We start from the raw sequence: 70,446 nt of genomic DNA, 5'->3' as shown, positions 1-70,446 counted from the left end.
AAACAAGGCCAATGAGCTTGAAGATGAAAAGGTCAACTAGAGAAACTGAATCATGGACAGAATCTAAAAGATTTTTTATGCACATATAATGTGTGCACCAAACTTCATCACAATCCATATCATAGTTGTGGAGGTATTTTACTCAAAAGCTAAAAATGTGAACCTCATGGTATCACTAGAGGAAAAGTCAGGGGGGACCACCAAAGTCATATGGCTTCATCTTCTGGGCACCATTCGCCTGTACAAAATAGCATGGTAATCCATCCAATATTTGTTGAGATTTTTCAGTCTGGACCGAAGTGGTGGACCAAGCAACAGACTTCCGTTTGCGTGGCTAAAAGAAAACCACATTTCACAAAACAGAATGTAGGTTTATGTTTCATGCCACAAATTTACACACAGAACAAATACGGATCACTGTGAGCTGAAAGAGTATTTATAGGTATCACCATCTGTTACGGTCCCTGCCTTTAGGTTAGTTTATGCTTCAAGCCAGAACATGTGAAATGTGTGGAAAGTCAGCTGTGTGGTTGCCCGGAGAGGATTGGCCTGTGTGATGATGGCTCTGCCCACTTCCCCGCTTCCAGTCCATCGGTGTTGATTGGTGCGGTCTGTGTGGATCCTTCCAATCACCTGCCTGCAATCAACCCAGCTGGCGTTTAAAAAGCTCCTGGATTCATCAGTCCAGGCAGCTGAGAGTAGAGCTCAGTCAGCTTTGCTGTCCGTCTATTTAACATTTATTAAGAGTTGTTGTTAAGAGTTTGTTAGAGTCTGTTGTGCTACCAGGCAGTCCTTTTGTTTTCACCGTCTACAAAGTTTGTAATCTGGTAATTTGGTAAAGTAATGGGTGCTGTGCTCCTTTAAAAATTACTTTGTTTATATAGGCAGCACTCATATAGCTCTGTTTGTGTTTTGTAATTTAATATTCCTTTACTTGTTAAATTAAAATCCCTTCTTATACCATGACCTTTTCTCCCTTTTTGCCTTGGTTCCTCCAAATTCTTCCTTTTTATGTTACGTCCAATCTTACAACGAGCCTGGTTGTAACACCATCAGATGTTTTTAGCTGGCTTTATCTTGTTTTGAGACCTAAAAGTGCACTTTTAGCCTACATTCTCCACCAGCAGAGTTATACTAGAAAGGAAGCACTTCTGATGGCAGGAAGATGTAGAATAATTGTGCCTATAGGTCTGTAGCTATACAAAACTAAAAAGAAAAACAGTTTAAGTGATCTGTTATCTTTGAAAAATTGATCTATGAATAAAAAAAACATGACATTGAAAAAGTGAGATTAAAGAGCAGTGAAATGGGGGATTCATTACACCGTGTATGTTCATTTTACACAAATGTTTGACAGTCGATCAAACTCTTTAACACGTGCAGTACTTTAGTAAGTTGTTATTGTTTTTTGCTTTATCCATTTGTTTTGTGAAGTGTTACTGTGCTTTGTACTTCTGGGCCACCACAGTCAATGCCTCCTATCCCTGCTCAAGTACTCCAATTGCCTCTTTTACTTCTGCTACTTTTTAATTTACAAGTTGATCTAAAAATCTCTCACACACCATCTCACTGGTGTAATATACTTAAGGAGAAATATTGCGTTGATATGACTGCAAAGGCAAAATTGTTGTCTCTGAGGTCATACCAAAATTGTATATGCAGTATTTATTAGTATTTGATCCCCTGCTGATTTTGTACGTTTGCCCACTGACAAAGAAATGATCAGTCCCTAATTTTAATGGTAGATTTATTTGAACAATGAAAGACAGAATAACAACGAGAAAATCCAGAAAAACCCATGTCAAAAATGTTATCATTTGATTTGCATTTTAATGAGGGAAATGAGTATTTGACCCTTCTCAATCGGAAAGATTTCTGGCTCCCAGGTGTCTTTTATACAGGTATCTAGCTGAGATTAGGAGCACGCTCTTAAAGGGAGTGCTCCTAATCTCAGTTTGTTACTTGTATTAAAGACATCTGTCCACAGAAGCAATCAATCAATCAATCATATTACAAACTCTCCACCATGGCCAAGACCAAAGAGCTCTCCAACGATTTTAGGGACAAGATTGTAAACCTACACAAGACTGGAATGGGCTACAAGACCATTGCCAAGCAGCTTGGTGAAAATGTGAGAATAGAATAATTACCAGTGTATTTCCTCTTTTAGCCTTTTTGTCTGCAATACAAAGTAGCAATAAAGGTCAAATCATGATACATCGACTTTACCAGAAAGCTACACAAAAAAGATTAAAAAGGACAGCCAACACGGGAGAGCATGTACAAAGGACTCAGAGTCATTCCTTTAAAGTAACATAAATACCAGCTAAACGCATTCTCCACAGAAATGTCATGTTAAAACAATAAATTAGTTGGGGGAAACACATGTTCACATTTTCCTAATCCATCTTGTTGATAATTGACTGAAAACTGCAACATTTGTCAATTACATTATATTATAAGTATAAAAACCTAGCAGCTGTAAATTGACTTCACAAGACACACCTCCCACCAACCTGACCAGAACATGCACCATAGCCTAGGAAAACTAGTTAACGAGCGAGCAGAGAATTAGAAATAGCTCAAAGTAATGGATGAGTGGTAGAAACATACAGCTTTTGACCTGTGTTTTGCAAAGCTACATAGTGTGGAGTAACTTAAGTTCATGCAACATGTGCACCAACGTGATAATAATTCCATAATAGAAAATAAACTTGAACATGTAAAGGTGGAACTGCAGTATGAGAATCTGACATGTTGCCAGCCCGAACCAGCAGAGTCAAGTCTAAACACAATTTCTGACTGTAGGCAGTACTGGCTGAGCATGAAAGTGTGTGGTGTGGTGTCTGAATACTCCTGTATGGTGTGTTGCCATGCTGTATGTGTGCGCTAAGTTGTGTGTGTTTCAAATGTGCATGGGCTCCTTTTGTAACATAGGCCTCTGCGATGACATTCTAATTAACTCATTATTCATGATTAATTTCTACCCTCTGCCTTACATACCAACATGCGCTCACACACACAAACACACAGCTGAATAGGGGTCACAGCGCAGCAGGGTCCCTGACTCTACTCTGCACTAAGCTTGTTTTCATTCCATCATTGCATTTCTGGGTAATCACCCTTAAATCTGCATATGCGAGGTGCTTTCACCTGTGTTTAAATGTGAGGTTAATTAAACTTGGTCTTTTCCTGAGGTGATATGAAGGCCACTTCCTCATATACTTAGACTGTATATATTGGACATTTTACATACACCTTCTAGTACACCATAGACCTTTTTCACATACCACATTTGACATGTACGTAACAGTAGTAAAAGCACAAATGTAAACAATAATAATAAAAATGACGGTTGAATTTCATGTAGCTGCTTTAGTTTTAGGGTCCTGGTACTGTGCATGCTGGCTCACTGTCACACTGTCATGACTTACTGGAACACTTGAATAGAAAAGAGCCATAATTAATGTTATTAAGCTGCAAGCTGAATATGAGGAGAGACGTGCTATTTAGTCGTTGAAAGACTTGATTGAGTGCTTAATAAGCGACACATGACTGTGCAAATTAAATAGCATGATCATTAATATTTAGGACAAGATGGAAAGGTCAATATAGTCAGCCATTCGGGTGCTTTGTTAAATGTATGTTACTAATGACTCTACCAAAGACTAATCTGTCCTCTGTCCCTTTCTCACTTTTCTTTCTTTAATTATCTAAATTTGGCTTTGACCTTTGTAAGAAGGGGTGGTGGGGCAGGGAAACATCCAGAGCTTGTAACAACAATATATATACTGTATATACATATATATATATATACATATACACTACCGGTCAAAAGTTTGGGTTCACATACACATTTTTATTCCTCTCCATTATAGACAGAATACCAGCTGATCTGAGTGGGTGGCTGATCTTTAATGCAATATCTACATTGCCCATTATCAGCAACCATTCACCCAATGTTCCAAAGGCCCACTCTGTTCACTAATCTGATATCATTTGAAAAAACTAACAAGAAAAACATTGGGGAACTCTTTTGCAATTATGTCAGCACATAATGTAATCTGAAAACTGCTGCCCTGGTTAAAAAAACAATGCAACTGATCTCAGCTGGTATTCTGTCTACAATGGAATGCAATGGAAATTTGTGAGTGACCCCAAACTTTTGACCGGTAGTGTGTGTATATATATATATATATATATATATATATATATATACATACATACATACATGGTTCTTATCTTTTCTATCATACATGTTATCTATGTCCTTTTTGTTATAATTGCTCTGTATGTCTGGGACATATTGCAGAATTGACAATAGGGTCACTGAAGGAAATCTGATAAACCAGTCCTTAGTATGTGGCATGTAGTATCCCAGATTATCGCCCATGAGTCCCTAAAGTGCAGAGAGAGGATGACTAGCATGTGTTCTTGTTTGTGTTAACAACAATACAATCAACTGGTTAAGAAGCATGAAAGTAAATAAAATCCTTATGTTACTGCTCTGCATGTTTGACAGCTGGACCTATAGGGTGATAGAGAGGTCATGCAAATACTAAAATTTCTCTGATAACAGTAATTACATGTTACATTACAGTGAATTGGTTGTGGTGGTATTACAGAGAGTTATTGTTTTAGTAGACCTATTTTATTTTGGTTTGAAACAGGGTCTCTGTCCTAAAGCCATACAGACAACACTATTAATTTCATAGTTTGTATTAATTTCTATTTCCCAAAAGTTTACATGCATTAGTTAAAAGATGATGGAACACTTAAGTACTATCTTCTTCATTTTTAGTCTGTCTGAAAACTCTTTTGCATGTGTTTATACCAGTTCACAGTAAAGTGTAAACACAAGGACAGCATATCATATCCACTTTAAAAGCTTTATTTTACTCTTCTATTTTTTCCATTTGAGTAGCAGCTGAGGACACAGACCAGATGCCAAAACTCTATATTGCTGTGGATGGACGCACATAAGTTTACACATCCTGTAAAGTTTACAGGATGTGTGTGTGTGTGTGTGTGTGCGTGTGTGTGCATGTGCGTGTGTTTGTGTGTGTGGGGCCACCCACTGGTATGTTATTGTCTGACCACACACTGAAACAGAGGACTTTAATCCTCAGGTCTAAACTAACACTACCATGAATGGTATCTCTTGTATTTTTAAAATGCCTGGCTGGGAACCAAAGGAAGAAGCTAACAGAAGAAAATAGTAAACAAAACAGTATATAAATAAAATAAAATAAAATAAAATATGATATATGTAACAATGATAAAATAAGAATAAATAAATAAAATATTTCTTCATTAATGATTTGTATGTGACATTGATGACTCAGGCTATTTGGGTCAGGTTTGAGCAAAGAATTTCTTTTAGAAAATAAAAGAAGAGCATCTCAGTATAAAATACCTGTAACAAAGTTTACTGAAAGTGTCAGTTAACCTATCCTTCCTTGGTTTACATCACATAGAGTCATTCATAATAATAACAGCGTTGGTATTTTAAGTGTCAAATGAAAGGGCAGCAGTCATTAAAAGGCAGTCTAGTGTCTCAAATAGTTGACCCTAAACTTTGTAGGCTATGTTTTGTAAGTTTTACTCACAGACTGCAGGTGCATATTATGGAGCTAGATTTGTTTCTTTATTGCATGCGAGAATATAAATGATCTGAGAGAAACAAAAACGTTTAAGAGAAAAAGTTATCCCACTGATAGCAAAAAAGCATTTTATGAGAGAAAAAAAAAAAAATGTGAGAGAAAAAGTTTTCATACCAATAGCAAAAAAGAATTTGAGACTAAACATTAGCCTAACTAGAAATTTGAGATTTTTAAAATTATTTATGAGAAAAAAAATCTCTAAAAATACTTTTTTAAACTCTCAAATATACATTTTTTGATACCAGTGTGGAAAAAAAATCTCTTAAAAAAAATGATCAAAAGGTTCTATCATGTAAATGAGAAACTCTCACAAAAATACAGTTAATCAACATTCTATTGTCTTAGCCTAGTCTTGTATTGTCTTATACTAGGCCCTAGTACAAGACACCAGGGAGTTGGAGACAGAAGGTTACTTCCTGTTGTGAAGCAGAAGGCTTCTTTCTATTATGTTAAATGCCAGACCTGACCTGATCAACATCTTTTAGAAGATTGGGTTTGTGTTAAGTAGAGGTATGCCATTTAAGGCTTTCAGTATTGGATCAATCTGGCTGCAGAAAACAGGCCCACATAAAACAAATACATGGTTTACAGAACATTGTTTTTAACCTTTTAAAATACAACACCTTTGGGTCCGTTCTGTCGCATTCACAACATTAGACTCTTATGCATGGTTGCTTCCCTTTGCACTTTGAAAACTAACTAGACATAACATGGAACAGGTGCATGAGGTGCAATGCAACCAAGACTTTCCTCTGTCTGCCGACTTCTCCCTTCCCCTCATCTAGATACACTCTACCTCATCCTCCTAGCTCACCATGTGCTACAGCCTCCATGCTTTAGCATCCTGCTAACAAAAGACACAAATTGTACAGCATGGATATTTTAGCTTTGTCAGACCCTATTTGTCTTTGTTGTGTTGAATGTTAATGTCTGTTTAGTGGGGAAGCAGTTGCCAGGGACAGGAGAACGGACAGGAGGGCAGAAGTTGGATGACAAAGGACTAAAAAGCAGGGTTGGATGGTGAGGGATGATAGCCAGGGTTGGATGGTGAGGGATGACAGCCAGGGTTGGATGGTGAAGGATGATAGCCAGGGTTGGATGGTGAGGGATGACAGCCAGGGTTGGATGGTGAAGGATGATAGCCAGGGTTGGATGGTGAGGGATGATAGCCAGGGTTGGATGGTGAAGGATGATAGCCAGGGTTGGATGGTGAAGGATGATAGCCAGGGTTGGATGGTGAGGGATGATAGCCAGGGTTGGATGGTGAGCGATGACAGCCAGGGTTGGATGGTGAAGGATGATAGCCAGGGTTGGATGGTGAAGGATGATAGCCAGGGTTGGATGGTGAAGGATGATAGCCAGGGTTGGATGGTGAAGGATGATAGCCAGGGTTGGATGGTGAAGGATGATAGCCAGGGTTGGATGGTGAGGGATGACAGCCAGGGTTGGATGGTGAAGGATGATAGCCAGGGTTGGATGGTGAGGGATGACAGCCAGGGTTGGATGGTGAAGGATGACAGCCAGGTTTGGATGATGAAGAATGATAGCCAGGGTTGGATGGTGAGGGATGACAGCCAGGGTTGGATGGTGAAGGATGATAGCCAGGGTTGGATGGTGAGGGATGACAGCCAGGGTTGGATGGTGAAGGATGACAGCCAGGGTTGGATGATGAAGAATGATAGCCAGGGTTGGATGGTGAGGGATGACAGCCAGGGCTGGATGGTGAGGGAATGGTGAGGGAACACTGGGGAGCGCAGGGAGACAGGGGCAGCGGGAGTTGGGGATAGGGCACTGGAATCCAGGGAGCCAAGGAGCTAGAGTGAGAAAGGCTGGAAGCGCAGTTGAAGGAGGAATGGAGAAGGGAGCCTCGAGGGAGGAACTGGACGGTGGAGACAGCTGGAAGGTGGAAGATGACTGCGGGAAAACCAAACAAGAGAGGGCAAGGCACTGCGAAAATAGTAACAAGCTGAGACAGGTAAATAAATGAACTTTTTCTCTAGGAGCTTGGAACAAGAGTCACCCATGTGGCTGAGACAACGATCAAGTGAAAATGACGACTTTGTCCGGGGGTTATTTAGGGCCTACTTGATTGAAAATGACTGGCAAGTGTGTATGGCAGGGGAGGTGCCGATGGGAAGGAAAACAGGTGCGAGTCGTCAACTGGCAAAAGTAGACTGGGGGCACACACAGAAGAGGCAATCAAGCTTTTTAGCAATGTTCTTTTAGCAACGCTGGCCAATCCCTACTGATGACGGTCCGTCTGCGGCTGCAGGACCTGGAGCTCACCGCAGCGCATGACGGTGACAATGGTGTAATGTTTCAGATGGACTCCCAAGACAAGACAAGACAAGGTGCTCACCCGACTGGCCAATAGAAACGTGGCCCCGCCCATGATATTATTTTCACATCGAGAGAAAAATCTTGAGACGAGAGCAAAACATTGGATCGAGATCAAAGGTTTTTTTTTCACACTGATATATGTATATAATATATGTTTGAGAGAAAAAGTTTCCATTCCAATAGCAAAAAATAAGAGATTAAAAAAAGTTAAAATATAAAATTAATTTTTTTTAAATTATTTCAGAGAAAAAAAAATCTCTCTCAAAATACTTTTTAAACTCTCATATATATATATATATATATATATATATATATATATATAATATATATATATATATATATGAGAGTTTAAAAAAGTGTATATATGTGTGAGAGTTTAAAAAGTATTTTGAGAGATATTTTTTTTCTTAGAAATAATTTAACAAATTTTTTAATTTTATATTTAAACTTTTTTTAATCTCTTATTTTTTGCTATTGGAATGAAAACTTTTTCTCTCAAACTTTTTTTTTTGCTATCAGTGTGATAACTTTTCAAGAAAAGAAACAAATCTAGCTCCATAGATATCTGCTGCCATCTCCTGGTCAGCAACTGTAAATCTGGTTTATTCTAGCCAGGGCAGGCCATCAGGCAGGCAAGTAGGCATTTACTCTAGGTGTAGGTAGGTGGTTTTACATAATAAAACTCCAAACAGTTATTGTGTTCTTTTTTTAGTCTTTTAAACTTTTCACATTAAACTGCAACGTGAATATCAACATGACCTTATATGAACTGATTGATACCACTGTTAAAATAAATGGCTTACAAAGGTTACACCAGGGGCCAGTTGTTCAAAACATTTAAAAATGATCCGGATTTGGAAATCCCATTTTTTGCTATACAGGATCAGGTTATCCGTCGTACTTTTATGCCGGTTTTTCAAAGCAACATTGGATTGGATCACCCTGATCCAGATACACAGTTTTCAAGATTACCAAATGCGGACTACCAGTGCTCTAAATGGGACAACACATCACAATGCGGGGCTACCAGCTACGTAAAGAACAGGTAGTAGAGACAACATGGGGTCACTTCAAATGTTTCTTATATTTAGACAAAACACAAAAATAACATAAACATCCACTTCCATTCATATATTCTTTTATTTGAGCCACAACAAATAAAAAACAAATATACATTAACAAATACATTGTGGATATTTTGAAAATGTCTTGAAAAAAGAAGAAAAGGCTAAAAGTCAAATAGTTAAACAAAATAAAGAATGTTCAGGGTTCTCCTTCATCTGAGGAGAGACCATAAATTATTTTTGACAGGCTCATCTCTGATGATTATTTCTTTAAAATGTATCTGCTGATGAATGAAAAATGGAATAAATTATTTTTGTTTGTTATTGAAATCTGTGGGGGTTTGTTTCATCATTTTTATTTTATTTTACTTTACTATACAGAATAGCTTAATTGGTAGCGTATGTCTCCTCTTTCTACTGTATCACTGTTGCAACGGTCACACAAGTCAAGTGCAAAATTAAACAACTGGCCCCTGGTGTTCCGTGACCAGTTGATGGCAGCAAAGCTCTATCTTGGACTGGGTCCATTGTGTGCCTTTTGTCAGCCACCTGTGTTGCCATGTCCGTTAATTATGTTTTTTTCCCCAAGTGTTTGGATTGTTTGAATTGTTATCTTTACAGGCAGTTTCCTTGGGCATGTTTAGCAAATTTTAGTGTAAAAACAATGTCCACTTCACTGTCTACTACTTTCCTACTGCATAAAGCACATCAATTTGTCCACTCTATTAGTTACAAATGAAGGTGTTATTATGGAAATAGCCTAATTGTCAACCTACGTACAAAAATAGGCCTACATGTGAAGTCCATCTTCATCAGCTTTATTTTCAACCAGTATTATTCCAAAAATAGAAGATGGGGTATGAATCTGGCTAATACAAATTGTCTAAGGAATCGTCTGAGATTGCTTTTTTCTCTCGCGATATGTGGCCACGCAGTGAGCAGCCCGTCTTCTGTCACCCCAGCCCGGGAGGAGGATCCAGGGAACACTCAGACAGACTGGTGGTCTTCTGTCATCAGCGGAAATGTTCAAAACAGAGAAACTAAAAGCTTTGGTCAATGAGCGACTGAAAGCCGCCGCTGAGGACATATTCATCATCTTTGAAACAACTATTAAAGACTATGAGGAGATAGTTTTTCGTTCAAAACAGGAGGTCGACCACCAACAACAAAGAAGGCTGGCCGGGTGGAAAGGTAAGTTACGTTGACGGCAGGTTAACTTTAGCCTCTGAGCAGCGCTGACATTGGGAGGTCTTTACTCCTGTTAAATCCTGTTTGTTAAGATGTACTGGAATCAGCTGGGCCACTCCCTAAATACTTGTTAGGAGACAGCAAGTAGCGCCATGTTGCATCCCTAAAGGGAGGAGGGGGATGCAAAATGGCTGTCACTGGCAAAATGGGCCACACAATGGGTTTTGTTGGTACCTTGGTAGGGACTATAGGCAACAGGACAGGGATCCCAGAGCCTTTTCAGCTCTTACCGTCCTCTCATACCTCACTTCCACCTCTCTCTTGTCAAACAGTTTGAAGAAGAAAGAGGGATGGATGGATTTGAAAAGGCAAACAAAAGTGTATTTGCTATCTATTTTCAAAAAGAGATTTGTTTATTATTAATGTAGGATTACAGTCCCATCCTATGTCCTTACCTATGATTACATGAGATTCTTTCCTAAATCCATATTATGCTTCATAATACGTGCCTAAATGAGGTTAGTACACAATATTTTGCCTGTGATGCTGTCTTGTTTATTTATAGTTAATGGCGTCTAAATGGTATGTCACATTTATAGTCATTTCAGATTGTGTTAATAATATTATGGTCTAGGCCACAGTGGTTAAATTAAACCCCCACCATGTAAAAGAAGAAGTGAGTGATCACTTGATTAAAGATGGAACTATAATCTTTTTAATTGCATATGTGTGTAATGCCCTGTGAGCCTGAAAAGGAGACACATTGACATGAAACTTAAATAGGCCTACTAGCCACAATGAAACACAGAAGCACTTTTATCACTTTTATCTATCATCCCCCCCCCCCCCCACAGCATTAACAACATGATATTAAACTTGTTATTAAATTGTGCCTATTGTAATACAAACTCTTGTAACCAAATGAGTTCTGTAATGAAGCTGACTTATTTGATACGCGTTGCAATTGTAAGGCAATCTACATTGTTTATTTTTATAAACTTTTGTGATGATTTGTGAAATCACAGCATACCCTTTCATTTCACAAACAGGAAGCCATTCAAAGATAAGCACCATTCCATGTGTTGTCTTGTGGAAAGAAAGACTGTTGTTGTACTGGCGCTGTTGCCATCCTTTCATGAGCAGACTACCCATCATAACATAACCATGCAAAATTCTGAAATTTGTATATGACGGGACACATTTTCATTTTCTGCCTGCCATGTCTCGCTCTCTGCTAAATATTTGCAAATCAAAATATTTGATGAAACTAAGGCTCACATTTCTTTTCTCACGTGTGATACTGTGCAGCCCCCCTGCAGCTCTTTGTCCAGGAAGAGGACGCTCCCTCGGAGCAGTATCACTGTGATGACCAGGAGCCCCCGCAGATTAAAGAAGAGCAGGTTGAGGAACTGTGGACCACTCAGGCAGGGGAAAAGCAGCAAGAAGCGGTTGATACAAAAGATGCTATGTTCAATATAATTTATGTGCAAAGGAATGATGGCGATGGAAAACAGTTTCCACATCGAAACCAAGAAGTTGAAAATAAAGACGACAATTTGCCCAGCAGCTCATGTGAACAGTTGAAAGCCGAACCTGATGAAGAAGGCTGTGGTGCATCAGCGCCAACCAGTGACTGTCAGATGAGTGAAGTTAGTGACTATGAATGGAGAGACAGTGGAGGATTTCACTCAGCTGTAAACAGGAAGAAACCACAGCAAGCTGATGAGACAGCAGACAGGCCGTACACCTGCAGCATGTGCAACAAGAATTTTAGAATTAAATCCATTCTGACTCGCCACATGAAAACACACACAGGAGAGAAACCTTACAGTTGCGGTGTTTGCGGTAAAAGCTTCATCCAGCGCTCATATCTGCAGACTCACATGAACTCTCACTCCGGACAGAAACCGCACACGTGTAGTTTCTGTGGCAGAGGGTTCACACAAGTTGGAAACATGAACGCCCACATTCGAATCCACACGGGAGAAAAGCCTCACATCTGTACTGACTGTGGAAAAAGTTTTAGAGAGAAAGCGGATCTCATTAAGCACACAATAATTCACACTGGTGAGAAACCCTACATTTGTATTGTATGTAATATGAAATTCAGTGCTCAGTCTAATTTAACACGCCACAAGAAGACTCATTCAGGGGATAGGCCATATAGTTGCACTGCTTGTGGGAAAAAATTCATTCGGCGCTCCCATTTAATTATTCATATGAAGACTCACGCAGAGAATCTCTAGACTGGATAAATTATTATATTCGCTCTGTTATTTATTTGATAAATTCCTAGGTAGAATGGACTAAGACAATGTATAAACACTTTTTGTAAAACCCATTTTTTCTATGAGTTGTTACTATATAGTTTAGCTGTAACATACTCAGCAAGTTGTAATAGTGTATGTTTCAACAGGTGACATTAAATAAAGCAAGGGGGCGTTAGAATGTCCTCAAAAATAATCATTCTACTTGTATTGTTTCTCCAGTGATGCCCTTTCTAGTATTCACGAATGAAAGATTTTTGTTATTGTCAACAAATCCTATAAAATGAGTAACACAAAACTGTTTTTGTTTCTCAATACTTGCACTTTGAACCTAAGCATGACAATCGAAACTTACCCTTTGTGCCAATAAATACATATTTAATGGGAGCATTTGCAAACTATTTCTCAGCCTGATAAGAGTTCTTCTGTTGTGCACATAGTTTTATCACATGGGTGTGGGTGCTTTTGTAACTTTTCCAGGAAAAGGCCAACCTACCCACATCATACAATTTTTCTTTTCTTTTCTAACATAAAACAACGACCCCAGACGTGGTCACGTAAACGGCAACCTGCCTGACAAAATAGGGTAAGTAAACACTGCATTATAGTTCTTAACAGCACAACACATACTGTTATGAAGAAGCAATAACTACCTATTGCTTATCATGCTGTAGTAGCATTAGGCCTACTCCTCTGCTACAATACTAGTGTTAATTTCTCTGTGTGTGGCTGTTTAAGTACTGTATGTTTGGTTTATTCTCTTTTGGATATATTAACTGATGTGATAGTAAATACTTGCCATTTAGTAAAACCTAAAGGCAAAAAAACAACTTGGTGAGTCTCACTTTAGGTTTTATATACTGTGTAATCAGTGGCCAAACTGATTGTGCAATATTTTACAGGCTGTAAATGAAAGTATGCACTTGAAAAAGGGCAAGTGAGCTCTTAGTTAAAGGAAGACTGTATAAACTAGGTCGAGTGTCAGAAATTAAAAAAACTAGGTAGAATTGGTTGCAAATTATTTTTGATATCATGCCTCAAAGATGCAATGTTGACATGATGACTGTAGGAGAGAGCTGATCGGTGTGGGAAATTTGAGGTCAGAAGCTCTATTATGGTGCAGAATCATAGACCGTTAATATCAATAATATACAGTCTATGTGCAGAATGCATTTACTGACATAGTTAAGGGCCACAGGACCCTTGGGAGTTCAGCTGTGTTGCTAATAAACACAAAGCCGCCGTAGTGGTGGCTCAGCCCTCCAGGATGATACCGCCTGTTTTTGGTTTTGGGTGGTACCTGAGACGGTTTTATCAGTATCAAAACAATAGCTCTTTAAATATGTAGTATATTATCATCATCATCATCATCATAATCATCAGATGAAGCATCTAATTTTAGATATAGAGGCCACATCAAGGTGCACTGATAATTCGGCATTGAAAACCAGAAAAACGCAGACAATCGTGAAGGTATCAAAGGCATAACACTGCATCATTATATTTTTCTGTCTAATACAAAACATGTTTAGTGGCTTTTGTAGAGTAATATTTTATGACTGATTTTCCCAATTGACAAATAGCTTCTAAAGTTATTCTAAAACTATCCCTAAAAAAACATTATTTCTTGTAAAACAGTCTTTCTCAAACAAGAGGTAGAGAGGAATTATTTTTTAAAAGTTGTTCTTATCAATTTACCGGTGGGTTACTTGTTTTTTCTGTAGCTATTAGCAACCCCTCCTGCCATCACATCTTCATCGGCATGCTCAATATCACTGATACAACTTTTTTTGTCCAAAAAAATATATATATTGTTCCACATAGAATATAGAAACTATAAGTGCCACGGCTAACTGTACAACTTTTATTTCACTTAACGTTATAGTTTATTCCTGGTGAGTTTTTTAATTTTATTTTGTTGCTGTTGGGGAGAGAAAAAAAGTCTTAGCGGAAGTGCACTGATGTCACGTCCGTTGCGCGAAGCTGAAACTTTGGCGCCCCAGACTTTTAAACATCTTGAAAGACATCGGGAACACCACCAAGAAGACGAACATTGAGCCAGTCCGGTAGTTACCACGGCAAAGTAACGTTAGTTGTAACCTGGTTGAGAAGATAAAAAGTCGTTCAAAGCAGAATAATTGCTCTCCGGATGGCTGATGTCGGTGAGGTGAGCCTTCTGTTGACAGAGCCGCTGGTCTGTTAGCGAAAAAGATACCTACCTCGTTTACCTCTGCTAGACGAGCTGGCTTTCGGGAAGAAACGCACATTAATACGTACACCTGCCTGTGGTCTAATCCGCCATGATCCGCAGCAAACTGAAGAAAACCAAGGTAAGTTCAGAAGGTTTAGCTGGCGTTTTTTCTACGACTAGAACATAAGGAGGATTAGTACCGAAACCAGCCTCTAGTACGACGGTTATATGTGTAACCTGGCTTCGTTTTTTATGTTTGCTGTCTCTTACTAGCTCAGCTGTGTCGCTGTCTGGTTTGATTGATTTCTGTTGATCCCTCTAGTGCAGCCATCTTTTTCTGGTTAAAAATGTAGGTTATCTGAAACAAAAACATCTCATTCATATACAAACAACTTGAAGTTTTACGTTTTACACATCTGACTTTTTAAATGGAATATCAGATACTTATGTAGCTAACTTTCTTAGGCCTGTCTTGCCAATCTTTAATGTCTAAATTAACATTGAGTTATTGCTGTTACCAGGAGTTCATCACTTGGTTGTTGATGACTTGATGTGAAGTGCTTGTGGGCGATAATACTTTCTACAGTATGAAAGGTTTAAACGTGCTTCCATTTGAAAAAAGATGATTGATTTGCTGGACGACAAACAAAACCGTAAAATGCTGGTAAATGTTTGCTTTGTGCTTTTTGTCAGGCACCAGGGGGCCAGAAGAACATCTTATCCTTCTTTTCCTCTCAAAACCACCACAAGGTATATTGTATTTATTTTCGTTTAGTTAGTTGTTTCTCTCTTTGCTGCCTACTCTTTTTGTCTTTTTTTTTTCTTCAAGTTTTGACAGGACTTTCAAAACCTCATCTTGATATTATTACTTAATAAGGTTGTCATGATACCATAATTTTAAACTTTGATACAATACTAGTATAATAACAAGATACTCTGCTCAAAGGGGAAAAAAGTCTGAGGCACACGAAAGGATAATTCTTTTATTAACGACCTGCACACATTGCTGGTACAGAAAGTTTGGGTAACAATTAGTTGATTTTCTTCCCTGTTTCATCTGTGGAGCCTTGGATTAAAATCACATTTTTGATGTTTGTATAGTTTCTGTGCTGGAAATCACTATAATACAGCCTTGAAGAGCAGGAAAAGACTACATATATAACCACATTCGATTTAAGAAATTGCATCTACTACATCTGTTTTTCCAGCACATTCTTCATTCCTCTTGAACTCATTGCACGCCTCTTGAAGTTGCTTTTTCCAAGGATGTTACTTTCTTGCTAATTTTATCTTTATTTAACACATTAATTTGCATAAATGTATTTCATCTTATGTATACTGTTTTCTATTATTTTCCTGCTCGTCTCTCTTTTGAAATTTGTTAGTTTTTAATTTAGCTTCTTTTTCTAATTTCTTATAACACACTAATGCATTTCTCACTGACTTTCTTAAGAAATGAACCACTGATAATTTTAAAGTCATATGAAACTGCTCATGTGACTGTGTTGCTTTTAGGACTTGTCATCTTCCACCAAATTGCCTGTCATTGGCACTGCACTAGCCAGGACTGAACCTCCAATCATAGATGGCGAAACCTTGACATTCGGACCCTATTCCCCCTTAAAGAGGAGTATTCTTGGGGACCTTGAAAACTTCCTGCCCTCCTCACCAGATCTTTTATTGTCTGTGCCTGAGACTCCAAACAGTCAGATCAGGCCTGCTTCATCTTCTTCCTCCAGAAATCCAGATCGACGAAGCCCCCAGCCCAGCAGAGAGGTGGTGAGCCTGGAGAAGCTTGGCCAGTTGTCTCCCATCTGTCGGAGTCCCCGCTCCAAAAGGCAGAGTGTACGGAGGCTTATGACTGAGGAGGGAAAGAAATCCAAGAGGGAAGAAGGATGTCCTGGCTCTGTAAAAAGATTAATCAGCCCTCCTCAAGAGTCTCTCAAGGCCAAGAGACCAAGAAATGCCAAGCCACCAGCACAAAGAACTGCGCTCAGCCCTACAGGTAGCAACCTGAAAGTAACAAGGCTTTTGATTGGCCCTTTAAAGACGCCTTGTTTCTCCAGTGACCAGTCTGAGGGGTCAGAGGGTCACACCAGAGATACTGAAGTGGTCTTTAATGAAATCAAAAACTCTTTTGGGGAACAGAGAGGACATAAGAACGGGAGCGATGAACAGGAGGAAGATTCTGGTTTTACTGCGATAACAGAGCAGAAAGCAACATGGGCCCAAGCCAATGGAAACCCACACACTTGTCTGGATAAGGATACCCACACTCTTACTGCTCACATGCACAAACCAAGTGTTCAAGCTATCACACCTACAACACAGAGAAGTGCAAATAAGGGAGACAGTGACCTTACCAAATTAGGAGCTACAAGAACAGCAAGGACATCATCAAATGGAGATGGAGACGTTGTGACATCATCGGACCAGGGGCAAGCTGAAGGTACACAGATAGAGTTGGTATTTTGATTGCCACCTACATGTTTTGTATATAAAACTGTGTGTTGTTGATCAAATGGTACACTATTTTTGTCCACAAAGAAAAAAATGACATGTTGCAGAAGTCTTTGAACCCTGCTTAAATGCATCTTCAAGTGTTTTTCTTTATCTGTGTGATGAGATTTGGTTAAAAACATGGAATGCAGCATTCAAGACTATGAAAAGATAAATTTTTAGCTATTTCACAATAATAAAAAATCCAGATGACTGTATATTATAAAATATATACAGTATGTAATATAATATCCATAATATATTATACAGTATATATGCAGCTGTAAGTCACAACCATTTCTTTTGAATGTAGTTTTTTTTTTTTTTTTTCCCTTCTAACTTGTTTACTTATTGTGTTACTTTTTCACACAAAATAAAATACAGGAAGTTCATCAGTGGATGAGAGGTTGGACGAGAGCTGGTTTGCTGAGGAGATGGGTCATAATGAGGGTCTTGTCATAGAGAACAAATCCCCAAAAAACCGGTAAGAATCAGATAAACACGCTAGCTTGGATAATGTTGCTGTGGTTAGGTGAAGATAAATTTGCTCATGGCAATAATAAATGTAGAAGTAAGAGCACGTGACACATGGGGAGTATACAGTATGTGGCTTCAAGCACTTGACTTGATGACCAATAAGATGCTGAAAAGGGTTTCATCTGACTGTCAGTTCATCCCTTTGTGGGTGATAGAAGCCTCATGTTGAAGTAAGTTTGTGACTGGAAAGTTTCCAACGACATAAAGATATATATGATTATTCTTCCAGGTGTTTAAATTCATTAAGATGTTTAGAAATGATGCATGGCGGAAAGGCAGATGATTGAAGGAAAAAAAAAAAACACAAGTATACATAATATATGTACTCTCTGTTTGTATAGTAAGGTGCCAGACCATGTGATCCTTTCTGGAGGCCTAAACAACCGCTACTGGGTTTTAGATGTGGAGGAGAGGCCTGGCCACAAAAAACTCACCATCTCGTGCTCCAGATCTCTACATCCAACTGAGATGTGTCTGCTGAAAGATGGATGGTAACTCCTTGTGTTTAGGTCTTCTGTAATTCACTTCCTTATTTTCATCATAATGCTCAGCGACTTTTTCCCCACAGTGCTTAGATCCAGCTCGGAGTAGCACTGACTTTTCATCCTCAATATGTACAGTCTTCATTATGTGTGTTTCTGAGTTTTTATGTGTATAAAATGATCATTCCTTGGGTATTTCCAGGGAGATGACGCCTGTTTGTCATGGTGATGTGGTACATCTAGAGGGCCACTCTGATGCTGGATCCTGGGTAGTGGACAGGGAGCAGGGCTTTCTGGTTTTACTACCTGATAGCCTTATCTCAGGTACCAGCATCTCTAACTCCATTCGCTGCATGAGGCGTGCAGTACTCGGAGACATGTTCAAGGTAAAAGGCTTTACTAATATAATTCATTCTTCAGTTTTGAATGTTGTTTGATTATTGTGTATGTTTCCTAAATTTCTTATTGTACCTGGAAGTGGACAGTACACTTACATACACAATAACACAATACTGTACTCTTCACACTTTCCTGTTTTTCTGTGTGCCATGATGCAGAGTTTTGACGGTGGCTCCAAGCAAATGCTAAACGGCACCATGGTCCATGAAGTCTTCCAGAGAGCAGCTAAAGTCAAAGATTTTTCTCTGGAAACACTGTCTAAGCTGGCTAACCAAGCCCTGTGCAGTCCTCAGTACCTGGGAGACATGTAAGTGGTTAGATTATACCCAACGGGGTGCTGCAGGCATTATCATGTTTGTAATGATACTATTCGCAGTTGTTAACAGAGCACTTGAATCATGAAACAAATGGCAGAGATGCACCGAAGATTTATCTGTGAATGTTTCCTGTACATTTAATTTTATGTTTTGCTTGTGATGATGTTTTTGCGGCCAGGTTGAATCAGTGGTAGAGCAGGAGCACATGTGCTAAGAGTCAAGGTGTATGCCTCAATGCAGAGGTTCAGGGTTGGAATCTGACCTGTGACGATTTCTGCTTGTCTTCCCCCTCACTCACACACTCACTCACTCACCACACACACACACACACACACACACACACACACACACACACAACACACACACACACACACACACACACACACACACACACACACACAACACCTACCTAACTGTCCTGTCAAAAACAGCCCCCCAAAATATAGTGATGACGTCTTTCACACCTGAATTCTTCAGTTATGTTTGTGTTTTTGCCAATTTGACTCTAGGTACAGTTTGGGTGTAAGCCAGGAAGAGATGAAGCAGGAACTGCATGACTATTTGCCCTCACTGGAACATTGGGCAAAGGAATACCTCAGCTCCCCAACACCAAAAGCCATCAGCCTTAAAATGTATGTACACACAAAGCAACAGATGTGCTAACAGAACTTGGTTAGCTCTGCCAGAGTCAACTTGTTTTGTGTCCATGTCTTGCATAAATCAGTGTATCAAAAATGTATTTAACCAAAACCATTGGGAATAAGGTTTTGACACTTTAAAGAGCTGTTTATATGTTTGTCTCTGTCTCGATGACCTTACCCCCAGCAACAGCACAGCTTCGAGCAGGTGTCAGGACTCGGCAACTGTTGTCACGGTAGCAGAGCTGGCAGATATAGAAGAGAATGTGTGGTCGCCGAGATTTGGTCTGAAGGGGAAAATCGATGTGACGGCGCGGGTTCGAATCCAAAGACCGCGAAGCGTTAGTCACAATACCCCGGAAGAGAGGACTGTCCCCCTGGAGCTGAAGACTGGGAAGGAGTCAAACTCCATAGAGCATCGCAGTCAGGTTGGTGGGCAGACAGACACTCGTAGACTGGTGTGGTTAGGTTGAAAGGCAGGTTTACACGGATATTCACACATTTAATCAGGTGATTAACTCACTTGACTGACTCACCCATCTGTGGTTGCAAGATGTCCATATACCATTTGTTTTTCTGTGTGTAGGTGATTCTTTACACTCTGATGAGCTTGGAGAGATACAATTCTGAAGCTGGCTTCCTGCTTTACCTCAAGACTGGCAACCTGCACCCGGTAGTGGCCAGCCACATGGACCGCAGAGGTACAGTATACCCACCTGGGCTTAACCAACATGCTCAACACCAGTTGTGAACAATTGTATCAAAATATTTTTATAGATAGATGGACTTTATTAATCCCAAACTGGGAAATTAATTAAATAATCTTATTCATTTTTTTTTACACACACACACACACACACACACACACACACACACACACACAACACACACCACACACACACACACACACACACCAAACCAGAGTCCCCTTTTTACCTAAATTGTGTGCGCTTGAACCACAACACCATGGTACAATAAAACCAAAAAAGAAGAGCCTTGTCTTCTTACACTCTTTTACAGCAGCATGTCCTAAATAACTAAACTCTTTATCTCAGAGCTGCTGAAGCTGAGGAACACCTTGGTTCATCACATTCACAACTGTGTGGAGAAAGAGGCGAAGCGGAGCCATTTGTCTAGACTTCCTGAAATTGTGACAGACAGACAAACCTGCCAGTATTGTCCTCAGAAGAGAAACTGTGCTTTATATGAAAGGTACATTTTATAAACTCACTTTGCAGCCATGGAAATGTCAAGCATTATCATTTTTATTAGACTTGTCTTAAAGTCAACCTATGCCAGTTTTTACAAACAACTATTATTGTAGAGTATTGAGATGGTGAGGTTAATTGGTAGTTAAATGGTCTCGTTAAGCTCACTGTGGGATTCTTTTCACCACTTCCTCTCTTCATCCCCCCTCTCTTTCTCTTTCTCAACACCCTCACCCTTCCTTCAGGGTGGTCAATGATAGCTCTGCAGACGTCTGCGAGGATGTTGTACGTGACTTCCTAGAGCAGGAGACAGGTCACCTGATCCCACCACATCTAAGCTATTTTTCCCATTGGCTGCTGCTCTGCTGCCTAGAGGCTGCCAGCATGGAGGCCAAGAATGGCCGAAAGCGTGTGTGGCTTCAGACAGCTGAGGAGAGGTACAAAGCTGGTCTCTCAAATCTACACTCCCAGCAAAGTGAAATCCAATATTGAATACAAAAAATTGTCTATAAAACTGTTTAAACTTTACAAAATACTTAATGCACAGTATTTGTTTACCCTGAACTGTGATTCTAGTGAGAAGAATGGGAGCTGTGTGGGGAATGCGCAGCTCAGTGGCCCAGTGACTGTGCAGTCTGAAGGGGTTTTTCTTCATCGTTTCCAGCGAAGAAGTGTGGTGACACAGAAGGGTTTGGCCAGCGGGGATCGCATTGTTGTCAGTGACCAGGAAGGTCGCTTGGTTGGTTTGGCAACAGGATACCTGTGTAAGGTCAGCAGGACATCAATCAGCTGCACTCTGGACAGGTGAGAAGGAACACACATACCTGCCGGCTAAAGTAAGGACGACTACAGGACTAAATTGTTTGGACTTCTCTTTCACTAGCTGCTCAGTTGAAGTCACTAACAAGATTTACACCTGTTTTGTCGTTTTAATGTGTTTTATAGAGACCTGTCTAAGTTCAGTGGTGTGTTGTTTCGATTGGACGGTGATGAAGGTGTGGTGGGTCTCAGCACTCACCTCACCAATCTCTCCAGACTGATGGAAAACTGTCAGGACAGGTTGGTACAGTAAAATGAAATGCTATAATGCAAAGTCATGACGGCAATGTATGTATGTGTGTAATGGCAAAACCAACATATCCCTAAGAATTAACCAGGTTACATTTAAAACAAAAGTCCCACAGCTTGTATTTTTTCTGCAGTGATCGTCTGAGGGAGCTGGTTGTTGACCTTCGTCCTCCAGAGTTTATTTCCAACTTGAGTTCTGTTCTGCCAAGAGAGGCTAAGGACACTGTGGCCAACATCCTCAAAGGTGACAAAGTTACTCTGCTCTGTTCTTCTACTCTGCCTGTCTCATTTACTTTCTTTTGTCCATTTAATTGTGTGGCAACAATGCTATAGATAAGCAACTTAAAATTGGAAGACATGATATGCACTTCCCCAGAAATGTTGCTCAGTTGCCAGAGTTAAAGTTTTATTTCATTTGTGTGTATGTATGTATGTATGTATGCATGTATGCATGTAGGTCTCAACAAACCACAGAAGCAGGCCATGAAGAAGGTGTTGTTATCCAAAGACTACACACTGATTGTTGGGATGCCAGGCACAGGCAAAACCACAACCATCTGCACCCTGGTAAACTCCTAACCGTAATATATCAACTTCACCTTGCCTGAATCAGAAAACCCCCTCTATTTCATCTTTATTACCCCCCCCCACCCAACCTTACTTCTCTCGTGTGGCACTCTCCACCGTTCTTTTTCCTTCTGGCTCTTGGTCTTATCCTCATTTTTTCTTTCAGGTTCGCATCCTTCATGCATGTGGGTTCAGTGTGTTGCTCACCAGCTACACCCACTCTGCTGTTGACAACATCCTGCTGAAGCTAAAGCGCTTCAGGGTTGGGTTTTTGCGTCTTGGGCAAGGGCAGAAGGTGCGCTATATTTTGACTTCTGTTATTCAGTGTGAACTACAGTACAGAAAATAAGTCTACACTTCCCACATTTGTTTTATAACAGTTAATCTACGAAATGTTTATTTTAACTGTAATGTGGTAATTTGCATTAAATCACAAATCATCTTAAAATATAATTAAAGTTGCACAGTAATATAAAAATAGTAGTGTATATATATATATAAAAAAAAATTTTAAATCAGCCATTCAACCAAAAAATTTACATTTTTTAAAACTCAAGTCTTGTGTCTTCTCTGGCTTGCTTTGATTTATTTTTATTTTTTTTATTGTTTTCTGCCTCCCACTTCAGGTTCATCCAGACATCCTGCCTTACACAGAGGAAAGTGCGAGGAAGAAGGGAGTTCATAGTCTGTCAGAGTTGGAGCAGCTTTATAACAAGGAGGTGAAGAGTCACGTAATTGTCACGTGTTGATGTTTCGTGTTGATTTTGTACCTTTCAAAGTTTAAATAAAATGAGTAAATATGTTACCATTCAGTACCAATCCTCTCTCTCCATCTAGCTGGTAGTGGCAACCACCTGTATGGGCATCAAGCATCCCATTTTCACACGTCGCCGATTTGATTTCTGCATCATAGATGAAGCTTCACAGATCAGCCAGCCTATCTGTCTTGGACCCCTTTTATATGCCAAGAGGTTTGTCCTGGTTGGAGATCACCAACAGCTGCACCAATAGTACAAAATTGGGAGGCAAGGTAAAGTGTGTGTGTGTGTGTGTGTGTGTGTGTGTGTGTGTGTGGTGTGTGTGTGTGTGTGTGTGTGTGGTGTGTGTGTGTGTGTGTGTGTGTGTGTGTGGTGTGTGGTGTGTGTGGTGTGTGTGTGTGTGTGTGTGTGTGTGTGTTGTGTGTGTGTGTGTGTGTGTGTGTGTGTGTGTGTGTGTGTGTGTGTGGTGTGTGTGTGTGTGTGTGTGTGTGTGTGTGTGTGTGTGTGTGTGTGTGTGTGTGTGGTGTGTGTGTGTGTGTGTGTGTTGTGTGTGTGTGGGCGCGCGCGCGCGCCCCTCTGGTACATTTATTGTAGTTATTTGTCTTCATGAGGGTGAAACAGGACTGTTTTCACATTAAGTAATGGTGAAGGTCAAGTTTCAGTATGTAGGGAATGTGACAGGGTTAGTTTGGTAATCAATGCAAAGTAAAGATAATGTCAACAGAAATATCCGTTACCAGTTTCTTTCTTTTTTCAGGTCCCTTGGGATGGACGAGAGTCTATTTAAGCGACTAGAGCTCCATAGTGAAGCAGTGGTTCAACTCAATGTACAGTACCGGATGAATAGGTACACATACATACAGACAACAATGTATGCTTCAGTAATTTTGTCTTGTTTTTATTACGAGCTCAAATGACTTTTTCACTCTTAACTGCTAACAATATGATGGCACAAGCTTGTGCACAAACATTATCTGTAATGATTAAAATCTAAATTAACTTCGATCTTAAAGAGAAACTGTTATTTCTGCACTGTCTTGCTTTAACTTTGCAGAGAAAACTTATTCTATTCACATGGCAACTACAAGGACAAACAAAAGATTCCCACTCTATAATAAACAGTGTGTGCTCTGTTTTTAGGCAGATCATGTCTCTCAGTAACTCCCTGATGTATGAGGGCCGGCTGGAGTGTGGATCAGAGAGGATAGCCACAGCCCTGCTCACCCTGCCCTTTCTGCTCTCTGTCCAGTCAGAGCTTAGTTCCTACTCTAAGACTCATCCACAGCACGACCTGGCTTGGATACAGCCCACATTGTTGCCCAGCAACCCTGTTTGCTTCCTAGATTGTTCCATGGTTGGTAAAATATACAATGCAAGTCAAGCAGTAGTTTTGGATGTGCTGTGTTGAGGTAGAACTGAGTCAAGAGAGAAGATGTTGATATTGGACTGGAAAATGTATATTCTCAACAAAGGTGCTGGTAAACTTCAGTTTAGTTCTATTACATTATTCTAACATTCTCGTAGTCAGTTTTGAGTTATTGTTTGGATGTCTTTTTTTTTTTTAAATGTTTTACTAGCCACATTTTTAGTGTTTATGATTGATACAGGCTTTGTTAGGTCTGCTTTCTGGTAAAAGGTTAAGGAATTAAGTCAGCTGCTTCCACTGTTGAAGAAAGTGATGTTGTGAGTGGGTAAGACTATGGAAATGTGCTGGTCAACATCTTGTTTCTCTCCACTGCTTCCTTTAGGTGCCAGCACTCGAGTCTGTGGAGCAGGGGGGCGTAAGCAATCACACAGAGGCTGCTCTCATACACAGGATCCTTTCACTGTTGATAAAGGTACATCAGTTGCCCAATTGATCCTCAAGTAAATATGGCAAAATGCAGTTGTTCTTTTTTTTTGTTTTTTTAAGTCCTGGCTTAATTCTAAGTTAATGATGAGTGATTGTTTTTTACAGTGAATGAAAGTGTGGGGGGGGGGAAGCATAGATAGTTGTGTTGTGTTAACCCCAGCTTAATTTATTTTCTTCAGGCAGGGTGTAAGCCCAGTGATATAGGTGTTATCGCCCCCTACAGACAGCAGTTAAAGAGTATCTCTGCTCTGCTGCAGTCCTCTGCTTTCACCGGTGTGGAGGTGAATACAGTGGACAGATACCAAGGACGGGACAAAAGTCTGATCATTTTTTCTTTTGTGAGGAGCACTACAGACGAAGGAAACGTAGGTGTTTCTCTATTACAATCTCCCTTTCATTTTCTCTACTCTGTGCCTCAATCTTTGCATTGGTGAACATGCAAATCAGGTGAATGGGAACCTGACCTGATTCTCTGCTGTTTCTCTTTTCGTAGTTGGGAGAGCTGTTGAAGGACTGGCGTCGCCTGAACGTAGCCATTACCAGGGCTAAACACAAGCTGCTGATGGTGGGCTCTACCACAACGCTACGACGCTTCGCTCCTGTGGAGAAACTACTCAACCATCTCCAGCAAGAGAACATGATATCCTTTAATTACATAATACATTACACTTTAAAGGGAGTACCGTTAGCATTAATCCTAGTCATTTGTTGCAAAATCTGGTGTTGGTAAACATTTCTGTACACCAGAGTTGAGCTTTACATGTTATGGAAATTTAAAGTGTTTTGAACAGCAAGTTGTTGAGGCTACAAGACAGTTTTTGTTGTTTTTATATATGTAATGTCTTTCCATGAGTTTCTAAAAAAAAAAGCTTTCTTTTCCTGAGCCCTTACTTCACATTTTCCAGCTCCCGCCAGCTGCTCACGAGGCCTTACCAAGCATGTCCCTTTGACAGAAGTCTTTGAAGCCATGGTGGTGTTTTCAGTCTCAGAGTGGAGCAGCCAGTGGCTGTGGATCACCTCAATAGGGCAAAGATTGAATGCCAATCTGCAAACACACTGAATGATCTGGAGGCTGTGATCAGTTGACAACAATTTTAAAACCTAGCCATTGCTGTCCTGTCCATCTTTGGAAAAGAAAATCAACTAAAAGTATCAAAGAGACTTGGAACAGCGTTCCCGTGAACTAATTTAATTGGCAGTTTCATTAAAAAATAGTATATAATAAAAAATAAAATAAAAATAACTGCAGATATCCATTTCAGCGTTTCACCTATTAATTCTCTGAAGCGTGCCGCAGTGTGCCAATGCTTGTCTCACGTTACAGCCCTACTTTAGGAGAGAGTGTAACTGGAAATACAGATTACACAAATCAACACACTGGGAATGACACCCAAGGAACCTGTAGCATTTTGAGGAGACACAACAAGCTTAGCTGCTGGATTATGGCACTGCGTATCAAACCTCAACTGCGACTCTATTGATACACTGACAATATTTTAGACTCGGCTGTTGGTACTTTCTCTAAACATTTACACACACACACAAAGTCATTCCTATGTGAATATGGAGACCATACCGAGTTATTTAAAATTCATGTCACTAAGCTGCAACAGTCAGATAAGCTCAGAAATGTCTACCAGTCAACTGAACTGCAATGAAAAATCTTGGACTAAAAATGGAAAAGGGATTCTACAACACAATATTAAAATAACCAGAATTAGTTGTTGTCCTAAATTACTAAATCAGTATTTTTCCAGCTCAAACCTCAAGTACATATTGTATAAAGGATGAGGTGACGGCTGTATTATGTACTGTAATCTCTTATTTTGTGGATCAACTATACATCACTGAACTTCATACATACTTGATGAGTAATATGGCATTGGCAGTACTTTGTTTTAATCTGTGAATGGACTGCACTGGCCTACAACAGTAAAGAAATGGAAACAACATACTGGTATACAAATAGTTATGACGTCGGTAACACAAAAAGCTCAACCAAGAATAACACCAAGTATTTGAGTCAATTCCTTTGCATACAACAGAATATGAACAAAACTAAAGCTTTACGGAGACAACATGCTTACAAAGGAAATTACTTGGTATCATGAGAAATAGTTAAAACTCTAGGAATTTGTTAGAATCCGCAATTGTTGAACTGTGATAATTTAACTGATTTTAGTTTTTCATTACTGTGATTAGAGCAGGTTATATAACCTCACCAAGCTAACGGTGATTCCACCTTTGATCTGTTTGACCTCCAACACAAACCGTAATTATTCAGGTCTTCTCTCTGTATTTAGTTTTTAATTTTTTGTGATTTTTTTGCGTCCGTTTTGTGAATAAATAATACAAATACTATCAAAGCCTGACATGTTCTTTCCATCCTGTAGTATGTTAGCATGCGGAGTAATTTTTCAATATCAGATTGACCAGTCTGGACAATATCAGTTTACCTTTTTATTTAAACCATTTAGTTTTTTGGTGTGTTATCATGTGGTACAAAGCCTATGTCTGCTTCTCTGTGCAGATACGTTATGACTGTCCTATTATCCCCAAATAGCAAATCATCATCTTAGTTTGCATGTGGCTATAGTGTGATAGTTCCCTGCAGCACAGTGACGGCCTGTCCAAATATATTGATTCTTCCGTCGTCTCTCACTTCTAGTTCGAGCTCCCCGCCTCGACTGGAGCACTGGTAAGCTACACAAACACACAGACGGGATAATACGAGTGTCAGTATGGTTCAGTAGTAATGGACTGTTTATAGTCAGAAAACGACACCAGTTATCAAGTTAATGACACATTGTTTGTAAAAGACTGTCCAAATTGCACTGGTTTAGAGTTTGACAAGTTGCTGATCACACCAAATGTTAAAGTTGAGTTGATTAAATTAATTACCTAGCATTTTCTTCTTTCCCAGCTTCTGAGACCAGTAGCTACCCAGCACGGTGTGAGCAGAACCTGCAGGGACACAGTAGGCATAAGAAATTTACATTTCACAAGACACATTGAACACTTACCAACTATACTGCGTGGGTGCCAGTACTTGCTGCTTGTATACAAATGTGTAAGATCACTTAATTATCAGAAAGTTTTTGCAACATAATATTACACACTGTAACCCAACAACGACTGTCTGTATGTGTTAGTAGGGCTAGTAGAAGTAGTTTACCAGTGACGGGATCCTCAGGGATGCCATTCCATGGAGCAAACAATCTAGAGTAGAAGTCGTATCCTGGTTGGCAGTCTGGGGATCCTATTGGCAGATAAAGGACAATTTGAACATGTCATATTTGTTGGCTAATGGGCAAAAACCTCCAATGGGCATTTAAATGCAACATATAGACACACTAATAAGTTTAACTAATAAAGGGTATAGCATTGCAATTTATACAACAAACTGTTACTTATTTCTTAAAAGGCTTTGCATGTCTTGACTTTGGTACCACTGTAAACTTCAATTACTGGATGTGGTCTGGCCCAACAAGTCATAAAACTGTCCAACAATATTCCCCTGGTGTAACCAAAGGAAATCATTGTTTAGCTCCTGTTACCTTTCATGGTGATGATTACTCCTTTAACTCTTCCACTCGTCTCACTGCTCTGAAGAGCAACAGGGTCAACTTTCAGACTGGTTAGCACTGACCTGCAGAACACAAGCAGGGTCACAAACAAACATGGTGTGACACAAGTAAGAGATTTAGGACACTGCCCAATTGTGAAGATGAATAACTATTATACTGATTGTGTGCGTGTGCATATGTATGTTTTGATTGTAACCTGTCACAGCTGTCAGCCAGTCGCACCAGCAGTTTCTTCGTGTTGGAGCTCAGATACACATCCTGGATCGGGTGGTTTCCAACCGCAGCCTGTATCCGACATGCAGAAGCAGAGACACAGTTAATCATCCACTCACAAACACAAGAATGCAATCACACTGGCACACTACTACACATTTCGACAGGGAAGCAGGAGTGTACTATAAAACCTGGTGTCTTACTGACCTTGATGACGTCTCTGAAGTCATTGGCATCCTGGAAAAAAAAAAGAATTGTTGAAAACAAACTGTTGGACTAGCATTGTGTTGTCTTTTCAAATACATTGCAAAGTTACTAAACAACTTTCTTTTGGAAAACCTTGCAATGCTGATCCAGGATGGTTGAGTTCTGCTAATCCAGCTACAGCTGTATTTTACATTGTTGTAGGATTGTTGCAGCTTCAGGGTTTCACCTAACAACAGTTTTTCGTGTTTATCTGAGTACATACTGTACCTCCTGGGTTGGTGGGTTGAGAGGAAAGTCCATGATGTACCCTTCCCCCTGCTGGGTGACAGCCAGATCGCCACTCTTGGTCTCAAACACCAGTTTGGGATTCTTATTCTCTAACGTGAATATATACATAGAACATTATGCTCACAGGCTAGCTTGATGAACTTGGTTTACTGACAGATGTGGGTTTGTTGGCTAACAATAACCCTTTCTTGTGTTTAGCTGCACTGTGTATTTACATGGAAGAGTGTTACAATAAGGTCATCTTTGTTATTGTCAGGTAAATCATTACAACATGCCTCCCAGTTAAACTTTATGGATTTCTGTGTTTGTCTTGTCTTTAGTTCCAAAGCAAGCCAATGCATTAACTGGATTTTAAATGGAAATAACCTTAATGTGATGTTTATGTCTGTTTTTGTTTTATAACTTACGCTTATGTTTGAACAGCACTGCTGCGGAGGCCAGAGTGGCATGACCACAGAGATTCACTTCATTAGTTGGTGTAAACCATCGAAGTCGGAACCTTGATCCTTTTAATCACATTGTCAGAAAGGTGCGTTAACACACATAGAACTTTAACATGAAGTCTACACATAATCATCCATAGAGTCTACCATTTAACACAGAAAATTATCTAAAACATTTAGGGGAAAAAACGATTTGCTTAAAATTTAGCAAAATTTCACCCTATAAAAGGAAAGCTTGTACATATCCACCAATTAATTTATTGTATTGAATTGAGGAATGTATACATGAATATTGTGTATAGCTGAATGTTTCCGGGTGCTGTCTGTGAAAACGATATCACTCTGAGAAAACAAATCTACTTGAGGTGCATATACAGTATGAAGTTAATTTCTTCTGAAATTCTGAGACCTAATGGAGTTCTACTGTGGTTATATGTAGTTACTTTAGTGGAAATATTCACATTCATTCAAGAAATTTTTAAGCTGTGTGTAAAAAAAACTGACATTCCTTTCTGTACAGTTGTACCAGTTGTGAAACTGAGTACATGCTGCGTTTTTAACTGACCGCTCGCTGCATTGTTCTTCCCATTCCCAACAATGCAAGTCTTAGCAGTGTGTTGTTGCCTGTCAGACTGCTGAGGACAAGTGTTTTTTATTGAACACAAAGAAGAAAAATGAGCTCAGTAACATGTACAGAGGTTCACAGCTGTGTATTTTTTATCTGCAACCAAAATGTCTTAAACAATGTCTGACTTGTCATTCTACCTTTGTTCCTTACAGCCACTTCGTTTTCTGCAATGATTAACATGTATATTATGACTTTATCAAACCAACTGCTTAAGTCAGTGATATCAATTTAATTCATTAATCTGTTTATTTCTCATCAGTGAGCCTGGATTTTTCAATAGATCCTAAACAGTGAAGTGAGGTTTGTCCACACTTGCTACTCTGCACTTTCCTCTGAAGGTAAAATTGTTTGTGCTTTTTTTATTCCATGAGTTATTGTTTGAGATGTATGTACAGTAGCTAAGTTGTACCCATTTAGCATATTTTTTACATTATATCATCAAGCAAGTTGGAAGGAGCACTTTACCATGAAATTAACTTGGTGCATTTCTGTTGAATGCGTCTAACAAGAAACTGATTGCTATGCTCAATAATAAATGATGTATTGGTAATATATGATCTGATATTACCTGTGGTAAAATTGTCAGAGGGATTGATCCTGGTGATGAAAGCGGTTTCTGACAGGTTCATCTCTGCTGCTATCCTCTGGTACAAATAATCACTCAGTTCCTTTTAAAATGCATAATGTAAATATTTAGTTGTGAGTCTGAGAAATGCACATACATGGATAGATAAATACTATACTATATTTAACAAATTGTGTAATTATGTAAGTTATTATGAACAACTAAAACTCGTGAACTTTTCTGACTGAAAATGTCCAATTGATCAGTGTTACAAGGAGCACTCGTAATCCTTGAATAAACAAAAATAGCCTACACAATTTTAAAAGTGTTTTACTCACATGCATAAGTGGACAAATAGCCGCAGGGTTTCCCTTGAACGGTAAATTAGTGAAGGCGTCTAGAGTAAATACTGGAATCTCCATTATGATTAGACGAAATGTGAAAATGGCTTGAAACTAAAACAGTCACAGTGAGGACGGTAGCGTTAGGGTTTTGCACAGTCAATCCGCTGCAGTTGATGGACTTTACACCACGTCTGTTTGGTTCCAGCAGACGCCCCTCAGTGTGACCTCTGGTTGCCAGATTTCCAACCCATGTTTCAGCTGCATGATGTAGTGTTTCGACGCTTTGTCTAGTGTCGGAACTCGGAAACGAGTTCGTTATTTGCGTTGCTCACTACCATGGATATATTAAGAGGTAGCCTACCCGATGTGAGTTGAGTTCAGATGTGAGTTGCGCATGCTCATATTTGAACGGTTTACGGCATAACGTAGGCTAATAGACCATGGATTAAGAGAACTGAACTTTCAGTTCGATATGAAGTTATTTTATGTCCTATTTTTTAGAAATTGTGAATTAATTTCGAGAGTGCAGGCTATAGGCTATATACTGTTTAACATACAGTGTTCTGACTGCCTGAGTGCAAGGTATCTAGAGGTATCAAAAATTAAATGCTGAACGGGCAAATTTAATAAATATAGTTCATTACTCATCCCCCGGGTTTATAAACGCACACCGACTATTTACTAGCAATCTTGATAAAACTTTCCGAAATAACATAACCCCTCCTCCTATAAGATATCTATATATTACTATTATCATCAATAATAAACACATTATTATTATCATCAATAATAATATTGATAATAATGTGTACTATATTTATATATTTTTCAACGTGTCAAAGTCTCGCGACAACGTACCTGATCGGGTTTGCTGGTGCAAGTAACACCTGAGGCTCGGGATAGGAGCAGGAGACCGGGGACAGGAGGCGAGTGTGAGATAATTTCATCGATTTCAGACATTTGTCACTGACGCCTGACATATTCTCTGGGAATGTATTTTGATGACCACTGACAGCGTACGACCGTTGGGAATTGAACTAGCCTGCCCTGTACATTTGACCGCTGTCGGTGTCCTACAGTTAACGGTTAGCCTTAGCTAGCAGTTAACGGTTAGCCTTAGCTAGCAGATAACGCTAACCCTTAGCTAGCTGTAACTCGCCGTCTCTAGTCATGTGAATGAGGGCAAGGCGGCAGAGGGAAAGCGGTTTTGATCACGACGATAGTGGTATAGCTAGCTAAAGCGGTTGCCGCCCACGTTTACACGCACATATTTTGCTATACTTGTCATAGCCAGAGTTCACCGTACAGAACTTCTGACGGTAACCGCCGGGCGGCTTGAACCACTTTTTAAAAACGCTTTCTTTGTGGGAAACGTTCTTGCAGGTAGGCGGTACCTTCGCGGTGGTGTGAAACCAGCTTGCTAGCTGCTAACGTTAGTGTTATCCAGCTAACATTAGCACGTCAGCCTGACAACAGAGGAACGTTTCCATCATTCGCTTAAGAACCCAAAATACAGCCTGAAAAATATCCTTTGACGACCTTCAAAGTAGTAGCTAACTTTACCACATAATAACGTCATGTTACGATATGTTTGTAAAGGTCTTAGTAAGTTGAACTGTGGTTAGCGTGACGTTAGCTAGCAAGGCTCTCGGTTTTACCAACACTTTGAGACAGTTGGAAGGAGGAAGTAATAAACGTTCGTTTAACTGTTGTGACAGTTACAGTAACTTGCACGTTAGTGCAAAAATAATAGACTTGTTATTGCATACTGTTTATAATTCCAGGTTCACTGTTTTCGCCTCTGGCAATTGTGTAGTTTTGTACAGATAAACTTGTTTAATACACCAGCTTCCCGCAGAAAGGATGTTGTGCAATGCATTATTACACCGAGGATAACTGTAAATGTTATGCAAATATTTCACAGTATACTTCTGTTCTGGTTATAATGTATTGCACTAATAAAAGTAGAAGAAAACTTGGCTTTAATCTATGAAGGCATTTCTAAAGCAGTTTGTTTAACGCATTTATTTATTAAAGCAATCTGCACTCATAATACTGTACTGTCCTTAATTTAGACCTTTCTCCCAGGGACTCCACACACTGAGCATTGTTAGGAGGTTAGGGCATACTGAAAGCACAGCATTATTTAGTAATGACTGTGTGACCTGGTCTTTTCCAATAATAATCATTGTAATACAAGTATTATTGACACAGTAATGTAATGTTGCTGCTATTGTTTTGCTCTTTTTGGCAGTAAGGATGTCTTTGAATGAAGAGGGTTATGTGGTTAGGATCAGAGGACTACCCTGGTCCTGCTCACAGGAAGAGGTTGCCAGTTTTTTCTCTGGTGAGAATACACACACACACACACACACCACACACACACACACACCACACACACACACACACACACACACACACACACACACACACACAAATCTTTACAGCTTTAGGCATGAACAGTGATTGACATCTAGATCATTAAACACAACTATTTTGGTTTGTGCACTGCAAAACCAGTTTGGTCAGCCATGCAATTGATATCTGCTACAGAACTTTTTTTTTTTATTGTTTGCATAAGCTTGCCTCATAGACATTTTAAATGTGACTGTCCAAGAGTCTTCTCTCTCTCTCCTACAACCTGTCTTGTTGTGCACAAAAACAACATGGGTTTCCCATCCTCATCTTAATCAGAAATGCTTAATTCAATCAAATTCTGTGTTACAGTTGCACAAAGTATATAAATATCAGAGTAGAAATATAAAAGAAATGTATAAGGAGTGTAGATATGCACGGTATGTACATAGTTAAAGTAATTTTTATGATACGGTATTTGCATAGTTAAGGAGTTGTGAACAGTAATAATTAATAAATAGTAGCAGCAGAGTTTTAATGTTTAAAACTCCAGCCATTATAAAACGGTCAGGATCTCAATTGGATCAGATAATGGTATACTGTTAGATCCTGAGCTGTGGGCTCCAAATTGCTCCAATTAGATTGGATCTAGTTGTACCCTTTTATTCTGATGTTTTTTTTCTTTGACAGGAAATGTTTGTGTAGGCATACTTTTAAGGAAATCTCAATCAATGTTATTTATTTACAGACTGTGACATCGTTGGGAAAGTAAACGGAGTGTGCTTTACCTACTCCAAAGAAGGACGTCCTAGTGGAGAGGCTTTTATTGAGCTGAAAATGTCTGAGGATTTCAAGAATGCCCTTGCCAAGGACCGTAAATACATGGGACACCGATACATAGAGGGTAAGCAAAATAACCAGTCACAATGGACTAATGGACCAGTGGGTGTTTACTTGTGTTGATTTTGTCTTTGAACAATTGCTGAATTATGTGACATTACTGATAAAACACAGTCTAAGTGCAACATATTCTGTCTCTGTGTTTGCCATGCATGCAAAAGTTTGTGTCTTAGCTCACCTATATTGAAATATTGAATTCCCCATACCAATATGTATGTGTGTTTAAACCAAACTAATGAAAAAAATGTATTTTTCTAAGTTTAACTGTCCTTTAAGATCTTGACATTGACTCTGTCTCTGTGTTTGCCATGCATGCAAAAGTTTGTCTTAGCTCACCAATGTTAAAAAATTTAATTCCCCATACATAAATATATGTGTGTGTGTGTGTGTGTGTGTGTGTGTGTGTGTGTGTGTGGAATTAAACCAAACTAATGAAAAAAATGTAATTTTCTAAGTTTAATTGTCCTTTTAGACATTGACGTGTGTGTGTGTGTGTGTGTTGTGTGTGTGTGTGTGTGTGTGTGTGTGTCTGTGTCTGAATCAGTGTTCAAGTCGAACCGTAGTGAGATGGACTGGGTACTTAAACGTAGCGGCCCTGCTGATTATGACAGCTGCAGCGGCTGCATGTTGCGACTTAGAGGCCTTCCCTTTGGCTGCAGCAAGGAGGAAATTGTTCAGTTCTTCTCAGGTACATAAACTTTTGTAACTATTATTGAATTATACTGCTATTACACCATTTATGTTAATCTGAGGAATAGTTTTTACAGACACGCTGTAGTTTTGTAATTTTCTTGACTGTAAAACACAACAGTGTAAGGGTGCTGACAGAACTGCCACTAGAAATTGTGCAGAAGACCATCTTAGCATGCAGTGCAAGACAATAAAATGAGACAAAACCACTAAAAGCTTTGCATACATTTCACTCATCTTTTTTATATTTATCTGTTCAGAGAGGGTGCGGAAGCGCCGCCAAACGCTGCCTGACAGACAGCTCTATGTGTGATTTGGAAAAAAATTAGAACAGTGTGCCCAGATAGTGCAGTTGGTAAAGCAGGCGCCCATATATAGAAGTTTACTCCTTGATGCAGCGGGTCGGGTTCGACTCCGACCAGCGGCCCTTTGCTGCATGTCATTTTCCCCTCTCTCTCCCCTTTCATGTTTTCATCTGTCCTGTCAAAAATAAAGGCTGAAAATGCCCAAAAAAATAATCTTTAAAAAAAAGATTAGAGTAGCAGAATTGCTAGTTGACCGGCGCAGGTGCTCTGTGGCATTTCGCGGTGCTTCTGCCTCCTGTCTATTGCCTGGCTCGATCTGCTCAGTGCAACGTGCCAGGGCTCCATCGAAAATAGACACAACTTGTATTTTTAGTGGAACAGAGCGAAGAACCCCTCTTGGGACGGCTCTAAAACGCTGGTGGAATCACAAGCATTGTCTAGAGTGGCTGCAATCAGTTGCAAGTTGTAAGCAAATGTAAAACATGCAACAAATTTAAATCGCTATTATTTAGATATGAATAATAGGATATGATTCAGTCAAGATTTATAGTGCCTTAACTAGGGAATCTGTGATATATATATATATATATATATATATATATTATATATATATATATATATATATATTGCTATATTATATATGAGTTTTAGTTTTTCATAATTTTCTGTTTTAAAGCCATATTCTCCTGTGGATGTTTACATTAAAACTGTTGAAGTGAATTAAGGAGAACATCACTATCTCTCAAAAGTGGTTTGACGTGATTTCCCACAAAATGTTCTGACCACTTTATTTATAACTGCCACACACTTAGTTGAGATTTGGTACTGTATAATATCTGACCTGGTAGCATTATGCACATATATAACAGTCAAAAATATAGTAATAACATTTTAGATATAATCTAATAACGCTTAAAATGTATTACTGTTGCAAAATGCGCTGTGAAATATTTTGGGTGCACCGAAATGATGTGCTGCTGCACCAAAATGAAAAAGTAAGGCATACCAGTGCAACCAATGTAAAAAGTTAGTCTGGAGCCCGGCTTCATTAAATAATGCCAAGAAATACTTGTAATTAAAAGTCTAAGAAAAAGTCTATCAGTTTCTTAAATTGTTCCAAGTCTAAAGACCCAGGTAGAAAGCCACAATATGTAGAATTTTGATCTGATTATAGCGGCTTTAATATTATTCTGGTGGTTAGTTTATATTTGTACAAAAGTGGAACCACAGTCAACTGTAACTTTACATGTTACAAGCTCTTTTTTTTTATATATATATATATAAAGAGTACCATGGAATTAGGAAAACCGATCAAATGATGAAATTCAAATTACTGCTAACTGCACTTCGAACAGCGCTTTCCACTTTTCTGATCAAACCAAAACTACACACCACGACTTAAGGATACGAAAAAACATTCAAAATACATTTTCCGATTTGCCAACACTTAACACTATCTTTTCACATTTTTGATTTCATTCATATTATAAAGTGGTAGTAATCTCAAAAATGTATATTTATAGCCAGTCAACATGTCTGTGTCATGGCCCAAAGGCCTTATGTTCTGTATGTATGTATGTATGTATGTATGTATGTATGTATGTTTGTTCTTGTAGTATAGTCAAACTGTGTTTACCAATTTGTCCTTGCTATGAATTGTTAGTATGTCTCATACAATGTTTGTGTAAAGCTAACAATTTATTTAACATGCATATTTTATATGACCTTATAGCTTGCCTCCTAAAGAGGGTTCAAAGATAGGCTGGGCTAGTGAGAGGAAGTCAGTATTGTGATTATGCTCACTGGCAGCCTTTATTTAAGATAATCAACACAAAAAAAATATTATGGAACAGTGTGGATCAACACTAATAATTAATGATGTTGAACTAAATTCAGTTAAGTGTAAGAACATTTTTTGTATGTGTCCCTTTAATTTTATAGCTTCTGTTTCCAGGCCAGTATTTGTTTAATGACCTTGCTGGGCACTTTGTGTAAATACATTTTCATACATTCATTCAGAGGTCCCTTTGTAATGCAGTCTCATCAGATACTATAGCTGATATGTATTAATCCTGAAAGCTTCAGTGATGGAGTAGGTGTTGTTCTTTCTATTCTACACATCTATCAGTCTACCTACCGACCTATGTATTTATGTGTGCTTGGGTTGAAGGGTTGAGAATCGTGCCAAATGGGATTACTCTGCCAGTGGACTACCAGGGGAGGAGCACAGGGGAAGCCTTCGTGCAGTTTGCCTCAAAGGAGATAGCAGAAAAGGCTCTGGGGAAACACAAGGAAAGAATAGGGCACAGGTGGGACAGAGGGGAAAGGGACGGGCTGGACTGGGTTGGGCTTCTATTGCAGTATTTAATGGGTGGTCATATTCGAGTAATTATGGTATTAATGGTATGGGTTTTGTTATGGTTGAATGATAAGCATGGGTTGGTGTGTTAGAATAATTGTGGTAAACAATAATAACATTGGTAAATTAATTGGGTGGATCATGTTTATTAAAATAAGGGGATGGGTTTTATTGGGTTTATGTATTGTGACAATTGTGACATGTTGAATAATGATGAAATCTAAGGTGCTGTTGGTCATCTAAGACCTGGGAGATCTAATTATTTGTATTAGAGCAATATTTTGGTACATTGGATCATTTTATTGACACTTTATTCATATTTTATACATGTATCTTGCAGATAATTTACTGTATAAGAGGGGATTATGGTTAGTCAAGGCAGCCGCTACCGTTAAAGCATTTCTTAATCATTAAAATGATCAATCCAACACCTAAAAGCCCTGTAAGAATGTTCATTACTGTAAATAACAAGTGGAGGTTAGCTTAGAAAATCCTTTACTACAGCCCCTAACCCAAATAATAATTAGATTTTGTTGAGGTTGTTCAGTCCTTCAGACACTCAGCCCCAGGTAAAAACTACTTAGACCACTATTTAGAATATTTGTTTTTTGTGTGTTTATCTTTTCTCTCTGTATTTCATATGTATGTATGTGGCTTGAGTTAAAACAGTTCTATGCCTTAACCCTCTCCTCTGCCCCAATCCACCCCATGGGCCTTTTTATATTGCAGGTATATAGAGATTTTTAAGAGCAGTCGCAATGAGATCAAAGCCTACTACGAGCTGCCCCGGCGGGGGATGGGAGGCCAGAGACCGGGGCCCTACGATAGACCCATGATGGGGGCACCCAGGGGAGGATTTTTTGGGCCAGGGCCTGGCCGCGGTGGGGCTCTGATTGACACCATGAGGAGTGGAGGGGGCTATGGAGGAGGTAAGCAGAGTTCTGTATTTCTGCATAAAGGAATATTTTTGGCTGCAAAAGTTTAATTCGTCAGTGTAGATGTTCAGACATGTCTAATTTTGAATTATTTTAACAACCTTTTATTGTGATTATAACTTTAGTTGACTAATGGGCTCCCTGGCCCACACTAAGTTTCATTATTTCCTTTTTCCAAGCCAGCAGAAAACAAAGTTTTATTATCCAGTCAGCTTGTTATTAGGTTTTGTCATCTGCTTTGGTGATATGAAAGAATAAGCTCTGCTTCAATTGTTATGTTTGTGTCCAGGTTACGGTGACTTTGACAGCTACAATGGCTTCAACAACTACTGTTTTGGCAACGGCATGTTTGATGAGCGAGTGAGAGGAGAAAGGGTAGTAAGAGGTAAAGTCCAAAAATGTTTTACCATCCAGAGTTTGCCATTCAGAAATACAGTGCATGTTTGTAAGCCTCGATTTATAGAGTTTAGCATCCCTGCCAAAAGGCTAAATGGCTTCCGGAAATTTATTTTCATTTCAAATGAATTACAGTTTGGCACAAATCTAAAATAAAAACAATTTTAAGTTTTATATTGATTCTGTGAATAAATAGAATTAGGATTGTTGTCTGTAAAGCATCATATTTGGATCTTCCTTTGTAGTCTCTCATAGGGTTAGGGATACTTCACACATTAATAAACTAAACACACATACAGTATGTTTTTCTTCTAATCTGTTATTTTTCTTATCATTAAGTAACTTAAAAGTTTGTATCAATAAAGGTTGGATTGGTAATCTGCGGATGCATATGTGTTTTGGATCAGGGATAGGAGGCCACGGTTACGGTGGTCAAAACGAAGTTTGTTCAGGCCTCCACAGCGGCCATTTTGTCCATATGAGGGGTTTACCTTTCCGTGCCACGGAGGGAGACATCGCTAAAGTAGGAGCACGCACACACACACACACACACACACACACACACACACACACACCACACACACACACACACACACACACACACACACACACACACACACACACACACACACACACACACACAGATGCCAGTTCATTTTATTATTTCTCTTAAAGATTTTTTAATATGCAGGGCATGGACAGGTCTCCCAAAAGCCTTAAATTGAACTAACAGAAGTCAGATTTTTTTTTTTTTCTGTTTACTGCTAGATGCATTGATGTTAGTTATAAAATGTTTTTTTTTATCAGTTTATGGGCTGTCTGTAGAGGTAGTACACTTATAGTGGTATTATAGTGTCAGTGGATTGTGCTACAGGAGGCGGTTCAATACTTTTTTGTGAAGTTTCAGTTAGCTCCATCAGATCTGTAGCAAACACTGTCACTACTGCTAGCTGCGGCAGCTAGGAAGCTTATCCAAGTGTCTTCCATCAAAACATTCAATTATTCTGAATTGGTGGATACACCCATACATTTTCTGCCGCGTATCTGTAAGGCTGTTTTCTGTTAATGTTGGGTTCATACTGTATAAAGGTGTTGGTCAGGAAGCCCAATAAGCTACTACATTTAAACAAATGCTGAATGTTGATAGTCATGTACAGTTGGACATTATCTGCTCATGTATGTATCTTTTGTATCTGTCTTTATTTCTTTGTGTAGTTCTTCTCTCCTTTGAATCCCCTGAGGGTCCACGTTGATGTGGCTCCCAACGGGAAGTCGACTGGAGAAGCAGATGTGGAGTTTCGCTCCCATGAAGACGCTGTGGCAGCCATGTCTAAAGACAAGAACCACATGCGTACGTCTTCCTGTTTTCTTCTTCGTCTTGTCTTTTGTTGGTTCTTCTAACACCTTTTTTCACGCTACATGAGAGGATCAGCTAATAGCTACAGCAGAACGAGAATAATAGGATAAATTAACAAGCTGCCAGGGTTTTAGATGGTTTACTGAGTGGGGTTGGTTTTAATGTTAAAATATCTTTTTAAAGAGCATTATGAAAATATAATCCTGGTATTTCTCATTACATTATTTGAGATATTTCAGAATGTACTTAAACTTGGACATGAAGCAGGTGAATTAAATTGACATTAAACAGTAGAAGAAACATAATTTGTTCAATAAGAATGACGGATTAATGTTTTCTCCACAGAGCATCGCTATATTGAGCTGTTTCTTAACTCAACAGCTAGTGGAGCAGCTGAAATGGGTGAGTTTTCCTTATCTTTTATGATAAATAACGTATAAATAAAATGTGGGTGTTAATTCTTTTATCTTAATTGTTTAACTCACACGAGCCATGTTTCCATCCACACGTTTTTATGCGAATGAAGTAATATTGAGTAAAAAAAAAAAGCCTTATGGAAACAGTCAAATTTGATTGAATTTCATGAATATTTATACAAGGTTTGTGCGTTGGATCTCATTGGATTTTCTCTTAATCTGTAAACGGCTAATGCGATTAACTTTTTAGGTAATTTTATGGTTGCAACCTGCCGTAAAATGAAGAAGAAGCTTTAGGTCATTTATGGCTCGAATTTCCGCTTTAGTTGTAGACATGTCAGCGTCAAGATTTTTTCATTAATTTTATTTGCTTTGCAACCGTTGGATGTAAACACACTTTCAGTTCGCATTAATGTTTTTAGCAAACTTCAGATAATTCCATTGACAAGTGGATGGAAACATAGCTATAGTCACTACAGTCATAAGAAATTACTTCATTCTTTATACACTGATCTATCTTTTCAAAACCATCTCAGGTCGTGGCGGTTACTATGGTAACTCAGGAGGGGGCGGAGGCTCACGGAGCAGCGGGCTGCGAGGTTCATACTGATGATGTCATCCCACGCTTCCAATCCATCCTGGCGTTTGTCTCGCGTCTCTTCAGGCCACATTCACTGTTACTTTTTCCAAGCAGAAGAGCTGATCTGAAGTCAGTCATTTGGTTTGTAACAGCCGTTCTTTTTAAGGTGGTTGTACTAAAACCTTATTTCAGATACTAGAACAGATCAGATATGACCTCAACAAGCACTATTATTATTATTATTATACTATTCCTAAAAGGATATGAAGAACGTAAATTGTCAATATTATGTTGCCGCTGTGGTAGATGCTAAATTTTGGTTAATGGGACATAGTGGATGTCTTGTTTCTTACATTTTTAAAACAATTGGTTATAGTTATAGATTTTTATAAAATCATTTATTTTTTGCGGGTTTTGAAAAGCATTGAATGGGATGCACTTTGATTTGTCTTGTTTCACATTCCACTGTTGGCAGGAGATGTTAGTCAGAACACAGATGAACAGCTGAGGGGTTTAATAAGTAGAAAAGGATCATTTTGTGGCAGTGCACTGAATCTAATCAGTTGATGTAAACTTTGCTTTGGAATGGATGACGGGCTGGGGTAATGGTGGTCATTAGGAGGTGGAGCAACGTGAGAAGCAACGTCAAAACATTCCAAGAATCTCTAAGTAAGAAATTCTGATTTGAAAAAGAAAAAGTAGTTTATAAATTCTTTGTTTAAATTTTTCAGCAGAAAATTTCACCCAGCTGTAATATTCAAATTCAAACTGGATTTCAGATCGGCTTTTCTGGTTTTAAAAGTTTGACAAATGTGAGCCATTGTTTTTTATGAATGTTTTCACAGTTCATTACAGAATTTAAAACTAAGTTGAATATATATTCCACTCTCAAAGAGTGGGAGTGAAATAAAGTCTCTATATTTGAGCTGTAAGATGGCTTATGCAGCTGTTGTACATTTTGCCTAATAAATTTTATATTTAATTATTTCTTCCTCCCTGACTCTAGCATCACTTTTGAAGAGGTATTTGACTTAAGGTTGTGAATACATCTGAATTAAAAAAATATAATACTCAATTAATCCTCTGCTTATGAAGTGTGTGATGGAGAAACAAGTTAGTGACTTTCAGTGGAACACAGGAAAAAGACCCAACAGTGCAACAGGTGTAAATGTTCATAGAATAAATGTCAGTAATGTACATTAAAATGACAGTAAACATGTACAAAGAATTGTATTGTGATTTAATCAGAAACTGCTACACAGTCAAGGCAACACACTGTTGGCAATAGTTAAACTGGCAGGATTTAGTAAACTAAAGGTCAGCTGAGAAAAAAACTAAACTGTACACAGCTCATTTGTTAACCTTACTACATTAGGGAAGATCAAAATCATTTGTGATTTAATATAATTTCGCCACAGAGTAATTGACCCCAGAAGTTTAAATATCTTTTCTACTTTGCTCACGTTTATTAAACGGAGCACGGATTATGAATCTGTGCGTACAGTTTACAGCCTCCGTACCACAGTGGTTATCAACAGTATGTACACACAGTGGTATCAGCACTGTTCAAGTCCCATTGAAAGCTGGGAGATTTATAAGAGTGACACTGTACAAAAAGGGTTTAGGCCTGGGTGCAATTCAGAAATATGTGCCTATAGTGCTTAATGATATGATAAATTGGTGAGATTTTTTTTTTGTGAAACCATTAAAAACACTTAATGAAATGAACCCAGGCCTGTTTTATCTCTCTTCATGGGAGTGAATACTAATACCAGTTCTTAAAAAAATCACAGGTTGTAAACGTGTTTAGGTACAAAACCACAATGTGCAGTTGAACCCTTGACTAAAGACTACTTTACAGTCATCAGCGTTAGTTTAACACAAATACAAAAAGGGTTTAGAGTTTCAAACATTCCCTCTTAGGAATGGAGCAGCAGTACACGTAAGTGTGGACCTCCTAGATCGTCTCCACCTGCACAGATTACAACTCACTTCAAGTGAACAGGGAAAAGCTTTAATTAGTTCCCCGGACTTTTGTAAAATAAAAATGAATGTGCAAGAAACAAATCAAATATAAATACTCTGAAATTCATCTATATTACACGTAATATAGGATTGGCAAGTGTTGAAACGTACTTTGTGGCGATGGTGTCAATAGTGTGTAACACTCAAGTCCGTTCATTAAGTAGTCAGTGAAGTGGTCAGGTTGTAAGACAGCTGTCAGTGCTTCGTCAACTAAAGAGCCAGTTGGTCTGATTTCAATCTGTCGCCAGAGACCTGTTGCTCTTCTTGGTCCTTAAAGCAGCAGCCGCAGCATTAGTGTCTCAAACAAACATTGAAATGTGTCTTTCATCTAGACTGCTTGCTTGGCTAGTGTTGCTACTTTGAAATATTTTAGATTTTCTCCACAGAAACCCTCTCTAGAAATATAGGGCTCATTTGGCAACATGAGAAGCATAAGTAAGTCATATTCACTGCTTTTACACAGGCATAAACAGGGCCAACGTTGTTAAAAAACAACCGCAGCTTTCAGTTCCTTTGGAAGCCACAGTCCCGTGAGGAACTAGTCTAGTTTGTAGAAAGGGCAAAATACATTCCCATGTTGCTCCTTTGTAACAACTGCAATTAAAACAGTTCTGATCTTCTCACAGCACACTAAACAGAAATGTGTCCAGTTTATATTTCAGTTTGGTATCAAGTAAAGTTACACCGCCACGTTGTCCTAGTCTTTTGTGCCTGTGTAAATGTTTGTGTTAATGTCACCACCTCAAAAGAGGGTGCTTTGCAGTCTGACTTACAGGGCCACAATACTGTGTGAATAAATTATATAATCATCTGTTTGGCTATACACCTAATGTATACAGTTTGGTGTTTGATACATACATCATAATGATGCATTACACTGAAGGTAAGGATCTGCATTTAGCTGCAGCAGGGCTCATCACAGTCAGTGCAGTTTCACTTTCAGTTCATGGTAAAGTGGTTCCTCCTTTCATAGCAAAGCTCTGTCCTCAGACAGTTCTGTTTTACATGGCTGTCAAAGGGTCAATATCTGAATGTACTGTGAATGATTTAATCTGTATAACTGATGTATATTTAGGATAGATAATGATTGTTCATGATATTAAAGCGGACCAAAGATTCTCACTCCTTTGATTTTGATGTAAGACATGTCAACCTATGTTCAAGTGGGCAATTACCTCCTGATCACATGAGAGGTTTTAATGTGTACTGCAACTCATCTGCAAAGAAAGTAGTGACGTCAAACAAAGACGGGTTACAATGATGCAGAAGCCCCTCATTTTATCTATGAATGTCCATTTCAACCTGTAAATGAGGTCAAATGAAATGTTCTAAATGCTTTTGCACACAGTCCATTGCTAACAGCAAGCTGTGTGTTAAGAGAAGTTGGGAGATGGTTCTTACAGAGGACCGGAGGGTGCTGATTCGGATCTCTGATTGTTTGAAGCAGTCAAGACAGCAGCGTGGGGCTCCTTCACGTTGGATTGGAGGAGCATCGCTGGAGGAGGAGGGCGTGGCAGGTGTCACAGACTCGGACTGGTTTTGGTGAGGCGGGCAGAGGGAGCTCATTGTCAGAGCAGCTGTTACAGAAAATCTCCCCACAGTTCCTACAGTGGTGCTGAAGACACACACACACACACACACAAAGAGAACCACAATAACTATTCATTGTTGTGTTGGGCTTATGGGTGCATATGAGCTTTTAAGAGGACCAAATGTTTATGTTGAGTTTCTGCAAGTTGTCTCTTCAGTCATTATGGCGGTCAATGCTGACACTAACTATAAGTTATTTGGGGTTTTTCATAAAAAATGCTGTTTCTGCTGAAAAAAAAGGAATTCCTGCATGTGAGATGATTTTTATTTTTTTATTTAACCTTTATTTATCCAGGTAAACTGTTTGAGAACCAATTCTCATTTACAAACATGACCTGGCCAAGAGGCTACAGAAATAAATAGGAAAGGATGTGAGACGATGATGGAGTTTCTTATGTATATATTTGGTTTTTTCTGTCTTTATTGTTTCTTTTATATTCATGTTTAATATGTTTGTTATGTGTGTTTATGTATGCACATTTCGCCAAGGAAAATTCCACATAAGTGTACTTATTGTGGCAATAAAACCTTTTCTAAATCTGATGAATGGAATAGTGAATGGCAGCATTCAGAGTATTGTTACTGTTATTTTTGACATAGTTATCTATGACTTTTTTTAATCACTGTTTTTGACATACTATACTATGATGATTTTTGACATACTATCATTTGACATTTTTTTTATTTATTTATTTTTTAAATACTATGACTTTCACTTTTTTGTACATACAATACTGTGACTTTTTATCACTTATTTCGACATACTATGATTTTTTTCCCCCAATTTAGACTTTTTGATGGCTTTTTTCATCAGACTATGCTATGACGATTTCAACATTCGGTATCACAGTGGCTCAGTGGTTAACGCCGCTCCAAATAGCATCAGCAAGTAGAAACTGCAGACTTGGACCCAGGTATGATTCACAGTATGACTTTTTTTAAACAAACTATATTTTGACTTTCTTTCAACATACTGTACTATACAAAGATTTTTTTTTCGATATACTACACATTTTTTACATACCTATTATACAGTATATTATAATTTTATTTTTTTTATCACTTTTTCAGACATATTACACTATGACTTTTTAAATGGCTTTTTTGACATACTATACTATGACCTTTTTATCACTTATTTCGACATACTATACTATAACTTCATTAATTTTTTTTGATTTACTATAGTATAACTTTTTTTTTATTTTTAAGATTATTTTTTCCCCTTTGTTAGCTAGAGATAGTGGACAGACACTAACTGAGTGAGCTATAGGCCGCCCCTAGTATAACTTTTTGACATACTATACTATGACTTTTTTTATTACTTTTTTTTTATTTACTATATAGTATGACTTTTTTGATATACTATATCTTTTTCATGAATTTTTCCCACAAACTATACCATTACATTTTTTATTACTTTTTCAACATACCTATGACTTTTCTTCAAAAGTCTACTTTTATACTACTATGTAACTAATATCCCACTTTTGTTTAATACATTATTTTTCAACATTTGAATGAAATTCATATATATACTATACTATATACTATAGTATGGTATATAATATACTAATTCATACAAACTATTATCACTACTTTACCTTCTTCTTACGCAATTATGCCAGCAATCCATTTTAGCTTTTCAACATTTATAAGCATTTTCTGCAGGATTTGCATTTTCTAGATCAAATTGTCATAGAACTTGATAGTTATTTATGCAAAAGGGATGTGGATTACCAGCTTCCTCACCAACATAGAGTAGATTGTATATAAAGATATCAGGGGCTCTCAGGTGATTCCCAGTGCCATTTCTGTGTCTCGATTGGACGTGGGAGCACACACAATTGGAAAATCTCCATTTCCTATTTATGGTCATTTGTGCACTGACCTTTCGTCTTGAGATGGAGAACTCTTTCTCACACAGCTTGCAGTGGCTGGCTTCTTTGTCCTTCAACCAAACCTGACCCCCCTGCAACAACACAACACAGTAAATCTCTCTTTTAACCAAACTTTCCTTTATGTATGTTACAACACAGCTTACAACTCCAAATCAGCAGAACTAGACTTTTTTTCTAGTTTTTCCCTGATTTCTTGCTGCTCTTTTACGAATATCTTTTCTAAGTTACCATCTTAGTAATGGAGAGGGTTTGGATTTATTAAATTTTGTCCTGCTAATTTACTTCACCTGAAGAGCTTTGTTGGCTTCTTTGATGTCCTCAATCTTGAGTTTGGATCTGAAGAAATATATAATTTAAAAAACAGTAAACAATATTAGCAGGATTTGTTTTTCATTCAGGAAAGCTTGTTTGGCTTTCCAAAGAACTGTTAACTTGACTTCTTTGCAAGAATGTAAATTACATGGGATTTGTTGTAAATTAGCTAAAACCTGCAAAGCTCTGGTAAGGTCCTCTATGATCTAAAGAATTTAAGATGACATTTTTTTTAACCTGAAATTTTAATGATGAACAATAACTGAACTCGTATTAGAATACACATTTTTTTAAAAGGCTATTCTTTCCTCTAAAAGACACAACATAACATAAGATTTTAAAATCTTACTGAGGGCTTTACATTTGGGGTTAGAACATTTAACTATTTGTAAAAACAGCTTGATTATGAGGCAGGGATGTTACTTAAAGCATACATACTCGCTCAGTTTGGAGCCTAGTTCCTCAAGAGCTTGTTCTTGGTCTTCACAGATTGTCTTCAGCTGAATGTTTTCATCCTGGAGACGATGGAACTCCTGGGGAAACAAAACACACAAAACAACAGAGGACATACTGTACATCAGATCAAATTAGATCATATTCTGCTGAATCACACAAAGTTATGCATGTGTAATAAAACCTACAATACAATATCACATAAACATTTCTTTCTCTCCTATTTACCTTCTTTAGTCCATTGATCTGCAGTGCCTCTGTGCTGAGCTGAGCCACCGTGTCCCTCTCTCTGTCTAGATCATTTTGTAGCGTCTGCCTCCACTCCCTCTCTATCTTCAGGTCCATCTCCAGCTGCTGGCTACAGGAGCACCACAAACATGTATATATAACACCAATAACAAGAATAAAGATAACGAGACAGGGATAGGGATATAATGACTAGCACATTATATTAGGGCACACTGGTATGGTTTGTATAATGTTTGTTTTAATTGTGACCTAATGGTCCTAGGTTCATGAATTAGGGCTATGACAGTTCCAGTTCAAGGAAGAAAAGCTTTATCCCCCACAGCTGGCTTACTGTGCCACACTATTTATGGTGTGTTTACTATGTTGTGTCTCTCTCTGAGCACCATAGATTCTGTAGATTAAGTGTTCATGAACGTGTGTGCATGAGTCTAACTGTCACAAAAACTCTTGGTGAAAAGACATTGTCATTTCCCCATTGCGATATCTTAGAGACATACATTTTTAAGCATTGATAATTACAAACATTTCATGCAGTATGCTTGTTTTGGTATATAAATTGTTACATAAAAAAGGCGTTTTGCTTACAGTTGCTTTTCTCTGTGTTCGATCTGCCGCTGCAGGCTGTCGGCCTTGTTGGCAAAGTCCAACTTGAAGCGTCTGGTTCCCTCTTCGGCTGAGGTGCGGTGCCTCTCTGCCTCCTGTAATCTGCACCATTATAACCAGGGACACACTCAGGACCATGGAGAGAAAAAACTGGGGGGGGGGGGGGGGTATGGAGGAAGAGGGAGAAAATAAACGAGGAAGACGGGAAGGAGGATGAGCGTAAGGAGGGAGATTAGGGTCTGAGGTTTCTGGGTGAAACCATGAAGGAGGGATGGCAGATGATAACTGAAGAAAGTTGGGGTGAAGGATGACGTTGTAATTTTCTCTGTTACAGCCCCAGAGAGGTAACTCAGAAAGACTGCAACCAGGGATGCAGAGTCGTAATGAGGGGTACAGAACACAATACAAAAGGGGTCCAAATAACAATGCTTGATGAAACAATGAAAGAAGGCCTTGAAGCAACTAAATGAACTAAGTAAACGCATTTTCTTAATGCTCTCAGACAGTGTTCTTTTTCAGTGATACCTTATATATTCACAGCATTTGGAATCTAAAAAATATCCCAATTTTATTATTTTTCACCCGATATTTCATAGGAAAAGAACCTTTCTTAGCGTGTTTTCAGGTTTGGGATTTCGGTTTCAGGATTTTAATAGTTTGTATGTCTCAGACACTTGGACAATGACAAGAACAATCCCACAATAAGCTGACTCACAGCAACTGTTGATTTAGAGCATAGATTTAGAGTTGGATAACGCCTTAAAAGCACATGCTCCTATGTCTACATGCTAACAGCACTCTGAAGGTGGCCAAAAACTCAAACCACAACCAACACTTTCAAAACATCCAACTTTATTGGTCATGGTGGTAAAAGACAGTAGTTTTGAGTTTTAATAAGCTGTACTGAGTGTTTATTCATCTACAAATTGAGAGGAGTTACAGTACTATGAACACGGAGTTAGAATAGGTAGAATGATTACTTCCTGATCTATCACAAAAGTTAATAAATATGCCAAGACGAGACACAACAACACATTCATGTTCCCTTGAGAGAAACTCCAGAGGTTTACAACTGTGTATCTACAATAGTTTACACTTGGCTCAATTCAGTCTGCTCTGCAGAAACAAAGACCAAGAACTGAGCTGAAGGTCCCACTGAGCAGTATACATCTGCAAAGCTTGACTCAACCTTACAATTTCCAGTTTAGGTTAATCTATGCAGGAAGAAGACAGGCTGCGTTGGAAATCATTTCCTTTTCACGGCAGAGTGCACTTCATTTACCCTCTGCTATTTTAAATTGTGTGAAATACACTATCCTTTATATAGCGGCCTCAAAAAATCCAACAATGGAAGGAAAAAAAGTAGCATCCATGACATACAGACTACATTCTACTAACAATCCCACAATGCAATTTGTTACATTTTATAATGTCACCTGTCAGTGATGATGCAAAATGACAATGGTTCATTAGTGTCCAAAATCCTAATGTTCTTCTAACTATGGAGTAAACTAATGCATGTGTATTATGAAGAAAGGAATGATTTCAGAAACAGCGAGGGTCATCACAGCCGGTCAGAAGCAGGTCAGGAGGTGCAACTCATGCAGAGCAAACTGGCAATAAATTAAAAGCAGGAGGCTGCACATGCAAACTCCTGTCCAACTAAACATCTGTAGTGAACACTACTGACTAACTGTGATTAAAATGCAGGCAGCTGTAGACACAGCTGTCTATGTTGTATGTTAGTTGTCATGTTCCTGCTCATGCTTTAGCGCTCAACAGTTTCAGCTGCAATAAGGTAAAAAAGACAGCCAAGCACAGAAACACAAGTTCGTCAACAACTTCTGCAGAGCCAACGGAACTTATTAGAGGAGAGTTCAGAAACGCATTATTTTCCTTTATAGAGGGAACGGCATTCTAAATTTTTTGGGAGAGTGGTGGAAGTGTCTTTAGTGACCGAATGCTATCCAGAGAGCATGTAGTTTGTCACATCACTTTATTCTGCATCTTAACAGGAAGCAGAAATGCAGTGAATTAAAACATGTCAAAACATATGAAAGTGTCATACTGTATAAAGTGACAGCTAATTAGGACACCTCATTTTAATATGTTTGTCTTACTTTTGTAAATGCTGTGCAATTTGGTATTACCCCATTAACATATTAAGGGAGAACACCATCTTACATTCTTTGTGCAATTTTAGTTATTAATGGCAAAATTAATTAGATTAATCAAATATTACTAGAGTGTTGCCAGAAAAAAGTAGTTGTGATACGAACGGGAATGTCCACTATACTCATTCTAACTCGACGTGAACAACAATAACAACAACAACAACAACCACCACCACCACCACCCTATGATTACATCTCAGAGCCAACTGTCTTACTGCCAGTGTTACTGCATTTAAACTGACAACTGGGGACAGGGAGAATGTGTAGCATTTGTATGTGTGAGTGTGTACACGCCTGAGCATGTGAGTGAATAGATAAAGTAGTGTATGATTAATTCAAAGTATAACTGATGTAATATTCAGACAGTTCTTTGACCAGGACATTCAGAGGAAACCCGTTCAGCATAAATCCAGAAACGTTGTCAGAGGAAGATTTAACTAAACTACACGAAATGTGTTGCATTGGCCTCTATGAATTCCAGCCGGTGACAATGAGTAACTAAAGGACCAAACCATGAGTTCCAGTTCCAACTGATTCTCTGGCTGCTCTCCGGCCTTTAAACCATCTGAATATTGTGTGCAAAAAAACACAAGTTAAATCTGTTTTTTTATTCAGTCATAAGCAATTGTGTGTCTGCATGTGCGGGACATGTGCATGTTTGTCCTCAGAAGGAGATGTCCTTGACTAGCTTGTACTGGTGCTCTGTGTCTGTGCTGGCACACTTAACAAATGACATAGCAAGCGTTCTGGTCTGACTTAGCAGATCCTTATCACTGCACAGAGGCGCAGGGATAAAATCAAGAAAAAAAAAATGAAACGTGGGTTCAAGGGAGCAAAACGCATGGACGAATGATTGGATGGATGGTTAAAAGAGACAAACAGAAGGGAGGAAAGAAGGAGGGAATAAAGTAAGGAAGGAAGGAAGAAAGGATGTCAATACATCAGTATTCTAAGTGGCCCCGGTAACAATAAACACTTTAAGTGACTTTTAACATCCCGAGCACAGCAGCAAGAGTAAATAAAAGGCATTAAAACACAGACATCTAATTTCAGACGGCCACTGTCATCAGATTTCTTCAGTCTTGATATATTTACCTCCACAGTAAGCGTATGAGTAATGAAAAAAGGTGGGAAGGAGAAACACGGAAAGGTAATGTGGACAGATAGATGAATAGAACTAGATCAGACAAACAATGTAGTGTTTTAGGTGCAGTGTGCACAGAATTATACTATCAACATGAGCAATGTAGGCCTGCTGTCTCTTAGGTAGACACCATGTTAAATTCTAAGGGGGAGGCTTATTTCTAATTAGCCTTTAAATAATTGTAAACAGTGGTTCTGTCAGGACATTTTAAACTTTTGTTTCAACATTTCCACCTACAACAACACAGAACTTTCACTGACAATAACTGTGTCTTAGCCAGGATGCTGCCCATACACCTTTAGAGCAGCAAAAAAACATTGGATGGACCGTGTTGCCTAGTAGACTAATGAGGTGAGGAGGGATCTCAAGGCACCAATGAACTAGCAGGTCTCATGATGACTGATGGAATTAAGGAGCATTGTACAATGTGGTGCATTAGAGACCAAGAGGACGCATTCAATACATTATCAATTATCATTATTATTTATTGTTAATACATATTATTTGGAATTTTTTAGTAAAATGTATCAAATTGAATCTCTAGGTCAAGTAAAAGCTTTGTATCTCAAATTTAAGCAACTTTTATACGAAGAACAAAACTTGGATAACGCAAAATAAAACTTAAAACATGATTCTTGTTTGCCAAAATGTTTGACGTTCACTGGACAATAGCAATGTTCTATTTTGATTCAATTTATGACAGTGTATTTATGCTGACTAAATTTAACAGGCAAACACTTTTTAGTGTATTCATTTGCCATTTCATGAAAATGTTGGGGGCCGCTTTACTGAATTAAGACCACCTTCACTAACATAAAATGTTATTATTATTATTATTATTAATACACCTATAAAATAAAATCGTATGCATCTTCGGGGAAAAGAGAAAATGGAGTTACTTCACATAACAAAGACCATGTATTTGATGGTTGTTTAGACTGCCATCTAGTAACCAATTACATCACAAAAGTGGGACTCAGCTCAACCAATGACAAAGACTTATCAATCCCATCACATGTTGTAATGTCAGGTAAAACCCTGATCATATCACTTCCTTATATAAGGTTTTGTACTGAGGAACATTTTGTGTTTGCAGGACACACAGAAGAGAAATAAGCCAGTTTGGAGGAGACGAGGATTACAACCTCCTAAACAATTGCCTGCAAGAAATCCTGAAACAGTGATGAGGAAGCAGACTCAATTTTCCCAAGTTTTCCCCCAGTTTGCTTCCACGTAGCTTCAAACAACACAATACAGAACTATTAATAACTATGCTATGAGCGTTTTAGTAATCAATAAAAACGTCTAGAAAAAACACGTTTGGCAACTGTGGACTGGGAACTTGTTTGTTTGTGATTCTTTATTTTATTTTAGTTCAATGTTAAGCGTCAAAGCTGTTTAAAAGGGTCTCAGGGACGTCAAACTTACTTTGCTAAAGTGGGATTATGGATGTTTTGGTAAAGCAAAGAAAGACTGCAGTTCAAAGGTTTAAACAGAACAGCAGAGAAGACTGAAAGAGGGACTGAGGCAACACATGGGGCAACGGGATTTTCCTGTTTTGATTAGGGCGTGCTATTCCTTTACGTGCAGCGTATCTTACCTTTGCTCCAGCTGCTTCATGGTGGCAGTGATCTGATTGGTCTTCTCCTCCAGACGAGTTATAACATCGTTCTTCTTCTTCATCTCCTCATCAGATGACTAACAAATGAGAAGGAATCATAAGTAATAGTAAAAATTACAGTATGTGTGCTGTGTATGATTAAAGAACAAGCACAACCAGGTGAGGAAGTGCGTGTTTGTACCTGCATCTTCTGGTACATCTCTACATTGATAACTTTGACTTCATCCAGTTGATGTCTCAGTCCGATCAGTGTGTCCTGTTGATGAAAAACAAATCCTGTCTTGACTGTCCAGGTCACGCTGTTATATGACTGTTTCTAGTTTCCTACAGCAGTTTCACTGTAATGTAGCATGCTCTTCTTTTATTATTCATCCATTTTTTTTATGTGTGTGTATCTATTCATCTTCTCAAAGGATTTATTCATTAGGGGTCTGTACAAAATTAAACTCAGGACTATATACATACATACATACATAGTAAAAAAAAAAAAAAAAAGATTTTTGGAGCTTAGTCATATTCCGGGGTGGGGGGGGGAATCGATACAGCATAGTATTGCAATATTTTCCGTGGCAATACCATATCGATACACAGAGGCCAAGTATGTGTTGGTCAGTTTGTCTGCTTGACATTCCCATTTTGCAGCAATAAAATTGAAGTGAGACGAACAAACAGATAAATGTATCTTTTTAGACAGATGTTGACAAAGTTTCCTTTTGGGGACATAATTTGAAATTGGGAAAAATTTGATGTTGGAAAAAAAGGTAATACATCGCAATATATAGCAGAATATTGCAATATATTTAAAATCGCAATAGTATCATATCGTGACATAAATATGTGATGACGATATTGTATCGGGAAGCCTCTAGTGGTTCCCACCCCTATCATATTCATGTGTAAATATATTTAGGGCAAACTGTATGTCACAATGCCTGACAAATATTCCCATGTCAAATGGCCCCATGGTCTTGTTGCAACAATGATGGTGCTGACCATACTCTCCAGTCTGACAGCAGATTCACCTCATGTTGTTTTTAATGATCCCAGCTGCCTCCTTACAAAGGTGTGGTGATGATGCTGCTGCCATGGCAGCTACTATATGTCGCAGCTTGGTTACAAATGTCCGCTAGTGGTGTACATGGAGCAGAGTTCACATGTTGATGGTGAAAGGCCCGACGCTGACAGGGCTGCCAGAGAGAAACGGGCACAGGAGCTGGCAAGATGTTACTGCTCCATGTGAGCAATTACAGGCTGGTGCTAGATTTTTTGTTGGTGTCTCCAAAGGCTTGTTATCATGTGCTCTCTCTTTTTGTGATAAAATTCCATCTGAAGAGCAACCACGTCATTCTTTGGATCCTTGTTTTACTATTTGAGTCTGAATATATATCTCAAATATTACTGATTGAACTTTTTCAAATCAATTTCCAGTGTTTGCATTGATTAAATCTCAACATTGACAAATCCCCTTATATGCAAATCAAACGTTAACCCATGTCTCTTTGTACATTGTTTAATCCTCATGTCTTGTAATTTTTTTTTTGTTTATTTGCATTTGTGTATTCATTGTAAGTCATTCTGAATAATATTGAATACAATTAAATGTCTTTTACTCTGTGTACATTTTTTTCTACTTTCGGCTCGAGATATTTTGTAAATGAATCAGTGTGCAAAAAGGAAGACAGAGTGAAGTGATACACAGAAAAGGAAAATGTATGCTTACCTGTTTTTCATGAATATCTTTTTCCAGAAGTTTCATGGCCATCTCCATTTCCTGTTTCATCGACACCTGGACTAACAGCTCAGTTTCCACATCCTGAACATTAACCACATACATGTATATAATTTGTTACTATGCTGTTAGCTTGTATATATTTAACAGACACACACACGCAGTCAGAGTCTGACCTGTCTGAGTTGACACTCTTCCTTCAGTTGCCTTTGGGCCTCGCTGTACATCTCGTCCAAACCCTGACGTGACTGTTTGTATGTATCTCTCTCCACTGACGCATCGCCTTGGGTTACCTAAATAAATAACATCAATGGGATGAACATGTCAGTCATACCATGCAACAATTTGGAGTCAGAATTGGTAATAATTGTTGGAACATTTAGGGCTAGAACTACAGTTTGGCTTTGGCTGCAGCGAAAATCAAATCAAGTATATCCTTGCGTTTAATTACAGCAATGTATTTTGGGGTTTGGTCATGTGTGACTGTGTACCTCTAAATGTTGTTTGTGTCTTCATCAGAATAAGGCTGTTTTCACTCCTCAGCTGCTGATTTTCTTCCTGTAGTTTGATGATGTTGTTCTTGGCTATGGCTAACTGCACACATACAAACGTGGACATGTAAGACATAGAATGATTCAGTTGGTCGTCGAAACCTATTAGGCTAAATTATCATATCAGATTCTAAGATTACTTAACATGTAACAGAAAAAGCCGATAGATCCAGTCATGATGCAGAGACCTGCAGGCTAAAGTGCTGACTTTCACCTTTAGCTTAAATCTAATACACAGATATTTTGATTGTGGGTCTCACCTCTTCTATGAGTTTAGAGTTGGACTTTTCTAGAGAGTCCACTCTGCCCTGAAGACCATGAACTGTGGAGCTAGACATACAAACAGACACACAAACATAAAGTATAATCAACTTCTGTTCATTTTTAATTATCACTGATTTCATTGTGCCAACATCAGAATGGGATTGTAGTAGTTGTGTTACAATTCAGAACTGAGGTGGTGTGGCTGGGTTAGCTCAGCTGGTAGAGCAGGCTCACATATATAGAGATCTACTCCTCAACGCAGTGGCCACAGGTTTGACTCTGACCTGCGGCCCTTTGCTGCATGTCATTCCCCCCTCTCTCTTTCCTTTCATGTCTTCATCTATCCAATGGAAAATAAAGGCCTAAAATGCCCCAAAAATACTCTTTAAAAAAAAAATAAAACTGACGTGGTAAAGTGTGTAACTTAAACAGAGGTTTTCCTTATTTTGATTAGATACGGCGCAATAGAGAACTGTGACCTGTGAGAGTTGTCAGCATGTTTATTAGGTTTAACGGCATTCACAGGTTTTGAGGACTGAAGTGTCTCATCAAAGACTGACAGACTTGACTTTGACCTTTATTAGCCCTATAATTAGCTCTTTCACAGCAGCAAAATTTGAAAAAAGTCACAAAACCTATCATTCCATTTAAGACAGCAGATGAATCCATCTTAATTTAGATGAGATACTGGGTTTGTAGGAAAAAGAAAAAACAAAAGAGGAAGTGTGACTGACAGTTTGTGCTTTAATGAGTCTGTCTGTAGGAACAGATGGACAGAGTTGCACTTCTGAAACTGACTGAATACTGGATCTATTTTAACGTGTAATCTGTCTTCTGCCTTTGATTCATGTATTATAACAATGGTCAAACATCAGACAATCAACAGATGTAAATCAAAATATGAAAAACCAGGTAGAATGACTGCCTGTCAATCAGTACACAGAATTTCCTTGAACGTCCAGGAATTTGGTGGAATACGCTGCAGACACTTAACAATAAAACACAAATTCTTTTTTCTTGTATTTGTCTTACTTGAGTTGTCGGTTCAGTTCCTCTACGTAGTTCTTCTGATCCAAGATGGATGCTATCTGGCTATTCCTGTTGTACCAGAAACAGATAAGAAACAGAGCTCTGCATCACATTTGGGGGGGCGGGGGGCTAAGGGACCCATTATATTAAATTCAGTGGAGAGACAATAAAAGATCATACCTTTCTTCACTCCTGTAATCATCAATGTCATTCTTCAAGTACATGGAGAAGTCGATCACCCCAACCTCAAATAAGACAATAAATAAACTAGTATCACTCAAAAGGAAGCACATTGCAGTTAATATCAATGCATTTACTAATAGCAGAGCTGGAACATAGGCCAAGTAGTTTAAATTCTTAGTCAATCGACAGAAAAATAAATAATTAGCAACTGTTTTTAATAAAAATAGTTTAAACAAAAAATGTATTTAAGTTAATTTAAGTTAAGGTATTGAAAACAATTATATAATTGTAAACTGATATCTTTGGGTTTTGGGCTCTGGGAAGTTGCGCTTGGTGATTGTTTCAATATTTGTCTAGTGATTGAAAAAAGTAATTGCCTAATTATTGATTAATCAATAATAAAAAAATTGTTAGTTGCAGCCTTTGGAAGTAGGAACCAAATATGTTTTAATCTTGAATTAATTGTATCATCTTGGCTTCAGGAATGGAATCAGACCTCATTTACACTTGCCATTAAACGTACAATCTGTGTGTGGTACTCTGTCACTTTGGGATCAGAAACCACACAGGATCTAAAACAATAACTAACCATTCCAGATCACTTCATGTTACAAGTATCTCAGCAAAGTTCAGTCAGGTGTGGTGAACACAGTCTGAACAGGGTGTATCCATTAGTGAGAAAAGGTGTTTGCACTCAGGACAAAGTCACAACTCGCGGAGTGGAAACATGACACCACAGTGTCTGCTCTCCATCTGCCTGATAACAAGATAACATGACAAAACATTTCTTGTTTGCATATCTGCTTTCCAAAACAAGAGTCACTGAAGATAAACTGGTTCACGTCAATGAACTAGTATACACAGGTTGTCGAGTAACGTTATTTTTGTTGACATAAGACAAGCATTTATTTTCTACTTATTATGCTGCAAGCAGAAAATTGGATCCAATTTTAGAGAGAACAGAAAGGAGAGTAGACCGTATACCATCTGTACACCGGCTGAAGCAGGTCATCAGATGTTTTCATACCCACACTAAGAAATATTAAGCTCTTTAAACACAGATATTCCACAATAATGCTGTAAACAAGATCCGCCGTTATGCCGTCTTTTCTATTTTAACACTGACCCAAAGAACGGCAGCATAATGCCACCCAATTGTGTGCAATTCCGGATGCAAAAGAGGAATATCCTGTAACACAATAGTGTGTGTGTGTGTGTGTGTGTGTGTGTGTGTAGTCCCACGATGCCGGCTGTCCCTGTTACACAGACGTTGACTCAGCTCTACCTTAGCTGCCAACCTAACAGCGGAACAACTCTGTCCCCCCATTGTGTGTTCGTACCTTTTATACAACACAGCGAGGCGGAATAACTGTGCAAAAAATCCTGCCTCAACAGGCTGTGTGAAAGGGGCTACTATCGCAGAGCAGTGGTTACCTGAGAGTCCAGGTCCTCCCCTTTGACACACAGGTTAGCATCGATGACGTTCAGGCCCACCAGCAGGCCCACTATCACGGCTCCCTCCTCCTCCAGCATCAGGGCTGAATTCTCATAGAAATCACTGTGGAAGAAGATACAATAGAATCTCAAAACACTTAAGGGAGATCTGTTAAAAGCAAAAAGGGAGGAGCTTTATTTTAAAATTTTATCTACGTAGTGTTAATACTGTGGATGTGAAGTATCCTGGTGTAAGTACAAGGCAAGCTGTAATTTTTTATTCAAATTATTTTCAGGGAATAAAGCAATGTTAACTGCTGGATTTGTGCACAGGAATCTCATTAATTGCGGAATATATTTTAATAATTTAATATTATTTGATTAGTATTATAAATCCATTAAAAAACAAATGTAACCAAACCTATTTTGTTGTTATCTGAAACATGTTTTGTTAATAATAAATATCCAGAAAATTGCCCTAAATCAAGAATAGTTAGGATTTAATGTTTGTAGTTATATAAGTTTTTTAAATTAAATGTACCTGTTGCTATACAGTATGTACATATGTGTGTACCTGAGCAGGTCTTTTCTGGTGATGAGGAGTCTTAGGTAGTCGGCCAGCCGTTTCTGCATGAGGGCCAGACGCAACCAAGCTCTGGCCCTGCCTAATGGAGTCCTGGAAAAACACACACCACACACCACATACACACACCACTTAGAATATAGTTTTGAAGATCTAAGGCTAGTGGTGCTGGACATTGTTATATTGATCTTTGGCTTTGTCTTGTTTTATTGTTTGGATCTAATTAGGTTCTTCTATGTGATGTGTTTATTGCAGTTTACATTTAACATGGGCTCATCTAATTAACTGTTTCCTCTTTTCAAGACTTCAATCTGACTAGACAACCATGTTTCATTTTGCGTCTGTGTCATCTCACTGACTAAAACTGCGTTTTTAATGCGTAACATTATTCTAGAGAAAAAAGGTTTGCACTGTCTTAGATGGTGTTGCAAAAAACGCTCTTCTGCCACATCTCCATTAGTCTGACTCAGCACCCCCAAAGGAAACACAAAAACAACAACTGTTCCCCATTTTGCTGGATCCGACGAGACCTAAATATGACTTGATTTTAGGCAAGAAGCTCTGGTATGTAGTGACTGATAAGTGAATAGCAAAGTAAAGCATAACATGGAAATCATGAGCATGAATGAGAAAACCAAAAATGCTGATTGCACAATAAGCCAGGCACTGGCAGCAAATATACTACTGCACCATTGCTGATCTATTGCCAAAAACTACAGTATAATGACTACTTCAATTTCTCATTTTAACAGTGAGTCTGACTTAATTTGGAAAATGAGTCTATACTGGCTCTAGCAGTTAAAAATAGACAAAAGAATAATAAAGACATAGTGGAAAAGGGAAAAATGAGGCAGCAAGGAGAGGAAAGGTGAAGTAAAAGTAAATCACACTCAGGTATTTCCCAGCTCTGGCACATGTCACATGCTATTGTTCCTGGTATACGCAATGTGTGTTGTTGTGTTGTGGCTCATGTTCCTCTATCATGATGTTAGGTTAAGTTGTGCGTGAGCACAGGTGTGCATACATAAATGTACTCCTTACTTAAGTCCAGGCAGGTCTCGTACAGAGGCGGAGATCTCTGCTGCTTCAGGACACAGTTTCTCCACCAGCTCCAGAGGACCCCACAGAGACTTGTTAAAGCCCAGAAAAGACTTCTTCACTGTACACAAGATAGAAAGAGACTATAAAAGTAGAACCCAACCGATATATTGGCGGGCCGATATTATCGGCCGATATTAGGCATTTCCCAGACTATCGTTATCGGAATTTATAATGGCCGATATTCATTCTAAGTATTCGTTCATCAGAATTATTTATAATGACAAATAAATGATTCTGACAAATGAATATTTAAAAAATAAAATAAAAACGGATGGTCAACCATGTTATTAGTGAAGGCGTTGCATAGTTTGTCCACCAGAGAGCACTCTGCAACATCCCTGTTGGCAACACTGATTATTATTTTTTTGTTATTGTGTTTTTGTTCAAAAGGACTTTAAGTTTCATATCTTAAATTTGTATTTTTATACATTTTATTTATCAGAACTTTAATATATTTGATGTTCCTCTGTTCTTTTGTTATATTCTTTTAGTGAGAACTCATAAATAACTACAAATAACCAATGTTAAGGATATCCGTTTATGTTTTGTTACGCGTTTCTGGATTATTATTTTTTAAATACTGTATATATAAGCCAATATATCGGAATATCGGATTTTTAAATAACCAAATATTTGTATCGGTATCTGCCTAAAAAATTCTTTATCGGTTGGGCTCTAAATGAAACATTATGAAAATCTAAGAAAGACATATTGTATGAGGAAGACAAACATAAACACTATTGTGCAGCAGCTTCGCAAGTTGGGAGGTTCCTCTTACCTCTGAGGCCATGTTTAAGGCAGTGCTCCATGACAACAAAGAACTGCTGAAGGGGTGGGTAGTCAGAGTCCAGAGTTCGTCCGAAGCTCAGAGCTGACTCGATCAGCCCTTTAATACTCAGCTTGGCCATGTTCAGCAGGTTGGCTCGCTCCATGGCCATGGGGTCTCGCACAGCTACAGGACAAAAGCCACACACAAAACTTAATAAAAGATGAGATTTATTGAAATCGGGACATTTCATCTGAAGAAAGGGAAGAATATAAGATGAGATTTATTTTGTGAATATTTAGTTAACAAACCTTTTTTAGGGTTACTGAAATAAGTCACATATTTTCATTAATTGTAGCTTCATAGTTTATTATGTTACTTGAGTTAACAAGGGAGTTATCTAACAGGTTGTACCCTGCCTGTAGTTTAGTAACAGTTAGGTTGGCGGTGGGATATGATGAGATGATGAAGCATGTTTTGTTATGAGTCTTGAGTTGTCCTACGCTTGGAGAGTGTCATTAAACAGTGGACCAAGTTACACAATCAAAGCTGTCTCCATGCTCTTTCTATCCATGCCCCAAAAGTACTTGCATGTAATAACAAGTTATTAGTTAACGCTAAGAATAACTAGCGTTACACTTAACATAAAATATGCTTAAAACACTCCCATCAGGATTTAAAGGATGGTCACACAATGTCTAATTTATACTTTTTTTATTATACAGAAAAGTTGCCTGAAATTGATGTTGACTTGATGACATTATTATTTAAATTAGTGATGTGTAATAACTTGGTCATCATAAGAATACTCCATCTATCCATCCATCCATCCATCCATCTCTGCCCGCTTATCCGATGTCAAGTTTTAGTTTAATGTGGGTACAGTGGGTTAATTTGTAGAGTGTAAAACAATTTTGATTCAAACAGAATGCTCATTTGTATTTCAGTATCAGGTTAGTGCAGCCACACAAACCCTCAGATAAAAAGCATTTTAAAAAACAAGTGGAAGAAGAGTCCAACCTAACAGGTCAGAATTTATATATGCAAACAAAGTATAACCACTCTTTCAAACTTGAAAAATAGGCTATTATTTAGGTTATAACTGTTTTTATATATACACAAAAATACATAGTTTTAAACATTTCCATTATAGACAAACTCCAAAACCTGAGACTATAACCTCCCACGGAGCAATGCTTTTAAATGCCCTACACATGGACCTCTGGGTTAATGTGTAGCCAAACACCAGAGCAGGACAGAATAATGTCAGGTGAAAAAGTGCACAAATGTTGCTTAGCAATGTAAAAGAGCTTCAATTGCCCCAGTAGGTTGGCCCAGAGGCAGAGACGCTGACAAATCAACAGATGATTTCTTGGGAGCAGCGAAACTTGTGCCCTTAAGCTGTGAGCCCTGAGGATACTGAGGAAAAAACAATAACCCTTAGACTGCCTGTCTCACCATGTGACTTCTACTAAAGTGCATCAATGATATTAAAAAAACTACACTAACATGTCTGGATGTTTTGGGGGTGATTTAAGTTTTAATGCAATTATAGAGATTTAAAATTGTCCTTAAAAGGTCATATTCCAACATAAATGTCAAGTGTTCGGTTAAAAAAAAAGAAAATCAATCAGGAAGTCCTGTTGCACAGAATGCCTTAAAAGACATCTTTTAGTTGCTTCAAATTATTTTTATACATAATTCAAATACACATCTGTATGGACACTTGAAATGTGTTAGAAACTAAATATAGTTGTGAGTGTGTGGGGACTTCTACTGACAGAAACACTGGCTGATGAGCACACTGACAGAGAAAAAAGAAAGAAAATGTGCTCGACAAATGCGCTCCACAGATAATAAGGCAGCAAATATTATGAACTGATTTAATAGTATAATTCACTTGTCAAGCAAAAATGGTTCCAGCTTCCTAAATGTGATTATTTGCGGCATTTCTGTGTTTTATATATATATATACATATATATACACATATATATATATATATATATATATAATATATATATATATAAATAAATAATCGCTTGGGTTTTGGACAGTGAGTCAGACCAAAAAAGATATTTATATCTATTACTGGAAAATTGTGATCGGAATTTTACAGACAAATAAATTGGTTAAACAAGAAAATAATAATTTTCTACAAAGTTAAAGACCTTGTAGTACTGTCAAGGTATCAGAAATATATAGTCACATAATCAACAAACAGTGCATGCTCTAAGCATGGCAATAACCCCCCAAGGAAAAAAAAAAAGACAGAACATTTTTTCCATTTGCACCAGAGCAGCATGTGATGCTTTGAGCAGTTCAGTTGTGCAGAGCTACAGTACCACTGCTAACTAACGAATGAGGATGTACCATCAAAGCATGAAAGAAGTACTGATCTATGAAACATTAATTGGCCACACACAGTGTGTGATTATGAGGTAATGTAAGATATGAATGTGGTTTGTCACACTGGTACATCTGCACACCAGGTGGAACTATTAACTGTGCTCCATTAGCAGCTGACTGAATGATTGATTGTTCCTGAAGACATGAGGACTGTTTTGTGTAAATAGACTGATAAGCACAGTTAGGTTAGGTCACATCTCCTAATGTGTCCTTAAAACTCAGTTACTGAGTGTCTTCAGACTGTTATTATAACCAGACACTCCCTTCATAAGCCTCACGACCCCTAATGCTGAGAATACTCTACCTTGCACTGTCCAGTCCCCGGGCAGAGACGTCCTGTGCTCCGACACTTTGGGCAGGACGTGAATGCTTCCTGAAATGGTCTCGGATGCTTTCCTGGCCAGCGCGAAGATAGGAGCCTGCCATCGCCCGTCTCCTCCACCACCGGCTCCTCCTCTCATCGTGCTGCTACTGTTAGCTTTATCCCCAACACCAGATTTCTCCTCCTGCAGCCTTAAAATCCCAAACACCTGAACTTTCTCTTTGCTGCTGTCAGCTTCAGACAGAGTCAGGTCGTGCTCTGCGGGCGATGTCATGTTCACGTACCTCTGAAATTATTTTAGCTGGTGCTGCTCGGCACTAAAACAGCCAAATTCATACGGTTTGCTAACCGTTAGCAAACTGGCTCTGATGTACAATTCACTCGGCGACCATTATGACAACCGTAGCATAAAAATACATGTGATACCAGCGGCCAAATCAATGACAAGTCTGGCTAGAATTAACAATCAACCGTCGTAACGTTACCGCCGGACTGTAAACTGTAGGCGTCGGTCTACATGGTGAACGATGGCAACGACGGCGACAGCGCGGACAGCTGCTGCTTGGGATACAAGTCTATTCCGTACATCGTGGTGTTGTAGATTTTTGTTTACAGCCAGCAGACCTAACCGACAGTTGGCTTCTGATAGTCCCGCTGCACCCTCCGGAGGGGCGGTGTCAACAGGCTCACAAGACACACAAAAGGCTACGTAATGATTTCAGTTGCTGCTTGCGTTGTAGACGTGGCGCTCCCTGCTGCTGGAAGGGAGAACTGCATGGCTGCGGTTACAGCATGGTTGGAAGCCTACTGTGTTTCGGGGACAGAGGGACTTGGGGACAATTCAATTGGGCCCAGACAGTTTGAGATATGTGAATAACGAGAAAGTCCAACGTTGAATAGCTGTAGCTCCCACTAAGGTCGGTCAGTTATTTCGACAGTTATAGTTATGCTACTTGACCCTATAGAGCCTATGAAACATATGATGAATGTATATAATATAATTCGTTGTTATAAATGAACAAACAGTAGCCCATATAAAATAGTTTATCTCAACCTCGAACAACTAACGGTAAAATGTTAACATATTAAAGTTAGGGCCTACTATGTAACTTTGAAATGTTTCTGAAACTGTGTAATTTTTAATCTGAACCTGTAATAGAAAACGAGACTAACAAGGAAAAGAATGCTATTTTTATATTGTTTTTATTATTGTCTGTGCCCTGGTCGATTTTCCCACGAAGTCCTAAAATGGTTTACGGCAGGTAGACCGCGCTACAGAGCACACATTCTGAAGGGTCATAGATTTCGGCGTTACACCGGAAAAGCCTGTGTTATTGTCTCCAGCCAGGTAAAAGGTAGCATATTACTTCATATAAGCCTAATTGTATTTTAGTTTTATTTAGGAGTTATCTGTTGTAGGTATGGCTGATTCTGGGGCAGGACCAGATCACAGAAAAAAAGGAAATTAAATGAAGAACATCTAAAAGCTAAAAGGGAAATTGAAAGACAACGGGCAAAACCAAGTCAGTCACAGTGAGACTTTCAACAGATGGAGACAATTACAGGATTGTAAATTATTCAAAAACTTCCCCAAATTGGTATGTTCAATGTCTATTTCGTTCATAAAATAACTTTACAATGCGGGATGTGGTTGTTCGGCAATTGAATTGCGCCCCCCTTCCGTATAGCACCAGTTTTTATTTATTAGGGTTTAAACCGCGAAACGGTAGAACCCTTCTATGTTTGTCTCTTATTATTAGGGCCCGACCGCTGACAGAGGCAAAGGCCCTATTGGAACTGAAAGATTTATTATTCTTTTGGAAAATGAATTGCCTTTTTGAGGGGCTTAACATATTAAAAAACTCGGTCTCATCAAGTCTGGTGAAAATTTACGTATTTTAAGGGTTTCGGGAATAGGCGCACCAAAATGGCTTGCTAGCGCCTCCTACAATACTAAGAAAATTGAGCCCCTGTAGTACGTTTAACGTAGACTCGCGAAACTTGGTATACGTACATAAAACTATATTGGAGTCATACTCTAAACCCAACAGGAAGTCCGCCATTTTTAACTGAAAGTTCAAAATTAGTGTGTTTTTGGCCATTTCCACATGTTTCCTTTAACAAACTCCTCCTAGAGATTTCATCTGATCAACTTAAAACTTAGTCTGTGTCAACTTAAGACATTAACGATCAAAAGTTATTAAAAGAAAAAAACTTTCGTCATAGGGAATGGCCGCGGCGGGGCGAACATCTTACACATGCGCAGAACGGATCGCGCATGCAGGACGGATCGTGTACCGACACACGCCAATATTGGCTCAGAGTCATTACGCCCCCTAGTGGCAACAGGAAGTAAGCCTAAGAGACAAGGACAAGACTAGGAACTCCTAGAGATTTTATCAGATCGACTTCAAATTCAGTCTGTGTCATCTATAGACCTTAATGATGAAAAGTCATTAAAAGAAAAACTTTTTGTGAAACGGTGTGGGTGTGGCATGGCGGCCATTTTGAGTGTTTAGCGATGAAGGAGAAAGCGACTGTAACTACAGTGTACATCGTAATGTCTGCTTGAAATTTCCCACAATCACCAAGAGTCCAGCCCCCTATAATGTAACCACGCCCAGTCCATCAGGCCACGCCCTCCTTCGTAACATTTGAACTGTTTAAGGTAGAGTCTTGTGTGAGGTATCATTGAACTCAGCAGAGAGTTCCTTCTTCATTGGTGATGCTTTGGACCATCCCATATGCGTAAGCCACGCCCAATTTTATAGCTGGTGTACCATTAAAGGTATAGTCTTGCGTGAGATATTGATGAACTCAGCAGAGACTTCCTTTTTCATTGGTGATCGTTTGACCCGCCCCCTGCAATTCGGCCACGCCCCTTTCACCGACAATGAACTGTATGATGTAGAGTCTTGTGTGAGGTATTATTGAACTCAGCAGGGAGTTCCATTTTTATTGGTGACGATTTGCAGTGTCTGAGAGCCTTTATGTGCTCTACAAAAAAGCCTCAAGGACCATTAAGGTCCGCCTAGACACATTTTTTCCACCCAAATTTTCAGTGAATCATCAACGGATCAAGCTTATTAAAATTTGTATAAAACATATTCATATCTCAGTTACTTTTCAAGTTATTGACCAATGAACTTCAAAGGGGCGTGGCTATGGACATAGGCCAATTATCACCAAACTCACATGGAGAAGTGATAGATAAGTGCCCCAGATATACCCAGACAGTTTTATATAAATACACCACTAGGTGGCACTACAATTGCAAGACAAGTGAGTGGCATTACACACATTTTACTATAAATCACATATTCATTGTTCAATCATTACAAATCTCTCAGGATATGTCCTCATAAGTACGGGAACCACGCCCTGAAAGTTTCATTCAAATTGAACAAAAGGGGATGCTGTAAATGCAAACAAATCACAGGCGCAAATCCTGCTGTAAATGACTAAATGTTTGTCCAATCAACACAAAACTTCCAGGAAATGTCTACATAATGACCTCACACATGCACTGCAAGTCTCATTCAAATTGATCACTAGGGGGCACTTTAAATCCTCAATAATTGGACGTGGAATGACACACATCAAGGTTTGAACTTGGAATTGCAGCCTGCGGCTTTATTAGCAAGTGTTTTTGTGTTTTGTGTCATCTGCTTTTCTCAAAATGCGAGCTGGACTGAGCTACATATGATATCACACTGAATTGAAAGTAAATGATTTTGACAAATCGGTTGTAAGCATTTTAAACAAAGTTTGTCTAATCGTTACAAAGCATGCAGGATATGTTTTATAACGATGTTGGACCACGTGTGTGAAATTACTTTGAAGTCGCTATTGAGAAAAAAGATTTGAACCTGCGAATCGCCGCTTGCGGCTATATTTTGTTGTTGTTGTTTGTGTTGGTCTACTATTTTCATTTCCCTTGTCCCCCTGTACTTGTGTAAAGCGTCCTTGGGTTTCATGAAATACACTACAGAAGTCATTACTATGTTCAAACAAACTCTTAATGCTGTGGCTCGTGACACAGTGATACCCGGTTTAGCTTACAATACATGCAAAGTAGGCTAAGTTACCGTTTGCAACACTTGAAATGCAACGATGCATGCAACGATGCATCTAACGCATTCTTATTGTTAATGGATGATTTTCTGGTTGAGCAAAGTATTCATTGCAACTATAGGCTACCTCCCCGTAACGTTGACTCAGTAATATGCAATGGGCAATAAAGCACTGTAAAGAAAAGACCTTTACGACAGGTGTTGTAAAAACACTACTGCTGTTGTCCAAAGTGGGCGCTAGAATCAACACAAACTGAAAGTTACATGTAGTCACTTTTATTACAAAAAGGCTACTTTTACTCTTGAGACTTTAAGTACATTTCCCTATTAATATTCATTCACTTTTATCTATGAAAAGAATCTGAATACTTCTTCCACCACTGTATGTTTGTTAATTGTGGTAAAAACATTCAACTTGGTAGCAAAAACCTACTACATATGTTGCATTTTATAAAAAATCCCAAAAGTTTGGGCAAAATGTGTTTATCTTTAGTTTTAAATACCAAATACAGATAATATAATTAAACAGTTAAATTAATGAATAGCATTTTGGGATTTCTTTAAATTCTCAAAGAAATTTACACAGTTTAATTGGTGGCTTATCCATGATTTCTTATGTGGGTGGGGTTCTGCTGGGGGAAATTTGACTCATGGTGATCTTAGTATTTCCAACGTCCTGGCTGCTGCCCTAATCTTAATGTAGTATGTTGAACCCACAGAGGAAATTCCTTTAATAGCTATGCAAAACAGAATTTAGTAGAATTTAGAAACACAACAGTGGAAACAATAAACACCCACACAGGCACCAGTAAAGATGAGGAAGAAGTACATGAAGAGAGTCAGGCTGAGTCGGCGTTTAAAAACCTGTTTAAGGTTTCAAGTAAAACAAGCATGCTACATGAAATGCATGGCTGCAACTAATTATTATTTCCCTCATCAGTCATCAAAATCAATCTGTTGATTATTACCTTGATTATTCATCTTATTATTTTCTTCTATAGAATGTCATAAAATTGTGAAAAAAATGTTTAACATAGGCCAAGTTGACAACTTTAAATGCTTGATTTTTCTGGCCAGCAGTCTAATCCCCAAGGATATTCAGTTTACTATCATAGAGGACTAAAACAACAAGCCAATATTCACATTTGTCAAAGCAGGAACCAGGAAATGTTTAAGTTTGTTTTACTTAAATTGTTAGTGCTTGAAAATGATATTAGTATCAAGAACTTAGCAACACATGAATAATTCACAACCTTAAATGTTGTCATGGATTATACTAAACATTATACTAAATCCGTTTATAAAGGCTGCCTCACTGTTTTGGTTTGCTGGCAACTTGTTTAAATGTAAAAGTCAGCTGATCCTGATCACCTGTAGGACTTCAGTGCTTTGGCAGAGCTAGAATGATGCTTAATTTAATCATATTCGCTCTTAATTAACTTTCACTGATATTAGGCCTATGGCTACCTTAAATTAAGTGTTAGGGTCAGAGTGAAAACAATTTAAATTGGATTTTCTTTTGCTTTAATGTATTACAATAGACAAGAGTGAACTGCAGAGAGGATCAATGCTTTGTTTCAGTGCAGTGATATGAACACTGAACTGTTGTTACTAGTCATTACAGTTCATTGAGACCAGATTGCAGTAGGAGTTGACAGGAGTTATCAGCATATAATAGATAGGGTTATTAATTCAAATAACACAAATAACCTACCCTGGCTGTAGGCTAACCGCTCCATACTCTCACTATGAGTGATGCCCCAGCGGTGGAGACTCTGAGGGGAGTACATGTTGAGTGGTACTCTCCTCTGCCCACTGTCTTGTAGCAAAGAGGATAGTAAATCAAGCAGATCCCTGAGTCGTGAAGTGGCTCGCTCTGGTCTGTTTCCTGTTAAGCGGCTGCAGCAATTTCAAGTTTATTTGGATTTTTCTGTTTCCTGAAACCAGATGACCCTCAAATATGATGTTTTCCAGTTAGGTCACAGTCTCAGGATGTGCTGAGCTTCTGCTGAGCTGCGCAAGACAGCCTAGAGAAAAACAGTGGAGACAGAATAAGATCTTAGAAGCAGTAAGATCAGAGAAGAGTGTATAAAAAAATCCAAGGAATAAAAAAATATTTTGCTATAATTGCTCCTGTCTGGTGTAACCTACACGAAACAAGGATTACTCCAAACATTACACTGCACAACCCAACTTTGTTCCCATCCCTGGTTTAAGCCTGGTTCCAGGCATATAATTAAAGAAAAAGATAAAACAAAATGGCTATTCAGTCTGATTATCAGGCAACTATATTGCCCCAAAATGTTCTTGTGTAATTAGACTCAAT

The 70,446-nt window shown here is 38.6% G+C and overlaps 5 protein-coding genes across 10 annotated transcripts; 3 read left to right on the top strand and 2 right to left on the bottom strand.

The window, feature by feature from the left end:
- The first annotated feature begins 9,957 nt into the window (after positions 1 to 9,957).
- Positions 9,958 to 12,721, top strand: LOC116691368 (zinc finger protein 182-like). Of its 2 annotated transcripts, XM_032518953.1 has the most exons (3): positions 9,958 to 10,258; positions 11,564 to 11,758; positions 11,810 to 12,721. In XM_032518953.1, the coding sequence occupies exons 1-3, from the start codon at positions 10,090 to 10,092 to the stop codon at positions 12,499 to 12,501; spliced, it is 1,056 nt and encodes a 351-aa protein (XP_032374844.1). In that variant the 5' UTR covers positions 9,958 to 10,089; the 3' UTR covers positions 12,502 to 12,721. The 2 variants fall into 2 exon arrangements, with proteins under 2 accessions (XP_032374844.1, XP_032374837.1); XM_032518946.1 differs by having other exon boundaries at positions 11,564 to 12,721.
- A 1,740-nt stretch (positions 12,722 to 14,461) lies between these two features.
- On the top strand, positions 14,462 to 27,361 carry dna2 (DNA replication helicase/nuclease 2). Its single transcript, XM_032518880.1, is given in 26 exon segments — positions 14,462 to 14,852; positions 15,407 to 15,463; positions 16,229 to 17,162; positions 17,597 to 17,696; positions 18,091 to 18,240; positions 18,434 to 18,617; positions 18,789 to 18,937; positions 19,457 to 19,579; positions 19,773 to 20,013; positions 20,172 to 20,286; positions 20,641 to 20,797; positions 21,039 to 21,230; positions 21,370 to 21,597; positions 21,739 to 21,852; positions 21,996 to 22,105; positions 22,319 to 22,428; positions 22,595 to 22,723; positions 23,055 to 23,147; positions 23,266 to 23,428; positions 23,431 to 23,458; positions 23,944 to 24,033; positions 24,327 to 24,540; positions 24,935 to 25,024; positions 25,218 to 25,403; positions 25,532 to 25,678; positions 25,935 to 27,361. Coding segments are annotated over 26 exon segments (4,188 nt in total). The 5' UTR covers positions 14,462 to 14,822; the 3' UTR covers positions 25,989 to 27,361.
- Positions 27,362 to 27,483: 122 nt separating this feature from the next.
- LOC116691396 (phenazine biosynthesis-like domain-containing protein 1) lies at positions 27,484 to 32,421 on the bottom strand. Of its 2 annotated transcripts, none has more exons than XM_032518994.1 (10): positions 32,172 to 32,421; positions 30,973 to 31,072; positions 29,741 to 29,839; positions 29,313 to 29,422; positions 29,046 to 29,075; positions 28,822 to 28,910; positions 28,596 to 28,687; positions 28,214 to 28,297; positions 27,940 to 28,002; positions 27,484 to 27,741 (listed from the first exon to the last, which is right to left on the bottom strand). In XM_032518994.1, exons 1-10 carry the CDS (start codon positions 32,271 to 32,273, stop codon positions 27,629 to 27,631), a joined length of 882 nt encoding a protein of 293 aa, XP_032374885.1. In that variant the 5' UTR covers positions 32,274 to 32,421; the 3' UTR covers positions 27,484 to 27,628. The 2 variants fall into 2 exon arrangements, with proteins under 2 accessions (XP_032374885.1, XP_032374894.1); XM_032519003.1 differs by lacking the exon at positions 32,172 to 32,421 and adding an exon at positions 31,308 to 31,664.
- Positions 32,153 to 42,298, top strand: hnrnph3 (heterogeneous nuclear ribonucleoprotein H3 (2H9)). Of its 4 annotated transcripts, none has more exons than XM_032518908.1 (11): positions 32,153 to 32,245; positions 33,568 to 33,660; positions 34,417 to 34,572; positions 35,113 to 35,256; positions 37,734 to 37,872; positions 38,652 to 38,851; positions 39,147 to 39,242; positions 39,661 to 39,776; positions 40,469 to 40,604; positions 40,956 to 41,012; positions 41,563 to 42,298. In XM_032518908.1, the coding sequence occupies exons 2-11, from the start codon at positions 33,573 to 33,575 to the stop codon at positions 41,634 to 41,636; spliced, it is 1,206 nt and encodes a 401-aa protein (XP_032374799.1). In that variant the 5' UTR covers positions 32,153 to 32,245; positions 33,568 to 33,572; the 3' UTR covers positions 41,637 to 42,298. The 4 variants fall into 4 exon arrangements, with proteins under 4 accessions (XP_032374799.1, XP_032374807.1, XP_032374825.1 ...); XM_032518916.1 differs by having other exon boundaries at positions 32,158 to 32,239; XM_032518934.1 differs by lacking the exon at positions 32,153 to 32,245 and adding an exon at positions 32,261 to 32,398.
- A 2,532-nt stretch (positions 42,299 to 44,830) lies between these two features.
- Positions 44,831 to 64,794, bottom strand: rufy2 (RUN and FYVE domain containing 2). Its single transcript, XM_032518893.1, is given in 20 exon segments — positions 44,831 to 45,246; positions 47,113 to 47,193; positions 47,410 to 47,458; positions 47,873 to 47,967; positions 48,116 to 48,245; positions 48,722 to 48,841; positions 53,658 to 53,755; positions 53,860 to 53,934; positions 55,399 to 55,491; positions 55,584 to 55,700; positions 55,899 to 55,910; positions 55,912 to 56,001; positions 56,219 to 56,288; positions 57,255 to 57,320; positions 57,432 to 57,496; positions 58,869 to 58,992; positions 59,443 to 59,544; positions 60,493 to 60,610; positions 61,331 to 61,504; positions 64,030 to 64,794. Coding segments are annotated over 20 exon segments (2,115 nt in total). The 5' UTR covers positions 64,322 to 64,794; the 3' UTR covers positions 44,831 to 45,102.
- Positions 64,795 to 70,446: the final 5,652 nt, after the last annotated feature.

Source organism: Etheostoma spectabile, chromosome 1 (assembly GCF_008692095.1).
Source record: "Etheostoma spectabile isolate EspeVRDwgs_2016 chromosome 1, UIUC_Espe_1.0, whole genome shotgun sequence".
Taxonomy (NCBI): Eukaryota; Metazoa; Chordata; class Actinopteri; order Perciformes; family Percidae; genus Etheostoma; species Etheostoma spectabile.
This window is presented reverse-complemented; position numbering and strand designations above follow the sequence as displayed.

Excerpts from the sequence above, each read along its gene's own strand:
- LOC116691368 (XM_032518946.1), top strand. The coding sequence starts at position 10,090 with ATGTTCAAAACAGAGAAACTAAAAGCTTTGGTCAATGAGCGACTGAAA. Across the intron at positions 10,259-11,563 it reads AAGGCTGGCCGGGTGGAAAG|CCCCCCTGCAGCTCTTTGTC; the intron begins GTAAGTTACGTT and ends GATACTGTGCAG.
- LOC116691396 (XM_032518994.1), bottom strand. The coding sequence starts at position 32,273 with ATGTCTGAAATCGATGAAATTATCTCACACTCGCCTCCTGTCCCCGGT. Across the intron at positions 31,073-32,171 it reads GCACCAGCAAACCCGATCAG|GAACTGAGTGATTATTTGTA; the intron begins GTACGTTGTCGC and ends GCATTTTAAAAG. Across the intron at positions 28,298-28,595 it reads AGTAATCATCACCATGAAAG|GATCCCCAGACTGCCAACCA; the intron begins GTAACAGGAGCT and ends ATCTGCCAATAG.
- hnrnph3 (XM_032518908.1), top strand. The coding sequence starts at position 33,573 with ATGTCTTTGAATGAAGAGGGTTATGTGGTTAGGATCAGAGGACTACCC. Across the intron at positions 34,573-35,112 it reads GGGACACCGATACATAGAGG|TGTTCAAGTCGAACCGTAGT; the intron begins GTAAGCAAAATA and ends TGTCTGAATCAG. Across the intron at positions 39,243-39,660 it reads AGGAGAAAGGGTAGTAAGAG|GGATAGGAGGCCACGGTTAC; the intron begins GTAAAGTCCAAA and ends GTTTTGGATCAG.